This window comes from Microcaecilia unicolor, chromosome 1, assembly GCF_901765095.1.
Source record: "Microcaecilia unicolor chromosome 1, aMicUni1.1, whole genome shotgun sequence".
Taxonomy (NCBI): domain Eukaryota; kingdom Metazoa; phylum Chordata; class Amphibia; order Gymnophiona; family Siphonopidae; genus Microcaecilia; species Microcaecilia unicolor.
The window spans coordinates 13,722,946-13,791,315 of NC_044031.1; the positions used below are offsets into that span (position 1 = coordinate 13,722,946).

The 68,370-nt window shown below is 46.9% G+C and overlaps 1 protein-coding gene and 1 long non-coding RNA gene across 2 annotated transcripts; one reads left to right on the top strand and one right to left on the bottom strand.

Annotated features, from left to right (window-relative positions):
* Positions 1-2,416: 2,416 nt before the first annotated feature.
* LOC115467915 (oocyte zinc finger protein XlCOF6-like) lies at positions 2,417-39,848 on the bottom strand. Its single transcript, XM_030199759.1, has 3 exons — positions 39,448-39,848; positions 26,771-28,337; positions 2,417-2,902 (listed from the first exon to the last, which is right to left on the bottom strand). Exons 1-3 carry the CDS (start codon positions 39,846-39,848, stop codon positions 2,618-2,620), a joined length of 2,253 nt encoding a protein of 750 aa, XP_030055619.1. The 3' UTR covers positions 2,417-2,617.
* Positions 39,849-47,704: 7,856 nt separating this feature from the next.
* On the top strand, positions 47,705-58,590 carry LOC115463075. The gene is made up of 3 exons (XR_003940993.1): positions 47,705-47,730; positions 58,088-58,155; positions 58,559-58,590. It is a non-coding gene; the product is annotated as an uncharacterized LOC115463075 (long non-coding RNA).
* The last annotated feature ends 9,780 nt before the right edge of the window (positions 58,591-68,370 follow it).

The window sequence follows — 68,370 nt, forward strand, 5'->3', positions numbered from 1 at the left end:
GATTATGAAATACATAAAGTACATGAGTGCATAAGTACCTAAATAAGACCAAACATCCATCCAGCACAGCATTCTGAATACCTGAAAACCTTATCAGTTTATCAATCGGAAATTTAATTAATGAAACCTGATACTCAGTTCACTATAAAGCAGCAAAATACAAGAATATAATTTAAGAACACTGCTATTTTGTGCACAATAACTCTGCGCGCAATTCTCCACCAATAAATATGTTACAAGAAATGATTTATCTTGGGGGAAAGAGATCTAGAGCACTCGCTACTATTTATAATTTAAGAGCAGGTGCTGTATTTATAAGTTTTAGGATATTAATTTCTCCACCAATCACCAAAGGTGATAATTGCAATAAATTAAATAAATTAAGTATATATAAAAGATACCATATACTCTAGAACACAAAGAGACCGTATTTTTAGCTTCAAAAAGATTGATTTAATATACAATTGCACATGAGAGGTAGGTTTTTAAAAGGATCTTAGAACAGAGAATTTGTGCATAAAATAGAACAAAGTAGCAGGTAGGTTAACTTACAAGTCCTTGTTACAAGCATGCTGTGGTCCAGCTGATTGATGAGCACATGTTCAGGAGCAAGGCATCAGCGGACCCCAAAGAGAGCAGCAGGTCCCAAGAGGAGGCAGGTCCCAAGAGGAGGCAGGTTCCAAGAGAGCGAGCTGGGCTGTTTCCAGGCCTTTTATAATGTTAGCAGAGAAGCATGGTGTGTGCATGTCCTGGATATTTTGCAAGGCATTATGGTTAATGTAGTCTGTTCACATGACCACATTATAAGTCCTTCCTTTCTGCACATGTCTGAAAGCTGATGGGAGGGGCAGGTATACCTTTGACAAGCAAATGGCCTGTTTATGCTTTTCCTCTGAGTTCTTTGTCTTCAATGGCTTCTCCAGCCTTTCTGTCTCTTGGGTCTTTGGTTTTCAGAGATGTCCTGATGAGCGTCCAGGTACCCACCTTAGTCAAGCTTTTGTTCAGTCTTTTTAGGTGGGAGGGCAGAGAGAGTTATATATCTCTCTTTTGTCTTTGTTAAGTGTTTGTAATTAACTATCCCTGCTATCAGAAGTTCCCAGAAAAAGGGATAGGGAGAGAGGGGCTTGAAATGAAACTATTTTCTCTGCTACAGTGTCAAATATATAAAAGCTGCACAAATATATTGGTATATATATATGTATTTGATCCAACACAACATCATCCTACACATTTAATTCTGATGATTGGCTTATACCATAACAAATGAAGCTTTTGCCATACTCAGTACACAGATATGATTTTATTCCTGAATGGATTCTCTGGTGTTTTGAGGCTTCTCTTATGACAGAAGTTTTTATTACACTCAGTACAGCTAAATGGTTTTCATTCCTATCTGGATTCTTCAGTGTCTTCTGAGTGTTCCCTTCTCAGTGAAGCTTTTATCACACTTGTAAATGGCTACACTCTCATGTGAATTCTTTGGTGCCTTGTCAGTTCTCCCTTGTCAGAGAAACATTTACCACACTCAGAACATGTAAATGGCTTCTCTTCCATGTGGATTCTCTGGTGTCTTGTGAGGTGTGCCTTCTGACTGAAGCTTTTATTACACTCAGTATAGTTTATTTATTTTATTTATTTGTAGCAATTGTAGCCCACATTTTCCCACCAATTTGCAGGCTCAATGTGGCTTACATTTGCCGTAGTGGCGGTTGCCATTTCTGGTTAACAGAATTACAAATGGTATTGCATTAAGTTGCGTACATATATGGTACAGAATAATAAATTATGGTATTGCATATAGATTCCTGAGTGATAGATTTGATTATAACGTATGTTAGGTAATCAATTATAGAGAGATCGTTTTCGATATAAGGATTAAAGTGATATTGCATTAAGGTGCGTACATACATGATAAAGAAGAATACATTATGGTATTACATATAAGTTCCTGAGTAATAGATTGGATTGTAACCTGTGTTAGATCATCAATTATAGAGAAATCATTTTCGACATTAGGTATTAAAGTGGTAGTGCTTGCTCATTAATAGCAGTGAGGTTAGGCAGTCAGTGATAAGAGTTCGGTTCTGTCTAGTTCGTGATCAGTCTTATTATTTAGTAATTAGGATGGTTGTTTATGGTATGCCTTTTTGAACAGGTCAGTTTTCAGTAGCCTTCGGAAGATAGCTATGTCTTGCGTTGTTTTTATGGTCTTCGGTAGTGCGTTCCATAGTTGCATGCAAATGTAGGAGAAACTGGTTGCGTATGTGGACTTGTATTTTAGTCCTTTGCGGTTGGGGTAGTGGAGATTGAGGAATGTGCGTGCTGATCTTTTTGCGTTCCTGGTAGGTAGGTCTATAAGTTAAAGGGTTTTATTCCTCTGTGGGTTCTCCAGTGTTTTTGGAGTGTTCCCTTCTCAGTGAAGCTTTTACCACACTCAGAACATGTAAATCGTTTCACTCTTGTGTGGCCTCTCTGGTGTTTACTGAGGTGTCCCTTGTGACTAAAGCTTTTATTACACTCAGTACAACTGTTTCATTCCTGTGTGGTTTCTCTAGTGCAGTATCATGTATTTTTTTCAACCTAAAGATTTTGCCACACTCAGTGCATATAAATGGTTTTACTCCTGAGTGGAGTTTCTGGTGATTGGTGTTTCCTTGCTAATAAAGCTTCTGCCACACGCAGCACATATAAATGGCTTCACACCTGTGTGGATTCTCTGGTGTATTGTGAGGTGAGCCTTCTGACTGAAGCTTTTATTACACTCAGTACAGTTAAAGGGTTTCATTCCTGTATGGATTCTCTGGTGTATTGTGAGGTATGCCTTCTGATTGAAGCTTTTATTACACTCAGTACAGTTAAAGGGTTTCATTCCTGTATGGATTCTCTGGTGTATTGTGAGGTTCTGATTGAAGCTTTTATTCTCCGAGGACAAGCAGGCTGCTTGTTCTCACTGATGGGTGACGTCCACGGCAGCCCCTCCAATCGGAACACTTTACTAGCAAAGGCCTTTGCTAGTCCTCGTGCGCCAATGCGCACCGCGCATGCGCGGCTGTCTTCCCGCCCGAACCGGCTCATGTTCGTCAGTCTTTTTTGTCCGCGCTCGGGACGGTCGTGTTTGCGCCGTTCGCACCCCTTAAGTTGACCCTCGCGCGTCTTTTAGCTTTTGCTTAGAGAAAGAAAAAAAAGGGATTTTGAGAAAAGACCTTTTCGGTCTTTTTTCCCTTCCCGTATTTCCAGTTTTTGCCCCGTTAAGTTTATTTTTGTTTTCGGGGTAGGCCCATTTGAGGCCTCGGGTCGAGTTTTTTCTCTCCCCCTTTTTTGGTGCCTTTTCCGCCATTACGAGTTTTGATTTCGCCGGCATGATTTTTCCGCCCATGTCATCGAAGTCTCCCAGCAGCTTCAAGAAGTGCACCCAGTGCGCCCGGGTAATCTCGCTCACTGATAGGCACGCGTCATGTCTTCAGTGTCTGGGGGCTGGGCAACGCCCGCAGGCCTGTAGTCTTTGCGCCCTTTTACAGAAAAGGACTCAGGTAGCGAGATTGGCCCAGTGGAACATTTTGTTCTCGGGCTCTTCATCGGCAACAGCACCGGGGGTATCGAGTGCATCGACGTCGACAGCATCAAGACCTCCGACCTCGGCGGCGACTGTATCGATTGCATCGAGGCATCGACCCTCTGCATCGTCGGTACCGAGACATCGGAAGGCTGCGTCGGCGTCGGTGGTACCGGGACCTCCACTAGTGCTGATGTTGTCGGACGGTGGTGCTTCGACTGGAGTGCAGGTGAGGGCTGTCCATTCCCCTGCTGGTGGCGGTGAGCCTTCGGGTGGGTCTCCCCCTACCCTGAGGGCTCCTGCGGTACAGCCCCCCCCGAGACCGACCTTCTTCGGCTTCGGCCCCGAGGAAGCGATGGTTGGATTCTACGTCCTCCTCGTCGGTACCGGGAAGTTCCGGTGACATGCTTCGTTTGAAAAAGTCAAAGAAGCATCGACACCGGTCTCCTTCCCGCATCGGTACCGAGAGCTCTGGGTCGCCGAGGGAGTCGGCACCCAGTAGGCATCGGCACTGGGAGGACCGCTCACCCTCTGTTCAGGAGGTGTCGATGCGCTCCACCTTGGACAGCCCGGAACAGCCTCCACACCCGGAACAGACTCTGACTTCGACACCTGCATCGGCTTCCATGTCTTTCTCCACAGCCGCTCTGCACAAGAGTCTCCGGGCCGTTCTTCCAGAGATCCTAGGAGAGCTGTTGCGCCCTTCCCCTCCGGTACCGGGGGTGCTTGCGCCACTGGTACCGTCGAGTGAGGTGCCGGCTGGCCCCTTGCCCGGGGTGAGGTCTCCGACATCGGTGCCGCTTGCGGTACCGACTGCGGCCGCCTCCCAGGAGGGCTCCCCGACGACGTCGGCAGAGGGAGCTTCGCCGGTGCTGGCGAGGGAGTCTACCTCTCGACGCTCACACCGTGGCCGTGTTTCCATGGAGTCGAGTCGGGCACGGCTTCAGACACAGGTTCATGAACTTGTGTCTGATACCGATGGTGAGGCCTCGTGGGAGGAGGAGGACATCAGATATTTCTCTGACGAGGAGTCTGATGGCCTTCCTTCTGATCCCACTCCCTCCCCTGAAAGGCAGCTTTCTCCTCCCGAGAGTCTGTCTTTTGCGGCCTTTGTCCGGGAGATGTCTACGGCCATCCCCTTCCCGGTGGTTGTGGAGGACGAGCCCAGGGCTGAAATGTTTGAGCTTCTGGACTATCCTTCTCCACCTAAGGAAGCGTCCACAGTACCCATGCATCATGTCCTAAAAAAGACATTGCTGGCGAACTGGACCAAGCCTCTAAGTAATCCCCACATTCCCAAGAAGATCGAGTCCCAGTATCGGATCCATGGGGACCCAGAGCTAATGCGCACTCAGTTGCCTCACGACTCTGAAGTTGTGGATTTGGCCCTAAAGAAGGCTAAGAGTTCTAGGGAGCATGCTTCGGCGCCCCCGGGCAAGGACTCTAGAACCTTAGAATCCTTTGGGAGGAAGGCCTACCATTCTTCTATGCTCGTGGCCAAAATCCAGTCTTACCAGCTCTACACGAGCATACACATGCGGAACAATGTGCGGCAGTTGGCGGGCTTGGTGGACAAGCTCCCTCCTGAGCAAGCCAAGCCATTTCATGAGGTGGTCAGGCAGCTGAAGGCGTGCAGAAAATTCCTGGCCAGAGGGGTGTATGACACCTTTCATGTTGCGTCCAGGGCCCCTGCTCAAGGTGTGGTGATGCGCAGACTCTCATGGCTGCGTGCCTCCGACCTGGAGAATAGGATCCAGCAGCGGATTGCGGACTCGCCTTGCCGAGCGGACAATATTTTTGGAGAGAAGGTCGAACAGGTGGTAGAGCAGCTCCACCAGCGGGATACCGCTTTCGACAAGTTCTCCCGCTGGCAGCCTTCAGCTTCTACCTCCACAGGTAGACTTTTTTATGGGGGAAGGAAGACTGTTCCCTACTCTTCTGGTAAGTGTAGGTACAATCCTCCTTCTCGACAGCCTGCGGCCCAGGCTAAGCCCCAGCGCGCTCGCTCTCGTCAGCAGCGTGCGCCTCAGCAAGGCCCCTCAGCTCCCCAGCAAAAGCAAGGGATGAGCTTTTGACTGGCTCCAGCAGAGCATAGCCGACATCAATGTGTCAGTGCCGGGCGATCTGCCGGTCAGGGGGAGGTTGAAAGTTTTTCACCAAAGGTGGCCTCTCATAACCTCCGACCAGTGGGTTCTCCAAATAGTCCGGCAAGGATACACCCTCAATTTGGTTTCCAAACCTCCAAATTGCCCACCGGGAACTCAATCCTACAGCTTCCAGCACAAGCAGGTACTTGCAGAGGAACTCTCCACCCTTCTCAGCGCCAATGCGGTCGAGCCCGTGCCATCCGGGCAAGAAGGGCTGGAATTCTATTCCAGGTACTTCCTTGTGGAAAAGAAAACAGGGGGGATGCATCCCATCCTAGACCTAAGGGCCCTGAACAAATATCTGGTCAAGGAAAAGTTCAGGATGCTTTCCCTGGGCACCCTTCTTCCCATGATTCAGGAAAATGACTGGCTATGCTCTCTGGACTTATGTTTCAACAGTTTTTTATTGATGAGTCAACATTTTAAACACAGCCATTAAATTTGACATTTTAAATGATACATCATACTTGTATTTATACATCATTAAGGTCTATCATCAATATTTTATCCTTTTCCTCCCTCCCTCCCCTTCAACCCTTTCATTATAACCCAAATGTTTGCTTTTGTACTGTTATATAAGCAGCAAAATAAAATGCTTACTTCAGCTTATATCTCATATTGTGCGGTATTCACTATTGTTATATCTAACAAATTTAATTGATGATATACTGCTTAACACAATCGCAAAAATCAGCATATTGCGTTGAAGTATCTTCTTAGACTTGCATTCAAACTTCTAAGTTATCCTCATCAATAGATTATCAATTTCTCCCACTCTCCCCCCTCATCTTCCCAGCCCCCTCCTCCCTCCCCCATATATCATATCATGAACTAAGCCCCTCTTACATAGTAAGACGAAGATGAAAAAAAAAAATTAAAAAAAAAAAAAAATAAACCCATTATAAGCTATTCAGTATTAAACTTCGCGCACTCGGCGTCAGGGATTGAATGTAAGGTCTCCAGATCTCCAGGAACTGTGCTCTCTTTTTCGGGGAAGTTCCTACCGCCCTACGTTCATGCATTAAGAGCTCATGAATTTTGTTTCTCCAATGCCAATACTCTGGCGGGTCCACACTCAACCACCCCGCCATAATCAATTTTTTCCCCAACATGCAGGCTTTGCGTACCAGTGTCCTCTGGCTTCCTCTTTGGAGGACAAAGAGCTCATGTTTATCAAGGATGATCCCCATGAAAGAACAATTAATTCGAGAGTCCACTAACCCCTCCAGATATTGTATTATATTATGCCAAAATCTTTGCACACCGGGGCATTCCCATAGGCCATGATAAAAAGTGCTGTCACGTTGCCGGCACTTAGAGCATAGTGGGTCCGGCACACCTCCCATCTTAAATACCTGTAGTTTGGTCATATATGCTCGATATAAAATCCGATATTGACACTCCCGCAATGCCGCATTAATCGAGATCTCAGGTATACGAGATGTCAGCTGGTTATAATCCAGCGCTAAACTGGGTTTCTGCATCTCTCGTGCCCAACGTGCGGTAATTGCTTCAGTTTTTTTCTGTGGGCACATCGCCCACAGAGCCTTATGCAGTCTCGATACTGTGAACCGCTCCCCCGTTATTGTTTTGAAAAATTCCCTAATTTTTTTCCCATGGCCACTAGCCAGCTTTTCAGCATTTAATGATCTAATATAATGGGCTAACTGCTGGTAAGCGAATGTGTGGCTAATAGTAAAGCCCACCCCTAAAGCACCCAAATTTAACAGCCCTCCTCTAGTCCCCAATACATGTTCCAACCTCGTAATCCCCTGTAAAGCCCACCTTTGAAACACCCTGTTCTCTGATCCAGGTGAAAAGTTTGGGTTACCCTGTAGTGGCACTATATCCGTCATATCTCCTTCCAACCCCCAATAGTTATTAAGATCCCGCCAAATCGCCCGCATCGGATCCAATAGCAAACTTCCCTTAAATTTTTTTGGTAATTTATTCTCCGCCTCATGTAATAAATAATGTGGGTGAAATGGCAAGAAATGAACCTGTTCCAATTTCCATGGGGTAAAGTCTTGTTTATCCAATAACCAGTCCCCCAGATGCCTCAACAAACACGCTTGATTGTATTTTTTGATATCTGGGAGCCCTATACCTCCTAATTTCCAGGGGCCTACCAATATGTCCAAAGGCAATTTAGGCTTTCTCCCCCCCCAAATAAACTGTCTTAAATACTTATGGAACTGCTTAATGTCTTTATTTTTTAATCGTAACGGTAAAACCTGTAATGTGTAAAGCCATCGGGGGAACTCCATCATGCGGAACAACTGGATCCTCCCGTGTAGCGTTAGCGGCAAGGCCTCCCAGTGCTTTAACCGGAGTCTCATATTATCCAATAGTTTAGTAAAATTGAGAGCATAAAAAGCCTTTGTGTTCATGGCCACCTGTACTCCCAAATATTTGAGGCTCTCCCTAGCCCACTTCAACGGAAAATCATTCCCCCACTCCATTTTTACATTATCTGTATCTGTGAGTGCCAGAGATTTGGAATAGTTTATTTTAAAACCAGTAAAGTCTCCGTACTCTTGAAACAATTCCAATAGGGCTCCTAGCGACCTCTTGGGTTCTGTGAGATGTACTAATAGGTCATCCGCGAATGCAGATATTTTAAAGTCAACAGAACCCCAGGTAACCCCCACTATCTCCGGGTGGGACTCAATCTCTCGTATTAATGGGTCTAAGGACAATACAAATAATAGCGGCGAGAGAGGACACCCTTGCCTCACTCCCCTCCTTATCGAAAACGGTTGCGACCCTACCCCATTGATCCACATATACGCTTGGGGATCCGAGTAGAGAGCCCCCACCGCCCTCCTAAAAAAATCCCCAATACCTACTTTCTGCAATACTTTAAATATGAAGTGCCATACCATGAAGGCCTTCTCCGCGTCAAAACTTATTAGCAGAGAAGGCCTTTGCTGCTCCTTCACTTTCTCCAAGGAAGCAATAAGAGCTCTGATATTACCCACCGCCGCTCTACCTTTCACAAACCCAACTTGTGGAGAGGCCACCAAGTCCGGTAATACTCGGGCCAACCTATTTGCCAGAATTTTTGCATACAGTTTGGCATCACAGTTTAGTAGGGAGATCGGTCTATATGATCCCATGTCCCCTGGATCCCTGCCAGGCTTAGGCAGGACAATAACTTTGGCTAGTCTAAAAGTCTCTGGAATCTTGGCGGTACTAGCCATAGAGTTAAATAAATTTAATAACGGTAAAGTCACCTGTTCCTGTAAATCTTATAAAAAGCTATACTAAAGCCATCGGGTCCTGGTGCCTTATGTATCTCGCTCTGTTGCAGGGCCAACATTAGCTCTCCTTCCTCAATAGGGGCGTCTAAGATCTCCCCCTGTTTCGTTGATATCCGTGGCATGTCAATGTTTTCCAAAAACAATGTGCTGTCTGGTATTACCCCCGATGGCTCCCCATACAGGTCCGCATAGTATCTGCGGAAACTCTCTACTATATCTTCTTCCCGTCTGACTACTGTGCCATCCTGTCGCTTTACTTGTAGTAAACGAGTCATCCCTTTTTTCCCTTTAGCCAATCGGCTCAGCAATGTTCCTGCCTTGTTCCCATACTGGAACAACTGGTATTTGTAGTACATTACAGACTTCTTAGCCCGCTCATGTAGGAGCTCATTTAAATCTCTCTGGGTTGTCAAATATATTAACTTCTGTTCTTCCGTTTGTGTAGCCCCATATTTCTGCCTGTGTGTACGGACCTCTTTTTCTAAGCGTAATATTTCTTTATCTCTTCGCTTCCGTGTCCACGCCCTATAGTTAATAATTTCTCCTCTCAGGACTGCCTTTGCTGTTTCCCAGTACAGCCCGTATTGGTCTTTATGTTCTTTGTTATTGTATTCATAATCTTTCCACTTGCTCTGTAACATTTCCCGGAATTTCGCATCTTTATACAGCTCAAATGGAAAGGTCCACCCTCTATACCCACTCCAGTCCCCTCTCAATTCCAACCTTGTCCATATGGGGGAGTGATCCGAGATTTCACTCGGACCAATTTCTGCCTCCACTATTTTGGCAAAAAGAGGACGTGATATAAGTATATAATCTATTCTAGATAGTGAAGAGTGTGCCCGAGATAAATGAGTGTAATCCCTACAGCCTGGGTGTAGTACCCTCCAAGCGTCCACCAATTCCAATGTAGAGCACAAGAATGGCAGCCCCCTTTGATAATGCCGAGGCCCCAATCCTCCCTTGCTAGTCTTATCCAGCTCTGGGTCATATACCATGTTAAAGTCTCCTCCCAGCACCACATTTCCCATCTGATATGGAGTCAACAGGTCCACCAGCTCTCTATAGAAACTTTTTTCATATACATTCGGTGCATATATATTACAAAGAACGTAAGGAGTTCCCCCCATCTCCATCTCTATCAGGACATATCTACCCATTGCACTCCTCTTAACCGCTTTTATAGATATTGACAGCCCCTTTCGAATTAGTATCAATACTCCCGCCTTTTTATTATGTGCAGGAGCGCCCACTACCGCGCCCACCCAGCCCTGCTGAAATTTATCATGCTCTTGTGTTGTCAGATGTGTTTCCTGAAGAAACACTATATCGGCCGCCTGGCGTTGCAAAGCCTGCAAAATTTTTTTCCGTTTTATGGGCGAAGAAACTCCCCCTACATTCCATGATAACAATTTAACTGACCCCATCACTCCACTGCATCCATTTCCATTGTCTCAGCCTTTTCCTGTTAATCAGAGGGCGTACCTCCCAGCCCTTAGGCACCCCTCTCTTCATCCAAGATAACCACCCCTGCCGTTCTCCAGCGCGCGTTTCCAGTAATGAAAAAGAAACTGTAAAATAATAGTCCATAAACCAAATACATCTCAAATGAAAAAACAATTTGAAGGACCCCTTCTCCTCTACCCATTGTTCCCTCTCCCCCTCCCTCCCCCCCCTCCCTCCCCCCCTCCCTCTCCCTCTTCCAAACTTTACACATTGTGTTCTCTAAGAACCAGACACGTTAGCGCCCTGCCCCTCCCCCCTGCAGCTTCTTCTTTATCGAAATGTTCAGGTCCCACTCCCCTAAGCCCTGTTATTTTACCAACTCTCTACTCCCACTAACATATTCGGGGGGACCTCTTACACACACCATTCAAAGTACAACATTTTTATCTTGAAAACTCCCTCCCCCCTTAAACATATTTGAAGCGTCCCTTTCCAATTAACCTGCACTTGAAATCTCAATCCTATCTCTTAATATAACTTATTATACATATTTAACTTTTTACTGTCCCACAAATCCCCAACTCATATGGAACTTAAACCATTATATTAAGTGTCTCACAATAATAGTAGCGCTTTCAAGGCTCTGCTCCCGCTACTGCTTTGAATATCTTCTGCCTCTTCGGCAAAACACTATGAAAGTTCTCAAGCCCTCGATCTTGCAATGGTATCCACTTCTTCTTCAGTGCACCCCCTCCTCAGCAGACTGCTCCATGCCTCCTTTTATTTGCTTGGCATACTCCAATGCTTCCTTAGCGGTGTCGAAAAAACGTGTCCGGCCTTCATGCTGGACCCTCAGTCTAGCTGGATAGAGCAGTGCAAACCTAATCCGTCTGTTATGTAATTCAGTGCATGCTCCTACAAATTGCTTTCGCTGTGCTGCCACTGCCGTCGAAAAGTCTTGAAAGCATAACACCTTATGCTTATCATAATTCACCATGCCCTGAGATCGCCATAGCCTCAAAATCTCCTGTTTGTGGTGGTAATTTAGTATTTTACAAATTACCACTCGAGGTCTTTGCGCTTCGGGTCTCAGTTGACCCAGCCGATGTGCTCTTTCAATTTTTAAGTTGTTTATCAACTCCTGCGCTTCAAGCACCTTCGGCAACCATGCTTCCAACACGGCCCGCAGATCTACTTCCCTTACAGTCTCTGGGATCCCCACCAGCCTGATATTGTTTCTTCGTGATCTATTTTCTAGATCATCCACTTTTGACTCCAGCTGGGTAATCCTTTGTTGCCATTCTTTGTACTGACCCTCCTGCTGGGTATTCTTATCCTCCAGCTCCGATAGCCGTTGTTGGAATCCGGTCAGATCAGTTTTTAGAACCTCTAATTTCTCGTCCATAACATCGAGTTTCTCAGAGATTTTCTGCAGTTTCAGGTCTACGGAGGATTCTAATAATTGCGAAACCTCCATTGCAATTTCATTTGCCCAAGCGGAACTTACTGTTTCCCCCGAGGGGCCGGGATCCGCCATTTTGTTTTCTCCCGTTCTCCCTCGTGTTCCGTCCTTCCGCGGCGCCTTGGAGGACATATTGATGTTTTTCCACCTTATAAGTTCCGCCGTTCGCTAGTTTGGGCTATCTCGTCTATCTTTCCTTCTTTTGCCGATTTCAAATTCGCCGATTTAAGCTGCTAGGGGGGCGATCTTACATCGGGGCCTCAGAGCTCTGTCTTGCGGCGTCCTACCCCTCGCCTAGCATCACGTGTCTGATGCTCTCTGGACTTAAAGGACGCCTACACGCACATCCCGATACTGCCAGCTCACAGACAGTATCTGCGATTTCAGCTGGGCACACGTCACTTCCAGTACTGTGTGCTACCCTTTGGGCTCGCCTCTGCGCCCAGAGTGTTCACGAAGTGTTTGGCTGTAGTAGCAGTGGCGCTTCGCAGGCTGGGAGTACACGTGTTCCCTTATCTCGACGATTGGCTGGTGAAGAACACATCCGAGGCAGGAGCTCTACAGTCCATGCAGATGACTATTCGCCTCCTGGAGCTCCTGGGGTTTGTGATAAATTATCCAAAGTCCCATCTTCTCCCAGTACAGAGACTCGAATTCAAAGGAGCTCTGCTGGATTCTCGGATGGCTCGTGCCTATCTCCCGGAGACGAGAGCCAACAACTTGTTGTCCCTCAACTCGCGGGTGCGAGCGTCCCAGCAGATCACAGCTCGGCAGATGTTGAGATTGCTCGGCCACATGGCCTCCACAGTTCATGTGACTCCCATGGCCCGCCTTCACATACGATCTGCTCAATGGACCCTAGCTTCCCAGTGGTTTCAGGCTGCTGGGGATCTAGAGGACGTGATCCACCTGTCCACGAGTTTTCTCAAATCCCTGTATTGGTGGACGATTTGGTCCAATTTGACTCTGGGACGCCCTTTCCAAATTCCTCAGCCACAAAAAGTGCTGACTACGGATGCGTCTCTCCTAGGGTGGGGAGCTCATGTCGATGGGCTTCACACCCAGGGAAGCTGGTCCCTTCAGGAACGCGATCTGCAGATCAATCTCCTGGAGTTATGAGCGGTCTGGAACGCTCTGAAGGCTTTCAGAGATCGGCTGTCCCACCAAATTATCCAAATTCAGACAGACAACCAGGTTGCCATGTATTACATCAACAAGCAGGGGGGCACCGGATCTCGCCCCCTGTGTCAGGAAGCCGTCAGCATGTGGCTCTGGGCTCGCCGTCACGGCATGGTGCTCCAAGCCACATATCTGGCAGGCGTAAACAACAGTCTGGCCGACAGGTTGAGCAGGAGTATGCAACCTCACGAGTGGTCGCTCAAACTCCCGAGTAGTGCGCCAGATCTTCCGGTGTGGGGCACCCCCTTGGTAGATCTCTTTGCATCTCGAGCCAACCACAAGGTCCCTCAGTTCTGTTCCAGGCTTCAGGCCAACGGCAGACTGGCATCGGATGCCTTCCTCCTGGACTGGGGGGAAGGTCTGCTGTATGCTTATCCTCCCATACCTCTGGTGGGGAAGACTTTGTTGAAACTCAAGCAAGACCGAGGCACCATGATTCTGATTGCTCCCTTTTGGCCGCGTCAGATCTGGTTCCCTCTTCTTCTGGAGTTGTCCTCTGAAGAACCGTGGAGATTGGAGTGTTTTTCGACCCTCATCACACAGGACGAAGGGGCGCTTCTGCATCCCAACCTCCAGTCTCTGGCTCTCACGGCCTGGATGTTGAGAGCTTAGACTTTGCCTCTTTGGGTCTGTCGGAGGGTGTCTCCCGTGTCTTGCTTGCTTCCAGGAAAGATTCCACTAAGAGGAGTTACTTCTTTCTATGGAGGAGGTTTGCCGTCTGGTGTGACAGCAAGGCCCTAGATCCTCGCTCTTGTCCTACACAGACCCTGCTTGAATACCTTCTGCACTTGTCTGAGTCTGGTCTCAAGACCAACTCTGTAAGGGTTCACCTTAGTGCAATCAGTGCATACCATTACCGTGTGGAAGGTAAGCCGATCTCAGGACAGCCTTTAGTTGTTCGCTTCATGAGAGGTTTGCTTTTGTCAAAGCCCCCCGTCAAGCGTCCTACAGTGTCATGGGATCTCAATGTCGTTCTCACCCAGCTGATGAAACCTCCTTTTGAGCCACTGAACTCCTGCCATCTGAAGTACTTGACCTGGAAGGTCATTTTCTTGGTGGCAGTTACTTCAGCTCGTAGAGTCAGTGAGCTTCAGGCCCTGGTAGCCCAGGCCCCTTACACCAAATTTCATCATAACAGAGTAGTCCTCCGCACTCACCCTAAGTTCTTGCCAAGGTTGTGTCGGAGTTCCATCTGAACCAGTCAATTGTCTTGCCAACATTCTTTCCCCGTCCTCATTCCTGCCCTGCTGAACGTCAGCTGCACACATTGGACTGCAAAAAGAGCATTGGCCTTCTATCTGGAGCGGACACAGCCCAACAGACAGTCCGCCCAATTGTTTGTTTCTTTTGATCCCAACAGGAGGGGAGTGGCTGTGGGGAAAACGCACCATATCCAATTGGCTAGCAGATTGCATTTCCTTCACTTACGCCCAGGCTGGGCTGGCTCTTGAGGGTCATGTCACGGCTCATAATGTTAGAGCCATGGCAGCGTCAGTGGCCCACTTGAAGTCAGCCACTATTGAAGAGATCTGCAAAGCTGCGACGTGGTCATCTGTCCACACATTCACATCTCATTACTGCCTGCAGCAGGATACCCGACGCGACAGTCGGTTCGGGCAGTCAGTGCTTCAGAATCTGTTCGGGGTTTAGAATCCAACTCCACCCCCCTAAGCCCGTTTATTCTGTTCCAGGCTACACTCTCAGTTAGTTGGATAAGTTGTTAGGTCAATCTCTGTTATGTCCTCGCCGTTGCGAGGCCCAATTGACCATGTTTGTTGTTTTGAGTGAGCCTGGGGGCTAGGGATACCCCATCAGTGAGAACAAGCAGCCTGCTTGTCCTCGGAGAAAGCGAATGCTACATACCTGTAGATGGTATTCTCCGAGGACAGCAGGCTGATTGTTCTCACAAACCCGCCCGCCTCCCCTTTGGAGTTGTGTCTTCCCTTGTTTTTGTTTTGCTACATAAGGGACTGATGAACACGAGCCGGTTCGGGCGGGAAGACGGCCGCGCATGCGCGGTGCGCATCGGCGCGCGAGGACTAGCAAAGGCCTTTGCTAGTAAAGTGTTCCGATTGGAGGGGCTGCCGTGGACGTCACCCATCAGTGAGAACAATCAGCCTGCTGTCCTCGGAGAATACCTTCTACAGGTATGTAGCATTCGCTTTTCAGGAATACCTGCAAGGGAATCATGTCCTGCACAGTCATGCAGGTCAGCCATACCTTGGGCTTCTAGAAGCTAGAAGAATGGTCTAAGGTTTGGCAATTAAAATTCAATGCGAAGAAATGCAAAGTGATGCACTTAGGGAATAGAAATCCATGGGAGACATATGTGTTAGGCGGGGAGAGTCTGATAGGTACGGGCGGAGAGAGGGATCTTGGGGTGATAGTATCTGAGGATTTGAAGGCGACGAAACAGTGTGACAAGGCGGTGGCCGTAGCTAGAAGGTTGTTAGGCTGTATAGAGAGAGGTGTGACCAGCAGAAGAAATGGGGTGTTGATGCCCCTGTATAAGTCATTGGTGAGGCCCCACCTGGAGTATTGTGTTCAGTTTTGGAGGCCGTATCTTGTTAAGGATGTAAAAAGAATTGAAGCGGTGCAAAGAAAAGCTACGAGAATGGTATGGGATTTGCGTTACAAGACGTATGAGGAGAGACTTGCTGAACTAAACATGTATACTCTGGAGGAAAGGAGAAACAGGGGTGATATGATACAGACGTTCAAATATTTGAAAGGTATTAATCTGCAAACGAACCTTTTCCGGAGATGGGAAGATGGTAGAACGAGAGGACATGAAATGAGATTGAAGGGGGGCAGACTCAAGAAAAATGTCAGGAAGTATTTTTTCACGGAGAGAGTAGTGGATGCTTGGAATGCCCTTCCGCGGGAGGTGGTGGAAATGAAAACGGTAACGGAATTCAAACATACATGGGATAAGCATAAAGGAATCCTGTGCTGAAGGAATGGATCCTCAGGAGCTTAGTCAAGATCGGGAGGCGGGGATAGTGCTGGGCAGACTTGTACGGTCTGTGCCAGAGCCGGTGGTTGGGAGGAGGGGATGGTGGTTGGGAGTCAGGGATAGTGCTGGGCAGACTTATACGATCTGTACCCTGAAGAGCAACGGTACAAATCAAAGTAGGGTATACACAAAAAGCAGCAAATATGAGTTATCTTGTTGGGCAGACTGGATGGACCGTGCAGGTCTTTTTCTGCCGTCATCTACTATGTTACTATGTTACTATATTACGATGTTTCTGAGCATACCTTACCTCTAAAGGCCATCCTTGAAGTGCCAATGTCCAGGAGACTATCCTGCTGTTGGACACCCGACCGGATTTGATTCGGTCGCCACCCAGGAAACTGATGGGTTGATGACAAGTCTCCACGATTAGCTTCTCACCTTGGATATAACTCCTGAAATGTTGCAGAGCCCAAACAGTGGACAAAAGTGCTTTCTCACAGTCTGAATACTTCTTTTCCACACCGGATAGGCCTTTATTGGCATAGGCCACGACCCTCTTATCAGAATCATATTTTTGATATAAGACAGCGCTCATGGAGTGATTGGAGTATTCCAGGTCAACATAGAACTCACGACCCCCCTCAGGGTACGCAAGACATGGAAAGCGGCTAAGCTGATCCTTCAGCTCCTGCATAGCAGATTCCTGCTCTGGACCCCAAGCCCAGGGCGCAGCCTTCTTCAATAACTTGACCAAGGGTTGGGTGATCTCCGCATACTCATCTATGAACTGTTGGGAGTAATTGCATATTCCCGAAAAGGAACGAATTTCTGTGAGATTGGTGGGTTGTTTCAGCTGTTGGAAGGCCTGCACTCGTTTCTTCTGAGGTCGCAGACCCTCAGCAGAAATTTCGTACCCTAGGTAATTCAGCAATTTCCTGCACCATTGTCCTTTGGCCAGCGTCAGTTTAGCTCCAGCATCTGTCAACTGTAAGAAAGCATGCTCAATCTCTGCCAAGTGTTCTTGAAATGTAGGGCTTTTGATCAGAATATCATCCACATAGACCACAGTTCCTCGAGCTTCGGCATCTGGAAGTGCTTTGTGTAGGAAGATGTTAAATTCAGCAGGGGAATTAAGAAAACCAAAGGGAGATCTGTTCCACGTATACTGTTTCTTCCCAAACGTGAAGGCCAATTTATGCTGATCGTGTGGATGAACAGGTACTGTCCAAAACCCTGATGCCAAATCCAAACTGGTGAAATAGTTAGCCCCTTTGATGGTATCAAGATTCTGATCCAAAGGAGCCATAGGCCACCTGGACAAAGGTACTCGCTTATTCAGCTGACGGTAATCCAGTGCGATTCTCCAGCTGTTATTCTTTTTCAAAATGGGCCACAGAGGGGAGTTGTATGTGCTGTTGCATTGCCTAATGATGCCCCTGGCCTCCAAAGTGTTGAGAATCTCTTGCATGGATTCGTAGGAAGCCAATGGAATTTTATACTGGTGCACAAAGACAGGCTTGCTATTTGGCTTCCTAGGAACTCTGGTGACATGCAGGTCTGTGAGCCTACAATCATATGAGTCTACAGCAAAAAGGTCCTTGTATTTGTACAGCATATCAGTCAACTGCACCTTCTCTGTATCAGTAGTACAAGCATCAGCCTGTTCCACATGTTCTTTCACCATGGCATCAAACTCTGAGAAAGGCTGGTTGGATGGAATTTCCACTTGCTCTTCAATTTCCTCCTGCAGAGATGAGGTTTCAACAGAATTCACCACTCTAGTCTTCTGGGGTAAAGACATCCTCCTTGGCAAAATCAAGAAGTCTGCACTTGTGAACACGTTGCATCATATGGCCAAACAAACTCCAGAGAGATGAGGCCTCTGGGTGAGGTAAACAGATATTCAGGTATCCCCCCTCCCCCCCCCCCGGCAGGTGTTCCAAGAGGAAGGCAGCCTGCCAATAATAGGCAAACTTACCTTGACATCAGGAAAAGACTCGCCCACCAGAAAGCCAAAAGGGTCTCCTGCAGACACAACAACTTCATCTGACTGCGGATTGGTGACCAACAAGTGAAAAGAAGTACCAGTCACTTCCAAACATGGCAGAACACCGGTAGACAACCCTAGGTCCCGAAAGTGAGAATGCGGGTTGAAGAACACCACTTTGTCCAACAGACGCTGTCCATGTGTGAGACGGAGCTTGATGGAAAAATCCTTAACTCTTCCAGGAATGGTCACATCTTCAGCACAGACTACTTCACAGACCTGGGGTATGGTCTGTCCAGACTTCAGGCTAACAGGCGTAGATTCAGATTCCACTGGGCTGCCATCCAGTCTACTCCACAAGACAAGATTCACCAGGTCCACATAAACTCTCAGTCACACAAGGCAATCGGACCCAAACATAAGGGCTGCTGTAGGCCTCTGACAATAGAGAAGTGGTGGGTGAAAGACTTCTGTCCCACAGTCAAAGGAAGGCTACACATTCCCACAAGCGGCTTAGCACCTTGTCCAGGTACCTGCACAGAAGTGGAGAAACATTTACCAAAGGGAAGTTGCACAGACTTGCGAAGACGGCAATACAGAGTGTCACTGATGAAGGAAACATCGCTAGGCAACAACACAGTGGACTGAAGTGATGGAATATCAGCTATCTGGGTGGTGATGGTATATGCATCATCCTTCTGTTGGATGGTCATCAACCTGCGAGGATGTGGTGGATCGGGACTGGAAGTGGAAGAAGAGACCTCCTGTGATATGTCGACAGCAGTATCTGGCGAGTCACCTGCAGTAGGCAAGTCGTGCAAAATAATTTCCAAATTGTCAGCATGTAGAACAATGTCAGCTATCCGAGCTTTCTGGACTCGGATTACTTCCCCATGCTGCTCCCCCCCCCTTCGGAGTATCATCCCACTGGAGCTCCAAAATGTGAGGGTCTGCTGAACTCTGGAAATTAATTCGAACAGAGGTGTCCCTAAGCTCCACAGAGCTGGACCCATCGACTCTGCTCAAGTGTTTTACTCTCCCATAAGGAATGGGATGGGTGACTTGGGACCAGATAACTTCTTGGACATAATCCAAAATAGGCCGCAATCTCTTCAGAAGATCATTGCCAATCAGGAATTCTTCACCAACACTGGTAGTAATGATGGCAGGGTGCCTGACAGTCATCCGACTGAGCTGCAAGGAAAGCCAAACCTATCCCACAGTGCTAATGCTCTGATTACCATAGGCCACTAGTGACAAGTCGCATGGAGTGACACACAGCGCATCCCGACCTCTTCCCTAGAAAATGCCTCAAGTTTCTGAAACAGGCCATGGGTAATCAAAGTCACCTCTGAGGTTGTATCCAGTAGACCCTAACAGGAAAATTTCTGTTGAATCAACAGATCTAAGGTATATCTGTAACCTTTAGGAATAAGTTTGCCCAGAAAATACCTGTTTTCTTTGATAGAGTCCCATATAAGAGGCCCTTCCGGGTTTGAGGGCTGGGCATCAGCATTGGTCACGGAGGACTCCTCACTGACGGAAGACAGAGCATACACATGAACTGTGGACACGATAGCTGATGAAGGATGGGCAGGTCCTAGTCATGCCTGTTCTTCCTCTGAAGAGGACAGAGGCTCCACCTCAATGGAGTTGACACTAGGCCAGTCGTAGTGGTCAACCCAGGAGACTTTTCTTTAGTCTTCTGGAAGTTGCCTCCTTTCTTCTGTGGAGATGATGGTTTCGGTATAGAACCAGGATCTAAAACCTGATGTTTCACCAGCAATTGGTCAATCTGTGCTTCTAGGGCCTGGATCTTCTCCGTAGCCCACTTCCTCTGATTAAAATGCTTCTTTTTGGGTGGTGTTGGCCCTCCCGCGCAGTAGGAGGCGCTGTGCCACTTGGCTGGCGAGGCTGGGTACTGCCAACCCGTGACTGTGTAGAAAGGACTTGACACCTTGTTTCCAGAGAAAGTGTGGATGTGACAGCACAAACGCTGAGTGGAGCCTCCTTGGGGCGAGTTTTAGAAGCTAATTTGGGAGCAGCTGCAGCAGGCTGCGCACAACAGATATTAAAAATACCTTCAGCCCTGCTTCAGAAGGCTGGAAAAAAGGTTCTTTATGTTTTCCTGCCAAAGAAATTTTCAGTTGGTCAGGCAGACCTTTCATAAAAGATTTCTGAGTCACCAAATTCAAGATCTTAGCATCTGGGGTAGCCCCCCCCCCCCCCCCCCAGTAGAATGCTTGCTTCAGGCGATAGGCCCATTCACGCGGACTCATTTGGACCACAGCACATATTATATGCCTGCACGCTTAGCTTCCGTGGAATCCGCAAAAAAGACCATACAGCTTCTTTAAAGCTTGCTCCATCTTGAAACAGGTCAGGGTTGTCAGCAGGACAGCCTTCAAATAATTTTGTCACTCTTCAGCAAACGTCCCAGAATGGACTTGTAAGGAGTGAAAGAGGCCATGCACTGTATCCAGGTGAGCGTGTTTTGATGCCTTAGAAGACTCTTTAAAAGGCTTAATCATAGTGTGAAGTAACTTCATTATTTGTGAGTGTTTCTCCATAGATAATGTAGTGCCTTTGGGTGTCTGAGTGAAATACCGCTGCTCACCAGCAGGAGAAGAAAACAGCGGTGCTGTTGTGCTGCTGATGTCATCAGGTAGTGCAGAAGGCTGAGACCTGCCTGGGCGGAGTACATATCCAATTGTATTGGTGACATCATCAGACAAGGCAGGGAGCTGCGACCTTCCTGGGCGGAGCACATGACTAATAGTACCAGTGACCTCATCAGGTGGTGCAGGGAGCTGCAACCTTCCTGGGCGGAGCACAGGATCAGGTTTACTGCTGACGGCCTCAGGAGCTATGGATCTGGGCCAGATAGAGGGGTGTGGAGAAGCTGACGCTGTCCAACCCCTTGACAATAACTTAAAACTCTTATAGTCAGGCTCCTGGCTGCAGAACCGATCAGAAACTCTGACCTGTTCAGGAGTAGGGCTTGGAGACCTGGAACTCGAACTGTCCTGAAGGTCCATTGGAACAGAGTCAAGGCCCTGTCGTATATTAAAAACTTCCTGTTTAACAGCATCAAGCTCTCCCTTACACTCCCGCAAGGTCTTAGAACAAGAGTCTCTTTCATGCACGGCCTGTTTTAAAACCTGAGTGATTTCTCTCTTTTAAATCGATTAGTTCCGCATTAGCTCTGTGCAAAGCTTCCTGGACAGAATGCAAGACAGTGGCGTAGCCACAGGTGGGCCGGGGCCCACCCATTTAGGGCTCAGGCCCACCCAACAGTATCACACGTTTAGCAGTAGCTGGAGGGGATCCCAAGCTCGGCCAGCTGAAGACTTCCCCCTGATGGTAACGAGAACGCTTCTCTCCACGATACTGGCACCTGCGCATGCTCTGTTTTCAGCACATGCCTGCTGCAGACTGCCAAGGTGGAAAGAAGCATTTCCCCGCCAGCTGAGGTATTTTTTTGGTGGTGGTTGGGACGGGGAGAACACTAACACTTAGTGCCCACTCACTTCTTGCCTAGGCCCACCCAAAATTTGTTGTCTGGCTACACACCTGGTGCGAGACTACCTTAGCAAGCAGTAAATCACGGCTCAAAGCAAGAGAATTACGCTCAGACTTTTGTTTCAGTTCCTGATAAAGTCTGTTCACTCAGCGCTTCCTGAACATCGGCAAGCTGCGGAGTCACAGAAGCCAGGGAAGCGTTGTTCTGTGTAATTTGAAGCTGAAGAGAGTGGGAGAGTTCCTCCCAATGAGACCTCTCCCTTTCCAACGAAAGACAGGTGCCCTGAGCCCATAGGCGCCCGGTATAAGAGGCTTGGAGAGGCTAAGCCTCCCCTGCTATGCTCTGAGGGGTTTAAATTGTTGATTTACGTCCATCCTCACAGCAGAAGCTGCAGTGAAAGCCCTCTAGCCTTGTGTAACCAGTTGTAGAAATTGGTTTATGGTTTGTTTACCTTACTGCTGGGAGAGCAAGGGGGGTTGGCTGGAGGTGTCTTGGGTTGCCAAGGAGATATTTAACGAGGATGACTTCCTGACCTGCACTGAGGACAGATAGCAGCAGAATCGGATACTGGGCCAGCATGATCAGAAAAAGTCACCAGACAACAAAGGTAGAAAAGATCATTTTATTTTCATTATAGTGTTTGGAATATGTCCACTTTGAGAATCAGGTGCTCAACGTTAAAAGTTTATATTTATTTACTTATTTATGGCATTTTAGCCCACATTAAACATGAATTAGGGTGTTTTGTGGCTCTACATGAGAATTGTGATGATATGATCCCTTGTTTCATATTGTTGACGGTCTGCATTTTCCGTATGGGTGGTATATTGGTGTATTAGGTTCTGCCCAGTGTAATATTTATGGTACAGTAAGGTTCTGAGTGTGTTTTTGCACAAAGTTGTGCATAGTGTTTTGCAGTTGAGCTATTGTGGTTAGTATATGCTTTGAGCAACCACTTTATTCTTTGACATATGATACATATCTAATATCTAAATTTAATAAAAAGTATTGTGACTTTTATTTTTATTTTTTTTTTCTGTGTTATCAGACAATTATGGATTTAAGCTCCACCCCCACCTCTAACCCCGCCCCCTTTAGCCTCCCCAAATAGTGGGCCACCGACCGCCTATGCCTGAGCAATTCACATTCAGTGCATGGTGTATTAGCAGGCTGGGTTGGGTATTGTCAGTCCCTCCCCTCCCTTCAGCAGAGGTAGGAGAAGAGCACCCCCGCCAAAGCAAGCTATAAATCATCACCCTCACTTTCAAGTGCTGTCACAGTTTCTCCCGACTTCTGAAGATCAGCCTGCAAAGCTGACACTTGAGACTTCTGAAGATCAGCCTGCAACTTGAGCCGAAGCAGACCTAAGTCATACATCAGGGCATCCTTCCAAGCAAAGAAGGTACAGCTGAGCTCTGAGAGTGCCGCCACAGTAAAACGGCTTTTACACTGCAAAACATAGTTAAAAACTGTCAAATAGGCAGAAGAACTTCAGGAGAACCCCCCCACCCCCAAAACAACTGAAGTAAAGAGTCCAGTGAGGTGTGCTGTTTAGACTTTCCCAGAGCTATTGGGGGGGGGGGGGGGCAGCCCAGAGAAACACAGAGATTTCTAGCTCAGATAAGAGACTGAGTTGCCATTATCCAAGGACAACAATTACCTGTTATTATCTCTGCCTTTTTGCTGCTTAATTGTTATTTTTATATCTTATTCTCAATTTGTCAAATTGTTCTTCTGCACTGTAGCCTTACTACAGATTTATGTAAGCCCCTTTGAGTCTGCTATCAGTGGAAAATGTGGGATATAAATGTAATAACAAATAAATTTTAAAAGACTACTACTACTACTACTTAACATTTCTAAAGCTCACAGCAAGCAGTGCCAGAAACCAGAAAGTAACAGGTTAAGGCAGTGGGAAAAAAAACCACAGACCCTGAAAGCTTTAGCTAACAGCTTAGATACGGCAATAAAACTCAGGCAACAGCTGGAAGCTGTAAATCAGAGAAAGAGACAAAAAATCCTCACTTAGCCAGCACAGAATGAAATCCAGCAAAAACTAACGAGCTGCCACTAATTAAGACAGAGAACCAAACGAGTTACCTCAATTATATAAGAATTAAGGGCAAGATGCATCAACTAAACGTAAAAAATCTAAAACGTTAAAGTCCTTAACGAATTTGAAAAAACAAAGAATGCACCAAAAAAACAAGTCGCACATGTTCGGTGCGGTATTAAAAAGTACAATGTATCAAAGATTCGTAATCCCCGTCGGTAATCCGCCCCTAAAGCATGCGCAGAGCAGCCAAGCGTTATGCTGGCTGCTCTGCGCATGCCACAAACGTCAAAACAACAACAACAACAAAAAAACACAAACACGTGGCTACCCGCTTCCCCCTGCATTAAATAGAAAACTAACAACTTGCTGTCTCAGCATCGGACACTGTTCTATCAGCCACTGACATTTACTCCTTAAAGCAGCATCATTCCTTTGAAAGTGGTTTTGGCTTGAGGATCAGGAGGGGGCAAAGGTGCTCGTCAGGAGTGTCCTGTATGGACGGCCTTCCCCCCCCCCCCCCCCCCGCTGCTCCCCGCTTCCCCCTGCATGAAAACTCCAAATTTTAGCAGCCCCAGCCTCTCTACCACAGCTCCGCCTCCCGCCATCCTCCGCCCCATGCCCCGCCCCCGCCCCTGAGGTCATCGCTGCCGCTCCCCCCCTCTGCATTACCGGTCCGTGCAGCGCCTCTCACCTCTGTGTGAAGGCACTGCACGGGCAAGAGGAACAGCAGATCGCCGTCAGTCTTCTTCAGGACGTCTCTCTCCCTTTCCTGACCTGGGCCTGCCCCCCGTCTGACGTAGGTTACTTACGTCAGACGGGGACGGGCCCAGGTCAGGGAAGGAGAGAGATGTCCTGAAGACTGGCGGCGATCTGATGTTCCTCTTGCCCGTGCAGCGCCTTCACACAGAGATAAGAGGCGCTGCGCGGGCCTGGTAATGCGGAGGGGGGCCCGGTGGAGGGGGGGAGGGGCGGCGGGGCACGGGGCGGAGGATGGCGGGAGGCAGAGCTGTGGGAGAGTAGAGAGAAAGGACAGGAAGGGAGGGGGGGCCTGCTAAAATTTGGAGTTTTTGTGCAGGTGGAAGTGGGGGAAGCGGGGGGGGGGGGGGGGCAAGGCCGTCCATATAGGATGCTCCAGACGAGCGCCTTTGCCCCCTCCCGTTCGATTTTTTTTTTGTTGGCTTTGTTAATGCAGGGGGAAGCCTAGGAAGTACTGCATCCACCTTGTCGTTCTTTATTGGTAGCGTTTTTATTTAATCTCACTTTTAAACATGCCAGCTTGGATTTGTATGCTGCAGGGGGAAGCGGGGAGTGACAGCTCAGGCCTTAACGACAGCTCTGACCTCACATTAAATATTTTGCGGTAAATGAATCGGTGCAATCGTCGGTATGGTTAGTGCATTCCGAATCGCCCACATTTCAATGGTAGTCACTCGTTTACATTCCGTTTTCATTAGCTGCTAGCTTCATCGGAAAAAGGCCTTTAATGCATGCTAGGGTTGAAAATTTCTTTGTTAAAGGGTCGTTAAAGTTTAGTGCATCTTGACCTGAGACCGAGACGTGCCCCATTATGTAACACGGGATCAAATCCAAAACTACCAATTAGTATTGGAAATGGACGAGCTGCCCTATTATGTAGGCATGCTCCTAGAGGTACTATATATCAGAGAACATTACAAGATAGCAATGCTATGAACTCGTGTATAGGGGGCGTACCTCTTTATATCCCAGTGACAAGGTAGCTGTGCTGGAAAAATGAACCATGCAACAGGTGAAATATATTATTGTTTATTATATAAAGAATATATATATATATATATATATATATATAAACAGTACTGAAGCAAGTGCCAAGCAAAATACAAAATAACTTGTTATAAAAACAGATTATCACCAGAATAGATAATACAATCTCATTATCCTAACAGGCTAACTTGTCGTATGCAAAATACAGTTAGCAGCTGAATACACAGACCAGAAGTCCTGACGTAAACCTATCTGTCTCAGATAAAACTAAGGACTAACTATCCCTGAGACCATAGGAAATATATATCCTGTTATTTCACCCTGCTGTCTGTCACAGACTCCTAATGGTAGAGCAGCGGAATTTTCCTCTGACTCGAGCTGACAACTTCAGCGAGCCTCCCAGTCCAGGAATAGGGTCCAAGAGTTGAATTCTGGATGCAAATGGTACAGTCTTAGATAAGGCCTTATGGTAGCTCAGCTAACCTTGAGATTGTTACAAGGTATGCAGTTCACTGATGTTAGGAAAATCAGTCTCTGGCTCTTCCAAGCGTTCCATTCATCTGCCAGTTGTCTGGTGGTCTCTTCCTAACTCCTACTCTCTCATTCTTCAGTCCAAACCTTTGGCATCAAAGCCTCAGATGATACCTGTGGACCAATCACATACGATGACATCATGTCCAGCCAGCTGCAAGGTCAAGAAGCGATCCTTTGTTAAAGATAGCATGCAAACTACCTGGATGATTGCATATTCCAGTTGCCGTGTCTCTCTCTCCCCCAATGTTCCCAGGAGATAACGGCTAATTGGCAACAAAGAATATGTCCTTGCAGAGCCGTAGCGAGGGGAGCTTGACACCCGGGGCGGGTTTCCGCTGCTGCGCACCCCCCCCCCCAGGTACAGCACGGCGCACCCTCCTCCCGCTGGAGCGCATACCTCCCCCCCCCCCCGAGCGCATACCTGATGTGAGGGACGGGCGTGAGGGCCGATCCCCCCCGACTGCACTTGCTGGGGTGTGTCGGCTCCGCGCTGATTCACTGCATACTCTCTGTCCCGGAACAGGAAGTAACCTGTTCCGGGTAGAGAGGGCAGTGCACCACGCGGACCGACACCCCCCAGCGTCATGGCACCCGGGCGGACCGCCCCCCCCCTTCCTACGCCACTGTGTCCTTGGATGAAGTAATCTTGCAATGCTCCGCAGTACTTTTCCTTTCTGTAACCAAGCTGATCTCTAAAAGTTACAGATGTACTCAGGTCACAGGCTGTAGAATCCATGTTGTTAAGAATGGTTCAGGCTTGTATAGGCCAAGACCAGCAAAAGTGAGATCTCAGATAAATAACCCTACAATTCTCTGGTGTACTGTGAGGGTTGCCTTCTGACTGAAGCTTTTATTACACTCAGTAAAGTTAAAGGGTTTCATTCCTGTGTGGATTCTCTGGTGTATTGTGAGGTTTACCTTCCGACTGAAACTTTTATTACACTCAGTGCAATTAAAGGGTTTCATTCTTGTGTGGACTCTCTGGTGTATTTTGAGGTGTGCCTTCTGCCTGAAGCTTTTAATACACTCAGTACAGTTAAAGGGTTTCATTCCTGTGTGGATTCTCTGGTGTAATATGAGGTATGCCTTCTGACTGAAGCTTTTATTACACTCAGTACAATTAAAGGGTTTGATTCCTGTGTGGATTCTCTGGTGTATTGTGAGGTTTACCTTCCGACTGAAACTTTTATTACATTCGGTGCAATTAAAGGGTTTCATTCTTGTGTGGACTCTCTGGTGTATTTTGAGGTTTGCCTTCTGCCTGAAGCTTTTATTACATTCCGTACAGTTAAAAGGTTTCATTCCTGTGTGGATTCTCTGGTGTAATGTGAGGTATGCCTTCTGACTGAAGCTTTTATTACACTCGGTACAATTAAAGGGTTTGATTCCTGTGTGGATTCTCTGGTGGATTGTGAGGCTTGCCTTCTGACTGAAGCTTTTACTACACTCAGTACAATTAAAGGGTTTGATTCCTGTGTGGATTCTCTGGTGTATTGTGAGGTTTGCCTTCTGCTTGAAGCTTTTATTACACTCAGTGCAGTGAAAGGGTTTCAGTTCTGTGTGGACTCGCCAGTGCGTTTGGAGTGTTCCCTTCTCAGTAAAACTTTTACCACACTTGGAACATGTAAATGGTTTCACTCCCGTGTGGCTTTTCTGGTGTGTCGTGAGGTGTGCCTTCTGACTGAAGCTTTTATTACACTCGGTACAATTAAAGGGTTTCATTCCTGTGTGGATTCTCTGGTGTCTTGTGAGGTTTGCCTTCTGCCTGAAGCTTTTATTACACTCAGTGCAGTTAAAGGGTTTAATTCCTGTGTGGATTCTCTGGTGTACTGTGAGGGTTGCCTTCTGATTGAAGCTTTTATTACACTCAGTGCAGTGAAAAGGTTTCTGTCCCGTGTGGATTCTACAGTGGCTTTGGAATGTTCCCCTGTCAGTGAAACGTTTATCACACTCAGAACATGCAAAAGGCTTCAGTCTTGTGTGGATTTTCTGGTGCATCAACATGTTATTCTTCAACCTAAAGCTTTTGCCACAGTCAGTGCATAGAAATCGTTTTAATCCTGAATGGATTCTCTGGTGGATGGTGAGTTTCCCTGTGGCAGTGAAGCTTTTATCACATTCAGTACTGGAAACTAGTGTCTCTCCTATGTGGAATTTTGCATTTCTTATGAAGTTTTCTTTCTGATTGAAGCTTTTGTTACAATCAGGATATGAAGATAATCCTCTCATCAGTGTTGTTTTCTGGTGTTTTGTAATGTTTTCTCCATTGGTAGAGCTATTCCCATATTCTTTACTTGTATACACCAGCTCTTCCTTCCTACTGAAATCTTTCCCACACTCAGATGTAGAAAGTGTCTCTTTTATGCACTTTTTCTGTTGTTCTTTTAGTTCTCTCTTTTGACGGACGTTTTTCGCATAGTTTGTACATGTAGATGGTCTATTTTCAGTATCAGAACTAGGATGTGATTTCGGAGTTAAATGATTGCTGAGGAATATCTCACAAATATCACAGAAACCCTTTGATCTCTCATCTGGTTTGTCTGCTTTTTCCCTGTCTGGATGATATCACTGGTACTGTTTCAACACAGAGCTGAGCCTCCTGTTGATGTTTTTGTTTATTTTGATGTTTTCCCTTTTCCTCCCCAGTCAGAGCAGGAAGGAGGCTCCTCTTTCTCTCTTTCTGATAACATCTTTTCCCCTTTAGACTTCTCAATGAGCTTCCAGTTATGTGGCTTGTTTTACTGTTTCTGGGATAATCTTTTTCTAAAAAAATAAAAAAATATAAAAGAGCATTGTAAAATATTGTAGGAGACAATTTAACCAGTTCAGTAATAACATAACCCTTCATATTTTTTATATGTATACATAAATGGCAATTTCCTACATTGTATCATCCTCTCCTCTTGTGTTCACATGCACACTTTGTGGCAATTGGCTAATTCCTTATCAGTAAAGCGTGATCACAGCGTGGAAAACCAGCTAACAAATAAGTAGTATGAAACACCTGGTGTCCTTCCTCTCTGAACACATATTTCCGTTGGAATATCTTGGAGTCTGCAGATTCCTCAGTCTCTCATCACCACCAAGGTTATATCCATGTGTATCTGCCATATAGGGGCCGCAAAGCCTCAGTTCCTCCTAAGTGTCACCTTGACATGTAACATGTACTTTCCATTTCCTGAGAAAGCACTGTAGCTTACATGCAGCTGCAGGAAGGAACTCAAAATATGCTGACGACAGCAAAGCAAGGAATACTGAGGGCCAGCAGAGCCATATTACAGGCCTAGTATAGGAAGGAATATACACTGATAGTATCTGAGGATCCGAAGGTGACAAATTAGTGTGTCAAGGCGGTGGCTATAGCCAGAAGGATGCTAGGCTGCATAAAGAGAACTATAACCAGCAGAAGTGGGTGCTGATGCCCCTGTACAAGTCATTGGTGAGGCCCCACCTGGAGTATTGTGTTCAGTTTTGGAGGCTGTATCTAGCTAAAGATGTAAGAAAAGTTGAAGCGCTCCAAAGAAGGCAACAAAAATGATATGGGGATTACGCCAAAAGACGTATGAGAACAGACTGGAAAACCTGAATATGTACCCTAGAGGAGAGGAGGGACAGAGGAGATATGATACAGACGTTTAAATACTTGAAAGGTATTAATATAGAAATAAATCTGTTCCAGAGAAGGGAAAATGGTATAACTACAGGACATGATTACTTAGGAGTAATGTCAGAAAATGATTTTTAACAGAGAGGATGGTTGATTCCTGGAACGCCCTCAAGAGGTAGGTGGTGGAGAAGAGAACTGTAGCGGAATGTTGTGGGATGAACACAGAGGATCTCTAATTAGAAAATGAATGGTATAAAAAACAAAGCTTAAAGGTTTGCATATGTGTTTGCAAGTCAAGTGCTACTTAGATGGCAACTCTGGCTATATCAACTAAGGCAAGTGCTGGGCTGTTTTGCAAGGACGTCCAAATCGCAACTTGGACATCCTTTCAAAAATGCCCCTCCACATCAACTAAGACTGGTGCTGGGGCTGGCTTGTACGGTCTGAGTCCCGTTTGATGTTGATTCTACTTTTTAAATTATATATATATTGTTATTTGCAAGAAGTCTTTATTATGCAGTGAAACTTGACATTAACAGCATAGAAATTGGTACACATGGTTATCAGTGGTAAAGCAATGTTCCGATTCTGGTACTTAACGTCAAGTATTCCTCCTACCTTTACGGCATACAACAGTTTCAACTTTTCATCAATAACATAACAGTACTTCAAACATTTTTAAAATTTTGAATTGAAAGTTACCCCCCATCCCCTCCCTCCCCCCTCCCCCCTCACCCAGAAGGCACTGTTAACTGAATTCAGTCAGTTTGATCACTCCACAAAAAAAAAAAAAAAAAAGAGTATATCACAGAGCATCTTCAGGAATTTGATTCCATACTAATTGCCCTTTCCCCAGTTGGTGCTTACGCTCAGCCAAAAGTCTCTCCATCTCTCTCACATAACTCAGTTTATAAAGCCACTTAGGTATCGGAGGTACTCCCTCCCGCCGCCAACAGGAAGCTACAACCACCCTCGCTGTGCCAACCATGTGATTCAACAACTTCTGCTGGTGCTGTGCTAGGCTTGCAATCCTAGCAGAAAAACAGGAACACCGCTGGAGCCCATGGAATTGCGCATCCCAAACCATCGCTGAAGCACCGCCCTCCAGAATGCTCTTACTTGTTACATCCCCACCATATGTGCCCCATGGTACCCCTGTGCCCACACTGTCGCCAGCATCCACCTGAGCAGTTTGGGAATATCCTCTGCAGATGTGCGGGTGTAAGATACCATCTGTGTAGCACCTTCACTGCGTTTTCCTGCAGAGGAGTATGAATAGACACCCCTCCACCGCCTTTCTTTCAATTCTCTCCCACTCGGACTCCCCAGGCCCATCCCCAATTCCTTCTCCCATCCCACCCTGTGTACACCGCTGCAGGCCGCTTGTTGGTTTATGTTTTGGTATAGATGACTTATCAAGCCCCGGGAGGAGGTAAGCTTCTCACAAATCTATTCTAAATCCAATTTCTTTCGCTGCATCACCTCCCGCACCGCTTGAGTCTGCAGAAAATGTGCCAGTTGACAATATGCAAACTCCCCTCCCTCTACCCCAGGGTATCTATCTTTTAAAGCTCCAAAAGATAACAATGAGTCATCTTCAAATACTGACCCCATGTTCTCACCCCTATCTCATACCAGCTAGTGAAGACCCCCCTGATATTACCCGGTAAAAACAGAGGGTTAAATGCAATGGAAGTACTCCGAGTCAATACACATTGTCTTTTAGGGAACAAACTATCCCAGTAACGAAGCGTTATAACCACCCAAGTTCCTTCACCCAAGGTGCGAAAGGGCCCGGGTAACCACATTAATGCGCTCAGCGGGGTCTCTCCCAATGAGCATTGCTCTATTTGCACCCATTGTCTATCCGGATATTCTTGGTACCACTCCAGTGCAGCCTTCCCTTGCGCCGCTCTGTAGTACCAGGTTAGACTGGGGACACCCAACCCCCCCCCCCCTTCTTCCTGTCCTTGTATAGTAAAGACCTCGCCAGCCTTGGCCGCTTTCCAGCCCAGATGAATCGCACTAGCTTATCTTGTAAATTGGTTAAAAAACGCCTGGGCATCATCACAGGCAGCACCTGAATAGATACAGCAAGCGTGTAGGATATTCATTTTAAGAATAGCTATTCTACCAAACCAAGAGAATGCCATATCTCCCCATCTCTCCAGATCCTCCCCGATATTTTACCTAGTCCCTTATAATTTGCATAAAGAGTTCAGAGAGATCTCTGGTCAGATTCACCCCCAGGTATCTAATTTGCTTATGAGCCCACCAGAATGGGGAGGAGCTCTTTAAAGACTCCACCACATCCGCTGTAAGTGTAACATTTAGAGCTTCAGATTTTGCCATATTGACCTTGATCCAGACACTGCGGAATAATCATCTATCATTCGCTCAGTTATGGAAATGTAGACTGCGGATGAGTCACTAAGAGCAGAACATCATCTGCGAAGAGAGCCATTTTATGAACTCTGTCCGCAATCCGCACTCCTGATATATTTGGGTCTGATCGTATCTGGGCCGCGAACGGCTCCATCACCATAGCAAACAGTAAAGGTGACAGAGGACACCCCTGCCTAGTCCCCTGGTACAGATTAAATAAATCTGGATTACCCCCATTAATCCGGACACAAGCCCTTGGAGACTAATAAAAGGCCTGAATCCATCTCCTAAACTGCACTCCAAACCCATATTCTCCGAGACCTGGTGCATGAACGGCCAGTGAACCCGGTCGAATGCTTTTCCTTTCCGCGTCCAGGCTTAAAAGATATAGCGTTTCTGATTTCTGATAGCCAATGCATAATGTCTACCACCCTCCTAATATCATCCATAGCTTTTCGATGAGAGACAAAACCTACCTGGTCTGGATGGATAGCATTGGAAGGACCGGGGCCAAACGGCTAGCCAGTACCTTGGCCAAGATTTTTACATCTGCATTTAACACCGATATAGGTCTATAGATCCACAATCTAAGTGATCTTTCCCTGGCTTTGGCAAGACTGCTATCCATGCCTCCATCATAGACAAAGGCAAAGACCCACCCCTCCCCACCTGATTAAACACGTCTGCCAAAAGAGGGGCTAATTCTGGGGCAAAGTGCTTATAGAACTCATTAGGCAATCTATCCAGACCAGGCGACCTACTAGATGGTAAGCTTCTAATAGCCTCTTGAATTTCCCGAGGGGTGACTGCTCATCCAACACCCGCTGTTGTTGATGGCTCAGGGAGGACAACTCACTTTCCCCAAATATTGTTCTATTAACTCCGGAGTTGGACTAGTTTCCGGGGTATACAAGGATTTATAAAATTCCCCAAATCTCTTACATATTTGCTCAGATTTTCCCAAGACCTTCCCACCTGCGTCCCTTATCTTTAATATAGTCCGCTCAACTTTTTGCCTACGCATCCTGATGGCTAAGAGACGCCCTAACCTTATTCGCACACTCATATGAGCTCACCCTGTTCTTCGCTTGCATCATATTGAGCTGCTCTAGGTAGATGGAGTCGAGCTGCAGTCTCTGGTCATTTAACTTCCTCAGGACCCATGCTGACCCAGTGGCCTTATGCTGAGCTTCTAATTGTCGATATTCTCAATATAGCTCGCTATTTGTGCTTTACGGGTTTTGGCTTTTTTGCTGGCCAACTGCAAGAAGTATCCCCTTGACACTGCCTTCATGGCATCCCATACTGTACCAAGAGAAGACACCGATTCCTGATTGAACTCAAGATATTCTTTTAGCATTGCCCTATATCCCACTACCGCTGCTTCCTCCCGCAAAAGGCCAGTGTTTAGTGTCCACCTCGTCTTTATTTTCTGCCCTTATATTGGGCAGTGTAACCCATATCGGAGAATGATCCGAAAGAGTCACACTGCCGATCCCCGCCTCTGGATCCCATTCCACCAGCGCAGCATCCAGCAGGAGGTAGTCTATACGAGAGTATGAGTGATGCACTGGGCAGTAGAATGTATAATCCCGCACCCTCTGATTATTGACCCTCCATAGGTCCACTGTACCAAGAGACTGTGCTAGGGATTTAAGCGTCAAAGAGTCCCTCTGCCCCTCACTGCTCATGGCTCCGGATTGGTCAAGGGCCTGGTTCATTACAGCATTAAAATCCCCTCCTATGACCAGAGAACCCTGCACAAATGTGGCCAAGGAATTTTCAGTCTCTCAAAGAACCCCGCCTGCCCCATGTTCGGTGCATAAATAGATGCAATTGTTAGATCCACTTGGTCAATTTTGATATGCAAGAAGATATAACGGCCGCCCGGGTCCCTTTTTACCTTAAGCACCTGCGCCCCCACAGTATTGTGTAACAGTATCGTCACCCCCCCCCCCTTTTTTGACCCTGCCGCAGAGGCAAAGTATGCCCCTGGATAGTCCGAGTGAGAGAGAAATTTTTCATATCTAGTCCTCAAATGTGTTTCCTGTAGCAAAACCACATGGGGCTTAAGCTGTCTCAACTCGGCAAACAGCTTCTGCCGTTTCTGAGGCATGTTCAGCCCTTTTACATTATAAGATATATCTTTAAGTCTTTGCCTGCCATTAAGTGATCCCCCAATGCTGGACAATTATCTCCTTCCAGATCTGCTCTGCATATTGCGGACTGTGCTACCCTCTGATACCCCATCATTCCCTCATCCCTCCCCTCCTGCCCTAGCCTCCCTCCACCCCACCCCGCCCTGTAAGACCCCTCCCAGTTCCAATCATTCTCATCAAATGAAGAACTACCTCCTCCAGTTGGGTTCTAAGGAAGTTCCCCACCATTCACACAGTTCCCAGCCAAACATCCATCTCTCCCCAATCCCTGCCCTATTTTTAACAAACTCCACTACTCTACCAACACCATCCCTCCCAACAACATCCCATTTCCCTTGCAAACCCTACATGCATCCAGTATATTGCATTAAAGGGTCCTCCCTCCAACAAGCCCGAATAGGCAACCCCAACTTACTGAGTTTAAACCACAAATACTTTAAGCCTCCTATATATACATCTATTTAGCAAGAATGATATATCTACCAGACTAGGAAAACAGACGCTAGGAAAAAATTCTCATCCGCTGTTCAGTTTCTTAAACACACAGTCCCGTCACCCCAGTCCACTTTATGCAATCCAGATCATCGCTCATGACCCACTCGCTTTGTGGATTCCGGGACTCTCTGCCGTCTTTGCAGCTTCACTCTGGTGGCTGGGTCACTGCTCCCGGAGGCACCCTAGCGGAGACCAAATCAGCAGCATGAAGAACCTCCCATGCTTCCTGCACAGTTTGCACCCTGTGCTTGTTGCCCTTCAAGCTAAAGTTCATGGAAAAGGGAAATCCCCATCTATACTGCGTTTGATGCTTGTTCAAAATCTCCAGCACCGTCTCATCTGTCTTCTCAACTGTAGCGTGTACTGTGACAGATCCTGGTAAACCTGGATCTGGATGCCATGAAACTCCAAGTTCTTCACCCGTCTAGCAGCCGCCAGGATTCTTCTTTAATGTCATATTTGTGAAACCGCACAATAATGTCGCGCGATTGCTGATCCTTGCGCGCACCCAGGGCTCTGTGAGCTCTATCCAACTCGCAGCTCATAACCTCTGCCTCAGAGTCCAACAGTTTAGAACACAAGGATTGTACTATCTCCGCCACATTCTCAGAGTCTCCGCCCTCAGGGACACCTCGGAACCGGAGGTTGTTTCTCCATCCCCTGTTCTCGAGGGTCGTCGAGTTTGTATTCTAATTGTGCGTTCTTTTGTTCCATCTCTTGCAGCTTGTTTGCATGGCTGATTAGGGACTCCCCGTGCTCATCTAATTTCAGCTCTGCCTCCTCCACCCTGCTGCCTAGCTCTCGAAGATCTGAGCTTAGCGTATCCATCCGCTCTAAGATTTCCTCTTTAGATTGCTTGATATCCGTTGGATAGTTGCTAGAAATTTACGAAGCTTGTTGGATATGCCGTTTCTCAGGGGAGGTGCTCGCGCTTTCCGACATAGACAGCGCGGAGTCCGAGTCCGACATGGACGCACGCTCCGGGGACTCATGCTGTTTAGCTGCCCTGTTCATCGAGCTTTTCTCTCCGTCTTGTCTGCCTCTTTTTTCTGGGTAGACGCAGCTTTATTCATATCTGCAGGTACTCAGAAGACAAATCCGTTCTCTATAACTGCGTATTTCGTTCGTTAAATTGCTATTTTTGCTAAAAAGTGGCATTGGGGAAGAGAGCTATGAGGCTAAGCCACCATGCGGTCCGATGACATCACTTCCTCTCCTCTAAATTATATATTTTTTAAAGAGTTTTTTAAATCCCATTTTGTAGCGATTTTGATGGGACGAGCCTGGCATTACATATGTTGGTTATCTCTGACAGCCACTTTAGCATTTTTTGGTGAAATTTTCATGCTGATTTTAAATTAGACAACAATGCTGTCATTTTATTTTGATTAATTACTATTTTTTACCTAAGAAGCTTAGATTTGTCTCAGTGCAAGTCTTGTTTTTAATTTTTTATTGTTTTTTGTGAATTATGCCCTGAATAGTGAGGATTCAAGACCCTGAACATGGAACCATTTAAAGGCACTCTGGGGCTTATTTTCAAAAGACAAAAATGTCTAAAAAGTGACATAAAGAGCATTTGGACAGTTTTCTCACAAAAACATCCAAATCAGTATTTTTGAAACACAGTGACGTCATCGAGCCTCGTTTTGATGCTGATTCTAGTTTTTAACTTATATATTTGTTTTTTTAAGAGTTTTTAAAATCACATTTGTTAGCAATTTTGATGGGGACCAGTCTGGCATTACATATCTATACTAGATTATCTCTGGCACCAGTTTTAGCATTTTTGGTGCGATTTTCACACTGCATTGAATTACACTAGACAACAACGTTATTTTATTTTGATTAATCATTATTTATTACCTAGGAAACTTAGATTAAGTCTCAGTACAAGTCTAGTTTCATTTTTATTGTTCTGTGTGGGTAATGCCCTGAACAATGAGGACTCATGACCCTTGACATGGAAATTTGGCCAGGTGCACTGAGCAAATGGACATGCATGCATCCAGAACACGTGCCTACATCAGCGTAGGTCACTTTTAGGCATGCCTTAGTAAAAGGTCCCTTTGCTTTGCATGTTATGGTATCTTTTTTTAACCATTTTATTATTTTCATGTACAAACAAGGCAGTAAGGAAAACGTTTCTAATACAAGATCGCTAACCAAAAATTTCATGACAGTTTCCCTCCCGTCACGTTCAAACTTATTCTTTTAACCTCCCCTCTCCCCCCCCCCTTCTCTCCTTCTCTACTTCAGTGTTTTCTTACTTCTATCTATTCCAACATTGCGTTATATTCGCTACTGTCCATCCTCATCCTCCTGGATCTATCCGCCGCTTTTGACACTGTCAATCATGACTTACTTCTTGCCACACTGTCCTCATTTGGGTTCCAGGCTCTGTCCTCTCCTGGTTCTCCTCCTATCTCTCCCACCGCACCTTCAAGTTCACTCTCATGATCTTCCTCCACCCCCATCCCTTATCTGTTGGTGTTCCCCAGGGATCGGTCCTTGGACCCCTTCTCTTCTCAATCTACACCTCTTCCCTGGGCTCCCTGATCTCATCTCATGGTTTCCAGTATCATCTCTATGCTGATGACACCCAACTGTATCTCTCCACACCAGACATCACCACGGAGACCCAGGCAAAGGTATCGGCCTGCTTATCCGACATTGCTGCCTGGATGTCCAACCGCCACCTGAAACTGAACATGTCCAAGACTGAGCTTATCGTCTTTCCACCAAAACCCACTTCTCCTCTTCCTCCACTTTCTATCTCAGTTGATAACACCCTCATCCTCCCCGTCTCATCTGCCCGCAACCTCGGAGTCATCTTTGACTCCTCTCTCTCTCCTTCTCTGCACATATCCAGCAGATAGCCAAGACCTGTCGCTTCTTCCTCTTTAACATCAGCAAAATTCGCCCTTTCCTCTCTGAACACACCACCCGAACTCTCGTCCACGCTCTCATTACCTCTCGCCTGGACTACTGCAACTTACTCCTCACCGGCCTCCCACTTAGCCATCTATCCCTCCTTCAGTCTGTTCAGAACTCTGCTGCACGTCTCATATTCCGCCAGAACCGATATACTCATATCACCCCTCTCCTCAGGTCACTTCACTGGCTTCCGATCAGATACCGCATTCAATTCAAGCTTCTCCTTCTTACCTACAAATGCACTCAGTCTGCTGCCCCTCACTATCTTTCTACCCTCATCTCCCCTTACGTTCCCGCCCGTAACCTCCGTTCACAGGATAAATCCCTCCTCTCAGTACCCTTCTCCACCACCGCCAACTCCAGGCTCCGCTCATTCTGCCTCGCCTCACCCTATGCTTGGAACAACCTTCCTGAACCCTTACGCCAAGCCCCCTCCCTGCCCGTCTTCTTTGCTTAAAGCCCACCTCTTCAATGCTGCGTTCGGCACCTAACCCTTACCGTTCAGTGAATCCAGACTGCCCCTATCGGACCGACCGTTCACTGGTCTATTAGATTGTAAGCTCTTTGAGCAGGGACTGTCTCTCTTTGTTAAATTGTACAGCGCTGCGTAACCCTAGTAGCGCTCTAGAAATGTTAAGTAGTAGTAGTAGTAGTAGTGGATGTGCTGTGAGGATTGCCATTGTTCATAAGATTTCCAAATGTTTTGGTGCTGCATCAATCGGCCGGTTCGCAGCGCAGTGAGTTTAGCCATCAGGCCAATGTAATCCAGTTTCTGCAGGACTCTCGGAAGACCAGGTAGCACAGGCTGCTTCCAAGCTGCTGCCAGGACCAGCTTGCTGGCCACAAACACTTGTCCAGCAAATTGATGTATTGAATTTTGGACTCCTTTAGGTTTGAAATGCAATAAACAGTGGTCCATTTTCATTGGGTAGCTCACCCCAGTGACCTCATGTAGGAATTTCAGTATCTCTCCCCAATAGGCCTGGGCATGTCTACAGGTCCACCAGATGTGAAACATATCACCTGTTGTGTCGCACTGTCACCAACATTTAGCTGAGCCAGTGCGAAACATTTTTACAATGCGGTGTGGAGTATAATACCAGCAGTATAATATTTTATGGCCATTTTCGACCATAGCACTGGAGATTGAAACTTTGAGCAGGGATCTAAATGCTAATTTCCATTGGGGAAACGTATATGTCACCCCCAGGGCATCACCCCATTTATTTAGATAATGTTCTATTGGGTTGGAGTATAGAAGTAGCGCTGCATAAAGTCGTGAAATGCTACCCCTGCCCTCCCCCCCCCTTCACTAAGCCATTTTCTACCTTTGTTTCTGATAGACTAAGTTCTCCCTTTGCCCGTCGGGTTAGGAAGTCTCGTACTTGGTAATACTGGAAAGCTTGTAGGGGGGACAGCCCGTGCTCTCTACGAAGCTCTTCAAAAGACAGCGTCCTACCCTCCTCCCACATTTGTCCTAATGTACATAATCCCATGTTCTCCCAACTGCAATAGGCTGTGTCCTCCCTGCCTGGCCCAAAATGAGGAGCAAATCTAAGATACATGTGGCGGAAGTATCTGCGTCCCAGGAAAAAGGTCTCTCGGACCTTACTCCAAGTAAGCAAAGGCCACTGCATCAATGGTGGGCATTGTTTTATTAATTCCTCTAACTCCTGTTTAGCCAGCCAGGGAATGGCCCTAAGCGGCCCATCCAGCCCTGTTCTATCTGCACCCCAATATTCCCCACCTCCGTGAACCATGCGGCTATGGCCCTCAAATGTGCTGCTTGGAAATATAGGGCAAAATAAGGAACCCCCATCCCCCCTCGCTCTTTAGGTTGGTACATGACTTCCCTTCGAACACACGGGGGTCTTTTTTTCCAGATGAAGGAAAACACCTTTCGCTGGAGGTTTCGTAGGAAACTATCAGGGATTGAAATTGGTAGTGCCATAAAGAGATAGAGCACCCTCGGGAGTATCACCATTTTGACTGAACTAATTCTCCCAACTCACGACAATTGCAGGCCATCCCACCTCTGTAGATCTTGGAAGAGTTTTCGTAGTGTCTCAGGGATGTTAACCCGAAAGAGCTCATCAATATTTCTCGGCATATTGACCCCAAGATAACGAATATATTGCGGTGCCCATCGGAATGGGGCTACTTCTTGCAGTCGGGATTTCTGTTCGGTAGAGATATTTATATCTAATGCCTCAGATTTGTCTAAATTAATTTTGAAACCTGAGACTCTCCCATAGGCATATAATATTTCTAGCACTCGCAGGAAGGAGGTCTCAGGGTCTCTCAGCATTAACAGAATGTCATCAGCAAAGAGAAGAGTTCGTGTTTCTAAGCCTCCCAGCCGTGGGCCTCTAATGTCAGGATATGCTCGAAGCCGTATCGCAAGTGGCTCCATCACAATGGCAAAAAGCAAAGGAGACAATGCACACCCCTGCCTTGTCCCTCTGTAAAGAAGGAAGGGTTCTGTAAGCCTACCGTTTAATCGTATTGAAGCTGTGGGAGTCTTATAGATTAGGTGGAGTCAGTTAATAAATCGCCCCGAGAATCCCATTTTAGCTAACACTCCAAACAGGAAGGCCCAACTCACTCTGTCAAACGCCTTTTCGGCGTCGAGTGACAAGATGCATAAAGGGGATCGTGTGTCCTGTGCATGGTAAATCATGTGTAGGGCTCGTCGTATGTTGTCAAACGTCTGTCTCCCATGCACAAATCCTGCCTGTCCTCATGAATGAGAGAGGGCAAGTATTTCTGCACCCGTGTTTCTAAAAGTTTTGTAAAAATTTTGTAGTCTACCCCCAGGAGGGCCTGTATGATCCGCAGAGTTGGGGGTCTTTCCCAGGTTTATGAATAACCGTTATGTTGGCCAAATTCCACGTTGGCGGAAGCCCCGAGCTGGTCTCTAATGAATTAAACACCCGTAACAGTAAGGGGGCCAAAAGCTTCCCAAATGTCTTGTAAAACTTGTTGGTAAATCCGTCGGGGCCCGGAGCTTTTCCTGTTGGTAGCCCTTTTATAGTGCAGGTAATTTCTTCCAACTCAATGGGTTGTGACAGCCTCTGGGCGTCAGTACTTGCCAATTTGGGGAGATCCACATCCTCTAAATAAGTCTCCATATCTATGTCCGCTATTTCTTCCCCTCTGGCATATAGTATGCCATAATAATCTGTAAATGCCTCTTCTATGTAATCAGGGTCTGTGTGGATCTCCCCCTCCTCATCTCTCAGACTCGCAATCGTATTACGAGTTGCTTGCTGTTTAAATTTATAAGCTAGGAGGTGGCTAGCCTTATTACCAAATTCATAATGGGACTGCTGGGCCCTCTGTAGGTCCTCAGCTAGATCCGCCAGCTCTAGCTCGCAAATTTGATTCCGGAGCCGGCGGATGCCGTCCATGATTGGCTGCGAATCACCCAAACTGCCCCGATGGAGTCTGGATTCTTCCTGCTCTAATTGACTCCGGAGAGTAGCCTCCTTGGACATTCGCTGCTTCCTAACGTGTGCCTTAAGCGCTATTAAGTGGCCTCTCATAGTTGCTTTAAATCCCTCCCAGACTGTGATGGGTGAGACCGCCCCGTTATCATTGAACTGAATATATTCAGTAATATTTTTTTCTATGCTCGCTACATTAAGCGGGTCTTGTAAGAGAGCATCATCTAAGCGCCACTCTCTCCTCCCCCTGCGGGTCTTAGGTAGCACCAATTGCATCAGTACTGGGGAATGATCTGACCAGGTTCTGGGCAATATCTGGTGGGTCCCTATCATTCCTGCTACTGTTATCTCCCCTAGCCAAAAATCTATCCGGGAAAATGATTGGTGGACTGTGGAGTAATATGAATAAGTTCGCTCTTGTGGATATATCTGACGCCACGAGTCTATTAAATGCCAATGGGCAATGAATTCATGCAGTCGTACTCTATCTCTATGGCCATATCGTGTGTTACCCGAAGAGTTGTCGAGGTGGCGCTGTAAGGTAAGATTGAAATCTCCCCCGATAATTAGGGAGCCCTCTATATGTTGTTGAATTACCTGATCTAGTTCAAAGAAAAATCCCTCTTACTGCATATTGGGGCCGTAGACATTCACTATAGTGTAGACCTGCCCCATCAGTGAAAAAATCACTAAGAGGTATCTTCCTCTTTTGTCTCTGACCACCTTTGAAGTATTCCATGGTTTATCTCCTGCGAATGCTATGAGCACTCCCTTGTTTTTCGTATTATCCCCAATAGACGCAAAGTAAATAGTTGGATACGTTTTATGGTGACATACCGTGTTTCCCCGAAAATAAGACACTGTCTTATATTAATTTTTGCCCCCCAAAATGCGCTAGGTCTTATTTTCAGGGGCTGTCTTATTTTTCGGGGAAACATCGGGGTTGGATCGGGGCTGGCCTACCCGCCCTCCGTTGCTCCCGGAACTAACCTTAAACGCCTCCTTTCACCTTCACAGCAAGCAGCAGTAGGGCAGGCCACTCCTTCCTTCCGTGTCCCGCCCTCCGCCTGACGTAACGTCCGCGAGGGCGGGGTACGGAAGGAAGGAGAGGTTTGCCCTGCTGCTGCTTGCTGCGAAGGTGAAAGGAGGCGTTTAAGGTTAGTTCTGGGAGAGACGGAGGATGGGTGGAGGGGGGGCCCGGCGACCTCGGGTGGGGGGGCAGCCTTGTCCGGCACTCGGCGGCCTTGCTTTCAAACAAAAATTTGCTAGGTCTTACTTTCGGGGGAGGCCTTATATTTACCAATTGCAGCAAAACCTCTACTAGGTCTTATTTTGGGGGGATGTCTTACTTTCGGGGAAACAGGGTAGGTGTTCAAATTTAGGCAATAAATGGGTTTCCTGCACCAGGGCCACATCCGCCCGAAGGCGAAGCATTTCTCTAAACAGGAGTTGTCGCTTCCTTGGGGTATTCAGCCCTCTCGCGTTAAGCAGCAATAAGTTAAGTTCGGTCATATTTCATCTTAACATATCTTTCCATAGCCTTCTGGAATCTTAACTGTCTCCTCATTTTCTGCCATCCCCGTTGGGTCTGTCCCCTAACTTCTCTGAAGTAGTCTTTCCCACTTTTCCCCCCTTGCCCCCACCCCTCCTCCCGCCCACCCCCCTGACTTTTAAAGCTGCCCCTGTGGAGCATCAGGGCATCTAAGGAAGGAATGTGAGCTAAGTGTACGTCGTGTCAAGACCCCGCTAGTGCTCATATTATATAGACAGTCAAAGCCCCATACAAGTTCTAAGTCACATAACATCCTTATTGAACAGTTTAACTTTGTAACAGCTGAACAGGATAAACTCAGTGCCAACACATTAAAGTATCGCTCCCTCCCACATCCCCAAATCATCCAGAGCTGTACCTGTGCCCCTAAACAGTGCGACAAGCACACTGGTGATCTTCAGCCTGAAGTCTCTGCCAGGACAATCCAGCCTCTGTGTAAGACACAGACAGAAAGGATATCCCTTCTCCTAGTCCGGCTTCTTTCAGGAGACTTTGGTTGCCGACTGTTGACGCTTCAGACGTTTCTGGCCATTCCCTACTCGCTGCCATTTTGGTGGTATCATCCGCGTTGGGCCTTGCTTTGCTGCTGCTCCTAAGTTAGATGACTCGGCCGTACCTTCTTCTGGCAGGATCCCCTTCGCCTCTGAGAGTGATCTTATTTGCTGCATCTTTCCCTCCTTATAAAATACTAGGGCGACGGGGTGTCTCCATTTGTATCAGATCCCAAGTTCCTGAAGGTGTCTGGTGACCGGCCTAAGATCTGCTCTGCGTTTTAGAGTAGTGGTCGCTAGATCTTGATATATTTCTACTGCATATGTGTCCCAGGTAAAGTTTGGAGTCTGCCGTGCCGCTTTCGCCACTTGCTCCTTCAGCTTGTAGTCTCTAAAGCAGACCATTATGTCCTTTGGAAGGTTAGCTCGCAGGGACCCGAGTGCTCGATGGGCTCGTTCTAGTTGGATCGATACTGGTTCCATCACGGTGCCGCCCACCGCCAGAAGCTCGCTCACCAGTTTTTGAACCGTGGTTTCGCAATCTAAGTAGGCAGGGGATTCCGGTAGCCCTCTGAAGCGCAAATTGCACCTGCGGCTCTGGTTCTCCAAGCCCTCCAGCTTGTCTAAGACCTGGTGGTGTGCCCATTCGGTTGCAGTGGTTCGTTGATCTAGGACTTCGATCGTCTCTGACTGGGCGTCCAGTCTAGTCTCCACCTCCTCAAGTCTGGATCCGAGCTCCCGTATTTCGCCCTTTAAGTCAGCTCCCATAGTCACCAGATCATTCCGCATTGCTTTCAGATCTGCTCTTATTTCTTGGAGCCATTGCTGCCATTCGGGTCCCATCTCCTCCGCGGGCTGCCCTCGTCCTTTGCTGGTATCTGCCTCCATCGGAGGTGCTATCTCAACGGGAGACGCCGGCTGTGCTCGCTCCTGGCGGTTTTGCTGTGCGGCCGCCATTTTGTTTTTTTCCCCTCGTGGCACCGAGGAGTATGCAAAGCGGGCGAAATCTGCCTTCCTCGTCTCCTCCTGCATCCAAGTCGCCTTCAGCCGCTATCACTCAGGTCTCCGCTCTCTGATGGCGATCAGTGCACTTTTCAGAGCGGGCTTTCGATCGTTTAGTCGCTACGAGTCATGCGGAGCTCAGCTCTCAAGTGACCATGCCGCTCGATGACGTCCACGTTATGGTATCTTATTAGAACTACTAATAAAAAAGCCCCGTTTCTGATGCAAATGAAACGGGGGCTAGCAAGGTTTTCTTCTGTGTGCATGTGGGAGTGTGTGTGTCCCTGCCCTCTCTCCCCTCCCCCCTCTGAGTCCTTCATTGTTACAGAGAGAGCGATTTGATTTCCTGCTTTGCTGTTTTCCTTCACTGTTTGTGTTAGAGAGAGAGCGAGGGCGGGGCAGACACTCATGGGGAAACCGGATATCTCTCCCCCTTCACACTTCCGGCTGGAGGCTTCATAGAACGTTGGTGTTGCCTTTTATATATAGAGATTATTACTATTTATCACATATTTGTGATTTACTTATGAGTTATTTTTACCTAGAAATAAGAAGTGGATTTTCCTAAATCTATCTTAACAATGGCTTCTGGACTTTTCTTTTAGGAAATAATCCAAACCTTTTCTAAATCCTGCTAAACTAACTGCTTTTACCACATTCTCTGATAACAAATTCCAAAGTTTAATTACACTTTCAGTGAAGAACTATTTTCTCCAGTTTGCTATAAATTTATTACATAGGGCTCCTTTTATTAAGGCACGATAACGGATTCAGCGTTTTTTTAACGATTAGCACTTGATAAATGATAAGATGACTATGTCTTAGCATTCCATATACTATATTTTTATAGATTATTTACACTATTGCAGCTTATCTAGTGAATATCTTTGTGGCTGAATCAAAAAAGTTGCTTCCTGTATATGAGATCATTTGGTATCTTACTACTTATTTTTTTACTAATAATTTGTATGTTTTTACAATATAATTAATATTTTCTGTACTAATAATTTTAATGCTTTAGTTCTATGTATAGACCCCTCATGCAAGCACTTTGCTGAAACACTGGCTGTCTCGGGTCTTTCAATAAACTTCACTTCCTTCAACCTAAGGCTTTGCCTCCCTGGTCCATCCATGGTCCATTGGACTTTTTCTGTTGTGTTGTTTGGTTTGTGTTGCTGATTCCCTACTACTACTACTATTTAGCATTTCTATAGCGCTACAAGGCGTACGCAGCGCTGCACAAACATAGAAGAAAGACAGTCCCTGCTCAAAGAGCTTACAATCTAATAGACAAAAATAAAGTAAGCAAATCAAATCAATTAATGTGTACAGGAAGGAGGAGAGGAGGGTAGGTGGAGGCGAGTGGTTACGAGTCAAAAGCAATGTTAAAGAGGTGGGCTTTCAGTCTAGATTTAAAGGTGGCCAAGGATGGGGCAAGACGTAGGGGCTCAGGAAGTTTATTCCAGGCGTAGGGTGCAGCGAGACAGAAGGCGTGAAGTCTGGAGTTGGCAGTAGTGGAGAAGGGAACAGATAAGAAGGATTTATCCATGGAGCGGAGTGCACGGGAAGGGGTGTAAGGAAGGACGAGTGTGGAGAGATACTGGGGAGCAGCAGAGTGAGTACATTTATAGGTTAGTAGAAGAAGTTTGAACAGGATTCCCTCTTGCTTGCTTGCGTTGTATATAGAGTGGGTCATCTCACCATCACTCATTATCCGTCACTCGGTTTTCCTGGACTGAGACTCACCTGCTGCCAGTCACTCCTTAATCTGCCTGAGAAGAGATTTTAAGAATCCAAAGTATAGAACAGGAAAAGTTCTCTACGATGACGAATCACAGAAGGCAAAAGTAGAGACTAATAGACGATTCACCACTGGAGACGTGAGTCCAACAGTCTTTATTATATCAAAGATAACGACCCGACACAGGCTGTGTTTCGACGCTAAAAAGCAGCTGCATCAGGGGTCAATAAATACACTACAAATCAAAACATATAACATATAAATAGTGCCAATAAAAACATATATGCACATCAATATAGAGATATAAAAATACAATAGACACTAATTTTCTGATCAGAAGTCAATATGCTCAAATATGCTTAATAACCATTAAAACAGCATACATATATTCCAAAGATTTAAAAAGTTTTTGGCTTCTGCTAATATAAATAAAAAAATATATAAAAATATGAAAATATGAAAATATAAATATTATGTGTATTCCAGGTATATGTATATAATTTTGGACTTATAAGCCAGCTAAAATATGATGTATAAGTGGTTGTTAGAAAAAATGAAATAGGGTAATAAATATTAAATGCATGTGAAAAAGAAACCAGATGTCGTTTGCACTTTAAAATACTCTCACTTAGCGAGCGATATCCAAAGAACGATTAGGAAACACTGGCATATCCTGGAAGGACATGAGTGTTTCAGAAACAAAGATCTAGTGGTGGCGTATTCTAGGAATAGGAATATTAAAGAAAAATTCGTTCCATCAGCACGTCCTATAGATCCTTTGGATTGTTTACCCACACTTACGCTTGGACATAAACAATGTGGTCGCTGCAGTGTATGTCCACATGCCATAACTACCATCATATTTCAAAATCCGACCAATGAAAAAGAATACAAACTGCACCATTCTTCAGATTGCAACACAAGTGGAGTCATTTACATTATCGTATGCCCGTGCCAGTTACTATATGTAGGCAAAACTAAACGTGCAATCAAGACACGTCTTATAGAACATAGAAGCTGTATTAATAGAGAAGTTATGAGCGCTCCTCTTGTCCAACATTGGAAGGAGAAAAATCATGTAGTTACAGACTTGAAATTTCTTGTGTTTAAAATCATAAGAAAATCATGGCGCGGTGGTGATTTTGATAATCACTTACTGAGAGAGGAACAAAGGACTATTTTTGAATTAAATACAGTCAGTCCATATGGACTAAATGTGGCCTTAGAATGGGTACATTTCCTCTGATTATATTTGTCTATATAAGTTTTTTTAAGTGTGCAATCAATCTAAAATAGATATTTATTCTTTAGGTACGTATATTTTTATATATTTTTCATATGATATCCAAAATATTTCATCTATGGACAAACTATAGCTAATGTTTTAATGACCTTTTTAAAATAGGTTGTGCATCGATCTTAACAAAAGGTGGAGAAAATAAATTACAAGTAGTTCTTTTAAGTATATGTTCTGTATTAACTTATTATAACACACATTTATATTAATCTTTTTTTATCAAAACATTAGAAAATTAAGATCAAAGAGATATTAATGATTTGACAACATTTTACTTTTTTATAAGACCATGTTGGAGTAGAGATAGAATTGTGATCATCTAAATCTTTTTATTATTATATATATATATTTACCTGTATAAAGATGCACACCATTCTGTATATTTGTTCACATTACTTTTATGAAAGTTTTTTGCTTCTATTTTGGTTTCCATTTAAAAATAGGAATGTTCCAATCAGGAGCTTGATTATTTTTTTACCTCCCTTTTCATTTTTTTCCAATTCCTTTTTGTCATATTTGTTTCTTTACGCTGGTTTAATTTATCCTTGTATAATCATCTGTTCCTGCATTGTTTCATTAAACGTATTTTGTGACATCATTTTCTCAGACCACAGCAGCTGCTCACATTGACTTTCACCACATAGGATACTTCCGGCATGTGTCGGATGGGACCACCCCCTTTTCCTCCCAGCATGCTATATATTCTTACTACTTTGCCGTCATCACCATTTGCTCTGATAGTTTGTATCCAGCATATTCTGTTTGGGTAAGCACTTTTTTCTTCTCCTCCCAGTGCTTGATTGTGATGTCTCTCCATTATCCTCATTTAGTTTAGTTCATTATTTATATTTTTCTGACTTGCTTGTTTTGGCAGCATTTTTTGTCCCAACCTTTGTTTGCACAGTTGAGTTTATTTGGCTCTGTATTTACTTTTAGATGCCCCTTTTTTATGTAGTTTCTCCTTCCCTCCCTGCCCAGCATTATGTTGATACATTTTCAGCCAGCGTTTGGTTCCCTTTTACTTTCTCTGCCGGTTCTATCTACTTTTTAAGTATCATATGGATACCATGTTGCCAAAGGTTTGTTTTTAAACCTATTAAGCAGGGGCGTAGCTACGGGCCACCCAGGCCCACCCAATTTCAGCCCAGGCCCGCCCAGCGCCAGCCCCAGCACCCATTGCCGGCCACTGCTGCTTTTCCTGTTGAGCAGCAGGGCCGGCGCTACAAAAAAGAAGAAGCGCTAACGGCGCTAAGGACGAGAAATGTTTAAAAAAAAAAAAGCGCGGCACCGGCAGGCACTGTCTCGGCAGCCTTGAGGCATTGGCTGCTGAGGCATTGGCTGCTGGCTCGCAGGCTCCTCCCATCTGCGGGAGGAGCCTGCGAGCCAGCAGCCAATGCCTCAAGGCTGCCGAGACAGTGCCTGCCAGTGCAGCGCTTTTTTTTTTTTTAAACATTTCTCGTCCTTAGCGCCGTTAGCGCTTCTTCTTTTTTGTAGCGCCGGCCCTGCTGCTCAACAGGAAAAGCAGCAGTGGCCGGCAATGGGGGCTGGCGCTGGCATGCAGGGCGGGCCTCGTCGAAGAAAAGAGGGAAAACATGGAAGGATGGGGAGAAAAGAGGGAAAACAGATGGAAGGATGGGGAGAAAGAGGGAAAACATGGAAGGATGGGGAGAAAAGAGGGAAAACAGATGGAAGGATGGGCAGAGAATGAGGGAAAACATGGAAGGATGGGGAGAAAAGAGGGAAAACAGATGGAAGGATGGCAGAGAATGAGGGAAAACATGGAAGGATGGGGAGAAAGAGGGAAAACATGGAAGGATGGGGAGAAAGAGGGGAAAACAGAGGAAGGAGGGCAGAGAATGAGGGAAACATGGAAGGATGGGGAGAAAGAGGGAAAACATGGAAGGATGGGGAGAAAGAGGGAAAACATGGAAGGATGGGGAGAAAAGAGGGAAAACATGGAAGGATGGGGAGAAAAGAGGGAAAACAGATGGAAGGATGGCAGAGAATGAGGGAAAACATGGAAGGATGGGGAGAAAAGAGGGAAAACAGATGGAAGGATGGCAGAGAATGAGGGAAAACATGGAAGGATGGGGAGAATGAGGGAAAACATGGAAGGATGGGGAGAATGAGGGAAAACATGGAAGGATGGGGAGAAAGAGGGAAAACTTGGAAGGATGGGGAGAAAAGAGGGAAAACAGATGGAAGGATGGCAGAGAATGAGGGAAATGGAAGGATGGGGAGAAAGAGGGAAAACATGGAAGGATGGGGAGAAAAGATAGAAAACAGATGGAAGGATGGGGAGAGAAAGAGGGAAAACGGATGGATGGGGAGAGAGACTCTGGATGGAAGGATGGGGAGAGAAAGGGGAGAGACTGGAAGGATGCAGAGAAAGGTGAGAGACTGGAAGGATGTGGAGAGAGAAGGGACACTGAACAGAAAGGGTAGAGTGATACAGAGACACTGGTTAGAAAGAGGGAGAGAGACATTAGATGGAAGGATCAGGAGAGAGGATAGATGGATGGAAGGATGGGGAGAGAAAGAGGGAAGACGCTGGATGGAAGGGTAGGGAGAAAGAGGTGACACTGGACGGAAGGATGCAGAAAGAAAGAGGGGAGACTACTGGAAGGATGGGGAGAGAAAGAAGAGAGCTGCTGGATGGAAAAGGAGAGTAGTGAAAGACTGGAGAATAAGAGGAAGGGGCATGGGGAGAACAAGGGTGAGAAAAAGATGAAAAGCCATAAGTAGATGAAGGAAATTAAAGAATGGATAGTAAGAATGAATTAAATCAGGACAGAGAGAGAGAGGTAGAAAAATATTGAAGAAAGCAAAGAAAAAGGAGAGAAAAATTAGAAATGGCCAGGAAACCGTGGCAGAAGAGTTAAGCGAAAACGAAGGAAAGCAGAATCTAGAGACTGGGAGCAACACAATGAGAAAAAGTAAATGGCCATACAAGAAAGGTAAAGAAAATAATTGTATTTTTAATTTAGGATAAAGTAATATGGTATTAATAAGGTTTCAGAGACCAATACTTCCTTTGTTAAGTCAGGCGAGGATACCGTAACAGCATTATACTGACCTGAGGCAGGAGGTTTTGGCCTCTGAAAGCTCACTGAAAAGGGTGTTAAGGCTATTAAATAAATTGTCTGAAATCGGATGCACTGAAAAGCAGCACTTTACCCTGTGTGACAAATGCATCTGATTAGCGTGACTAAATTTTGCTGGGGGAGGGGGGTAGAGAGAAAATTTTGTGCCCACCCACTTTGGGTTCAGGCCCATCCAAAATTGGCAGTCTGGCTACGCCACTGCTATTAAGATTATATCTTTATTCAGGGCTTGCAGTGCTAGGTGATACACATTCAGTCAGGTTTGGTTTCATTTTCACTTTCTCTGCTTGTTCAATAGAAATCAAACAAAATAAAACATGGAAAAGAAAATAAGATGATACCTTTTTTATTGGACATAATTTAATACATTTCTTGATTAGCTTTCGAAGGTTTCCCCTTCTTCGTCAGATTGGAAATAAGCAAATGTGCTAGCTGACAGTGTATATAAGTGAAAAACATTCAAGCATTGCTATGACAGTCTGACAGGGTGGGAGGATGGGCACTGCGATGGGCACCAGGACAGCACCCCAATATGCCAACCTTTTTATGGCTGAGCTGGAAGAGACATTTCTGAATACACACCAGACCAAACCTCTAAAATACTACCGGTACATCGATGACATTTTTATGATTTGGACGGAGGGTGAAGAAACTCTGAAACAATTTTATTCTGCATTCAATACATACCATCCTACAATCAGATTCAAAATTGACTACTCCCCAGAAAAAGTCAATTTTTTGGACACCACGGTCTCAATCAGTGATGGCTGTATACAAACATCTGTATACAAGAAACCCACAGACAGATGTAGCTATCTCCACAACTCCAGCTTCCATCCTTCACATACAAAAAGATCCATCATTTACAGCCAAGCCACACGATACCACCGTATCTGCTCTGACCCAGGGGACAGAGACAGACACCTTAAAACCCTGACTGAATCCTTCAAACAGAAGGGCTACAACCCCAAAATAATCTCCAAGAATATTGCCTCCTCCCTCAAAACACCCAGGGAGAATCTGCTACAGTACAAAAAGAAAAAATCCACAGACAGAATCCCGCTTGTAGTGACATACAATCCAGAGCTGGAAAAACTGAGGAAAATCATAAGAGATCTACAACCTATACTCCAGGAGGATGAATTACTGAAAGAGATATTCCCATCCCCACCAGTACTGGCCTTCCGACAGCCACCCAATTTAAAACACAAGCTAATCAGAAGTAAACTTCCTTCACAGACTGAAAAGGAACAGAAGGGCACACTTCCCTGTAATTTATCCAGTTGCAAACTATGCCAAAATATTTCACAGGACCCGACAGTTACCCACAAAGGAAAGATATTCAACATAAAGGAATCTTTCACTTGCTCATCTTCCAATGTGGTATATATCATTCAGTGTAAAAAATGTAACAAGGATGCTATATTGGAGAAACAGGCCAGATGCTTAAGACAAGATTCAATTTACATAGACATCACATGAACAATACTGGTGCCAGTAGGGTTCCCACCCCTGTTGGTCAGCATTTTACAGGACCAGGACACTGTACCAGTGACTTCACAGTGAGAATCCTGAAAGGTAACTTTAAAACCATACAAGAACATAAGACCTTTGAAGTCAGAATGATTGAATATTTTAACACCCCACAGAAAGGACTTAACAAGGATCTGGGGTTCCTAGCCCATTATAAACCATAAAGCTGTATGTCTCTGTTGATCACCCTCCCCTCACCTGTCCACACCCACCCTGTTAGAATACCAATGATATACTTTGATGTCCCCATGCATACCTCCTACCCACTCCCATCCTCCCACCCTGTCAGACTGTCATAGCAATGCTTGAATGTTTTTCACTTATATACACTGTCAGCTAGCACATGGTAAAATTATGTATAATCATACCTGATAATTTTCTTTCCATTAATCATAGCTGATCAATCCATAGACTGGTGGGTTGTGTCCATCTACCAGCAGGTGGAGATAGAGAGCAAACTTTTGCCTCCCTATATGTGGTCATGTGCTGCCGGAAACTCCTCAGTATGTCGATATCAAAGCTCCATCCGCAGGACTCAGCACTTAGAGAATTACACCCACGAAGGGACACTCTGCCCAGCTCACCACCGCCGAAACGGGGGAGGGGAATTAACCCAGCTCATCCCCACACAAGTGGGGGAGGGGAATCCGTCCAGCTCATCCCCGCGGAGCGGGGGAGGGACACCACACCCGCCGATGCGGGGGGATCTGGCTTATCCTGCAACCGCAACCGCGGGAGGAGCTGACTGACCCTAACACCGCCGAAGCGGGAGGGGTACAAAGCTGCCCTACAGCCGCACGAAGCGGGAGGGAGTGCCGGCAGAATTTATGTCTCAATCCAGCCCCGTAAAACGGAGGGGAGAGGAATGCAGCAGCTCACTGTAACACAAACTCGTCTCAACTCTTGAAGAATCCAAGTGAAAGAACTTGAACACGAAGTCTTTCTGAAATAACTGAAGACTAAACTGGAACCTGAAATGCAACCAGAATAAAAACAGAACAGATATCTGGGAGGGGCTATGGATTGATCAGCTATGATTAATGGAAAGAAAATGATCAGGTATGATTATACATAATTTTACCTTCCATATCATCAAGCTGATCAATCCATAGACTGGTGGGATGTACCGAAGCAGTACTCACCCAGGGCGGGACATTGAAATCCCTGACCTCAACACTGAAGCTCCAAACCGGGCCTCCGCCCGTGCAGCCACAGTCAAACGGTAATGCTTGGAGAATGTATGAGCCGAAGCCCAAGTTACCGCCTTGCATATCTCTTCCAAGGAGACGGATCCGGCCTCTGCCATCGAGGCCGCCTGAGCTCTCGTGGAGTGAGCCTTCAGCTGGATAGGCGGCACCTTCCCCGCGGCCACATAAGCCGCTGCAATGGCTTCCTTGACCCATCTTGCCACTGTAGGCTTAGCAGCCTGCAGACCCTTACGAGGACCTGCAAACAGGACAAACAGATGATCCGATTTCCGGAAATCATTGGTCACTTCCAAGTATCTGAAGATGACTCGTCTCACATCCAGATATTTAAGAGCAGAGTACTCCTCTGGGTAGTCCTCCCTACGAAAGGAAGGGAGACAGAGCTGCTGATTCACATGGAAGCGAGAAACAATCTTGGGCAGGAAGGAAGGCACTGTGCGAATAGTCACTCCTGCCTCAGTGAACTGCAGAAAAGGCTCTCGACATGAGAGCGCCTGGAGCTCGGAAACTCTTCTGGCTGAAGTGATAGCCACCAAAAAGACTGCTTTCAACGTCAGGTCTTTCAGAGATGCCCTCGACAAGGGTTCAAAAGGCGGCTTCTGCAATGCTCTTAGCACCAGGTTGAGATTCCACGCAGGCACCACTGAGTGCAGAGGAGGGCGCAGGTGATTAACTCCCTTGAGAAAGCGCACCACATCTGGCTGCGAAGCCAGGGAAGCACCCTTCAGGCGGCCCCTGAAGCAAGCCAGAGCCGCTACCTGGACTTTAAGGGAACTGAGCGACAGGCCTTTCTCCAGACCTTCTTGCAGGAACGCCAACACTGAAGAAATTGGAGCAGTGAAGGGAGAAAGTGAGCCTGCTTCACACCATGCTGCAAAGATACGCCAAACCCTGGCGTAAGCAGTAGAAGTAGAGCGTTTCCTCGCTCTCAGCATAGTGGCGATGACCTTGTCTGAGAAGCCCTTCTTCCTCAGACGCTGCCGCTCAATAGCCAGGCCGTAAGACCAAAGGGAGAGGGATCCTCCATCACCACGGGACCCTGATGTAACCGGCCCTGCTCCACTGACAGCCGCAGAGGATCGTCGACTGAGAGCCTGATCAAGTCCGCATACCAGGGACGTCTGGGCCAATCCGGACCCACCAGGATTACCCTGCCGGGATGCTTTGCCACCCGGTCTAGCACCCTGCCCAACATGGGCCAGGGCGGGAACACATAGAGGAGCTCTTGTGTCGGCCACTGTTGGAGAAGAGCATCTACTCCCAGGAATCGAGGGTCCCGTCCTCTGCTGAAAAAGCGCGGCATTTGGCAATTGGCCGATGACGCCATCAGATCTAGGCTCGGCTGGCCCCAGCGCTTCGTGATGTCCAAGAACGCCTGAGCAGATAGTTGCCACTCTCCGGGCTCCAAGGTATGGCGACTGAGAAAGTCCGCCTTGACATTCATGACTCCGGCAATGTGGGCCGCTGAAAGCTGCTCCAGGTTCGCTTCCGCCCACTGGCAAAGACTCATAGCCTCCTTGGCTAGAGGGGCGCTCTTGGTACCTCCCTGGCGGTTGATATAGGCCACAGCCGTGGCATTGTCCGACAGGACCCGTACAGGCTACAACACCAGTACCGGGATGAACTCCAATAACACCAACCGAATGGCTCTGAGTTCCAGGAGGTTGATAGACCACTTGCCTCTGCAGGAGACTAGAGCCCCTGCGCTGTCCTTCCCAAGCAGTGGGCTCCCCAGCCCATCAAAGAGGCGTCTGTCGTGACGACAATCCACTCCGGGGTCACCAGAGGCAATCCTGCAGACAACTTGTCTGTCTGCGTCCACCAGCTCAGCGCCTTGCGCACTGCTGGGTCCAAGGGAAGGCGCACAGCATAATCCTCCGACATCGGAGTCCAGCGCAGCAGCAGAGATAGCTGTAGTGGTCTCATATGAGCCCTGGCCCAGGGCACTACTTCCATCGTGGCCGTCATAGAGCCCAACAGCTGCACGTAGTCCCAAGCCCGAATAGGAGAGGCTACTAGGAACTAGTCCACCTGAGCCTGAAGCTTGACAATCCGATTGTCTGGCAGGAACACTCTGCCCACTTGGGTGTCGAATCGAACTCCCAGATACTCCAGGGACTGAGTCGGGCGCAGCTGGCTCTTCTTCCAGTTGATGATCCATCCCAGGGAGCTCACAAGAGCAACTACCCGGTCCATAGCTTTGCCGCACTCTGCATAAGAGGGGGCTCGGATCAACCAGACGTCCAGATAAGGATGGACTTGTACTCCTTCCTTTAGCAGGAAGGCCGCTATGACCCCCATTACTTTGGAAAAGGTCCGCGGAGCAGTAGCCAACCCGAAAGGGAGGGCTCTAAACTGGAAGTGTCGTTTCAGGACTGTAAAACGCAGAAAGCGTTGGAGAGGAGGCCAGATGGGAATATGCAGGTACGCTTCCTTGATGTCCAAGGAAGCCAAGAACTCTCCTGCCTTCACTGCCGCTATAACAGAGCGGAGAGTCTCCATGCGAAAGTGCCTCACTTTCCAGGCCCGATTGACCCCTTTGAGGTCGAGGATAGGCCGGACAGAACCTCCTTTCTTTGGAACCACAAAGTAAATGGAGTAACGTCCCTTGCCAATCTGATTTTTTGGCACCGGAACGACCGCACCCAGGCGGATCAGGTTGTCCAAGGTCTGCTGCACTGCCACAGCTTGACCGGAGACTTGCAGGGAGAGAGTACAAACCCGTCTCTTAAGGGTTGGCAGAACTCTAGCTTGTAGCCGTCTCTGATGACTTCCAGCACCCACGCGTCTGAAGTTATAGTGGTCCACTCGCCCAGAAACGAGGACAGCCGTCCTCCAATCTGCACTGGGGCGTGGACCAAGGCCCCGTCATTGGGTACGAGACCCTGGGGAGGACCGGAGGGAGCACCTCCGGGACGGCGGTCTCTGCGAAAGGAATGCTGCTTGGGGGAGAAAATCCTCTTGAAGGAAGAGGGGGCAGAGGAACCCGACTTGCCCGAGCGGTACCGACGGGCTTCCAGCAACCGTCCTCTGGAGGTACCGGGACGAGTACTAGCCCGAGCCCTGACCTCTGGTAATTTCTTGCCCTTAGACGTGCCGAGATCGGTCACGATTTTGTCCAGCTCGACCCCAAAGAGCAGCTTGCCTTTAAAAGGCAATCTAGCCAGGCGGGATTTAGAGGCGTGGTCAGCAGACCAATGTTTCAGCCAAAGCCACCGCCGCGCAGAGACTGTCTGAGCCATGTCTTTAGCTGAGGCTCTCAAGACATCATACAGCAAGTCTGCCAAATAGGCTAAGCCCGATTCCAGGGCCGGCCAATCAGCCCTCAAGGAAAGATCCGAGGGGGAAGCCCGCTGCACCATAGTCAGGCACGCCCTGGCCACATAGGAGCCGCAAACTGAGGCCTGCAAACTTAAAGCAGCCGCCTCAAAGGACGACCTTAAGGCCGCCTCCAATCTTCTGTCTTGGGCGTCCTTTAGGGCCGTGCCACCTTCCACCGGCAACGCCGTTTTCTTAGTCACCGCAGTGATTAAAGAATCCACGGTAGGCCACAGATAGGCCTCACGTTCACTCACAGCCAAAGGATAGAGGCGGGACATAGCCCTAGCCACTTTAAGGCTCGTTTCCGGGACATCCCATTGAGCCGCAATTAAGGTGTGCATGGCATCATGCACGTGGAAGGATCTAGGCGGGCGCTTCGTCCCCAGCATAATGGCAGAGCCAACAGGGGCTGAGGGAGAGACGTCCTCCGGAGAGGAAATCTTCAAAGTGTCCATGGCCTGTAAAAACAGGTTGGGCAAATCCTCTGGGCTAAAAAGCCGCGCTGCAGAGGGGTCATCCGCTCCATCCAAGCGGGGATCTATCTCCTCCAAGGAATCCGCAAAGGACCGTTGGGAGACCTCAGACACCGCTGCCCTCATCTACATCGGAGGAGACAAAGTCCTCCAAGGCCTGGAAATCAACCGAGGGCGTTTACCTCTGGGAACCTCAACCTCTTTATCAGAAGAGGGAGCAGGGGCAGCGTTTTGCATGAGGAAAGCCTGATGCAGCAGCAAAACAAACTCGGGGGAGAAACCCCCAGACTGTGCACTTCCGCAGCCTGGGCAACAGCCCTAGACGCACTCTCAACCGGCGCTCGCAATAGCGGGGGAGAGACATGCTGCGCATCCAAAATGGCGTCCGGCGCGAAACTCCGCGAAGGAGCCGCGCGGGAAGAACGGCGCTTAACTTTAGCCGCTTGTGCCGTCGCCCAAATTAAGGGCGTTCATGGCATTAATGTCTCCAACCTCAAGGGCGGCCCACGAAGAAGCCGTCCGAGCCGCGTGGCCGGCCAAGATGGTGGAGGCGAGGAGCGGGGGATGGGCGTTTATGGCGGGAAAAAACCGCCACGCCGGAGGAACGACCGGGACATTCATCGGTCACTAAACTGTCACCCATCAAGGGCGAATCAGGTTGTAAAACCCCCGCATCCCCTCTAGAAGCGCTCCAGCGATCCGGGGAGCGACCCTTTGCGCCCTCGCCCTCCGTCGCCATATGCCACGAGGAGAAGAATCGGGGAACCCCCTGCCCGCTATAAAAAGGTAAAATTACCTGCTTGCCGCTCCGAGCTGTAACGAACTGGTGTCCCCAGTGAGTAGCTGCAATGAACGTTTAAAGAAACGTCGAATTAAACGCCTTTAAAGACGTTTAAAATTTTTTTTTTTTTTTTTTTAAACGGAGCCAGCGGGAGGGGGGAGAAAAGGAGGGACCTGGCACCACCAGGTTTGCACTTGCTCAAAAGAGCCCTCAACCCCAGGCCTCAACAAAACCTAAGGATTAGGCTTGGAGGCCTAGCCAGAGCTGCTGCTGTGTGTGACCACCACCTGCTGAGATAGAGAACATACTGAGGAGTTTCCGGCAGCACATGACCACATATAGGGAGGCAAAAGTTTGCTCTCTATCTCCACCTGCTGGTAGATGGACACAACCCACCAGTCTATGGATTGATCAGCTTGATGATATGGAATTGCTTATTTCCGATCTGACGAAGAAGGGCAACCTTCGAAAGCTAATCAAGAAATGTATTAAGTTATGTCCAATAAAAAAGGTATCATCTTATTTTCTTTTCCATGTTTTATTTTGTTTGATTTCTATTGATAACCTTAAGAGTGGACTAACACGGCTACCACACTCCTCTGCTTGTTCAATTAATCCCTTGTAACTCTTCAAGGATTACATGGATACTTTGTTATCAGATGTTTGTTTTTAAACCCATTATGTTCTCATTCCTGGCTTGCAGTGCTACGTGATCAGTGAACTGACAACACACATACAAGTAGGCCTCTTTGTTTTGCATTCACTTCTTGGGTAAGCATGAGGCTTTGTTTTTAGTATATTGTCATTGCATGATACTAATATATAAAAGTGCACATGCATTTAATATTTATTACCCTATTTCATTTTTTCTAACAACCATTTATACATCATATTTTAGCTGGCATATAAGTCCAAAATTATATATATATACCTGGAATACACATAATATTTATATTTTCATATTTTTATATATTTTTTTATTTATATTAGCAGAAGCCAAAAACTTTTTAAATCTTTGGAATATATGTATGCTGTTTTAATGGTTATTAAGCATATTTGAGCATATTGACTTCTGATCAGAAAATTAGTGTCTAATGTATTTTTATATCTCTATATGGATGTGCATATATGTTTTTATTGGCATTATTTATATGTTATATGTTTTGATTTGTAGTGTATTTATTGACCCCTGATGCAGACGCTTTTCAGCGTCGAAACACGGCCTGCGTCGCGTCGTTATCTTTGATATAATAAAGACTGTTGGACTCACGTCTCCAGTGGTGAATCGTCTATTAGTCTCTACTTTTGCCTTCTGAGATTTTAAGAATAACAGGAAATCCGTACCTAGAGACATCAGGATCTCATAATTCTCTTTCATCACCTCCCTGTGAAGCTCCTTCTGCCCTTCATCTAAATACTCCCACTCCTCCTGGGAGAAAGAGACAGCAATGTCCTCAAACGTCACCCGCATCTGAAACACAAACCAGAAACACACTTAGGGACACAAGGAAGTGCTCAGAATTCATTAGATTTCAGCTCCTGACATATTACCACCCTCATGCCTTTGTTTTCGGGTTCTCAGTGTGCACATTTTTTTTCTTGTGAAGAATTTCCCCAACAAAAACACCCCCTCTCTTCTATGCTCCAGAACTGACTCCACCTAAGCTGACTCCCAGATCAGGCTTGATTTCCCCCCCCCCCCCCCTCCACCCTCTCACCATTCTCAGTCTAGAACTAGTATGAATCCCTCCCTAAGAAAGATGATACCCCCCTCTGCTCTCCCAGCTTTCTTTTTTCTCATTCCAGCAACCCCACCTCCTCTGCCAGTTCTCCATTCTTCCCAGAGCACACACATCCCATACCTCTCTGACAATCTGACCCCCCCCCCCCACCAGTATGAACAACCAGAGCTCTCTCTCTCTCATATCTACCCCACTGCATTCATTAGTTCTCTTTTTGAAATCCCTCTTGCCCCAGCACATATTCCTTTTTTTTTTTGTTTGTTACATTTGTACCCCGCGCTTTCCCACTCATGGCAGGCTCAATGCGGCTTACATGGGGCAATGGAGGGTTAAGTGACTTGCCCAGAGTCACAAGGAGCTGCCTGTGCCTGAAGTCGGAATTGATCTCAGTTCCTCAGGACCAAAGTCCACCACCCTAACCACTAGGCCACTCCTCCACTCCTCTCTCAGAACATGTCCCTCCCCCCACCCCACCCCACCCCACCCCAGTTCTCTCAACCTCCGCAGCACTCACAAAATCATAGCTGCCCCCCCCCCCCCCCACACACACACACGGTGTCCCCACAGCTCTTTCTGAATCCCACCAATACATCTTCCCAGCTCTCTGTCTCCTTCCCTTGGAACATACATACACCCAACTCCTTCCCTCTATGGAATCCTCAAAATTCAGCCATGGTACCCCACTCACGTTTCAACGATGCATCCCCAGCTTTCTTTCCTTGTCCCTCATCCAAACTTTCAGAGTTTACTCCCCTCATGTAGCACCCCTTCCTCGGCTTGCCCTTTCCCCTCACTCCCTAAACTATCCCTCCACCCTCAGCATGCACCCACCTTCCTGTTACACTGACTAACTTGTCCTGTTGATTGCCCCTCATTTCCCTTCTTCCCTGATGCTCTACACAGGTGGAGGAGCAAGAGGAGAAGTCAGAGAGAGAGAGAGAGAGAGGAAGCAGAAGATAAAGAGATGGCAGGAAGCAGAAAATGACAGTGAGAGAGAGAAAGAGAGAGAGAGAACAGAAGGTAAAGAGATGGCAGGAAAGTGACAGTCAGAGGGAGGGAGGGAGAGAGAGATGAAGCAGAGAGTGACAGTCAGAGAGAGAGAGAGAGAGAGAGAGGGGAAGCAGAAGGTAAAGAGATGTCAGAAAGCAGAAAGTGACAGAGGGAGAAAGGGAGAGAAGAAGGGGAATATAAAGAGATGTCAGGAAGCAGAAAGTGACAGTCAGAGGGAGAGAGAAAGGCGAATGTAAAGCAGAAAGTGAGAGTCTGGTAAAGCAGGAGGCGCTGCTGTTGTGTGAGGGGAGGAGAATCAGGAAGAAGAGTCTTGTGTGTGTGCGTGGCATTGCCTGGCACTGCATCCCCTGCTGCTCACTTCCTCCCAGTCTCCTACCTGCTGAGCAGAAACCCCAAGAGCCATCCTCCTGCCCTTCTCTGCACCACCAGCTCCAGAAAGGAAGGGGAGAGGGGAAGGAGAATGTAAAGAGAGGTCAGGAAGTTAGAGAGTCCTAAAGGAGCAGTTGCAGTGTGAGGAGAGGAGAATGAGGAAGAAGAGCCTGAGGGGCTACAGCAGGGAATTGATTGAGCAGTGCCAGGCTCATTTCTTCTTGTGTGTGCGTGGCATTGCCTGGCACTGCATCCCCTACTGCGCACGTCCTGCCAGTGAGGGGAGGAGAATGAGGAAGAAGAGCCTGAGGGGCTACAGCAGGGAATGGATTGAGCAGTGCCAGGCTCATTTCTTCTTGTGTGTGCGTGGCATTGCCTGGCACTGCATCCCCTACTGCCCACGTCCTGCCAGTGAGGGGAGGAGAATGAGGAAGAAGAGCCTGAGGGGCTACAGCAGGGAATGGATTGAGCAGTGCCAGGCTCATTTCTTCTTCTGTGTGTGTGTGGCATTGCCTGGCACTGCATCCCCTGCTGCCCACCTCCTGCCAGTCTCCTACCTGCTCAGCACAAACCCCAAGAGCCATCCTCCTGCCCTTCTTGGAGATAAAAAGAGGAAGATAGGGAGGAGAAGGAGGGCTGAAACTCCTCCCTCTATTGTTACCCCTGAAGATTTTGACCAATCAGTGCCAGAGAGAGCTGACGCTCCTCCTTTCTCCGCCCCTTCTGTTCTCTCCTGTTCCTAGACTCTTGTGGACAATCAGTGCAAGAAGTTCTCAACCTAACCTCCTAGAATCAGTGTCTGTTTGGCTGAATCGCTTGGCTTCCTCTCCCCTCCCTCAGGAGTCTTGTGATCAATCAGTGTCATGAGGCGGGATCTTGTTCTCTTTTTCTTAAGGAGGTTTCGCTTTTTCTCCCCACAGAAGTCTCGTGACCAATCAGTGGAAGGCGTGTAGCGCCTTGTAGCGCTATAGAAATGCTAAATAGTAGTAGTAGTAGCAGTAGTGGAGCAACAGCCAGGAAAGTTAGTTGACGAGCCGGGATGACGTCAACATATTGAAGCCATTTTGGTTGGTATAGATTTTCTCCTCCCGGTGCATCTGTCATCTAGTACACCCAAAACAAAGCGAACAAAATTATGAGCTGCTGCATCCACGTTGTCGTTTTTATTGGTAGCTTTTTAATTTAATCTCACTTATATTTTCAAACATGTCAGCGTGTACAGCGCACAGATATACACAGATGAAATATAATAGAATAACTTTTCATAGGTAGAGTAGTAATTTGCAAGGAGGTTTAATAGACAGGAGTTGAAGTGACGTCAAAACGCTGAAACCAATTAGGTCAGTCTGGGTTTCCCTTCCCCGCGCAGCCGTCATCCACATATACTCAAACCAAAGCACGCAAACCTATGAGCTGCTGCATCTATGTTGTCATTCTTTACTGTTGGCAGCATTTTTATTTAATCTCACAGCACACGGGTGTACACAGAGGATAAGTTTTCATAGGTAGAGTAGTAACTTGTTATAAATGGAATCACTCTGTCATTGGGAGGGGCTGGTTATAGGGACACCATAGCATGTGTTACGTTTGTGCATAGATTTTCTCCTGGTAATGGGCCACTAAAACAGACATCATGTTAATGAGAATCAGGTGCTCAACATTCAGAGTTTCTATCTATTTATTTATTTATGACATTCATATCCCACATTTAACATGTATTAGGTTGAAACCTGGGAGCATTTGAAAGCTTTTTTTTTTTTAACCTGTGCCTAGATGGTTTGTGGGAACTTGCTCCTTCTATTTTGAAGAATGCAGTAGTATATTACAAAAATGCACTTAATTAGGGTTACCATATGTGCTCTTTTAAGAGGACATGGCCTCTTCAGATATGTCCTACAGGATTTTTAATTTTTAGGGAAATGTCCTCTTTTTCTTTCTGTCCTATCTTATCTAATTTATCTAGGAATCTTCACGATATTGACCATTTATTTATTGCATTTGTATCCCACATTTTCCCACCTATTTGCGGGTTCAGTGTGGCTTACAATACATTGTGAATGATGCAAATACAATTTGTTACAACTCGGTTATGGATTACATTGTGAGGAGTTATCCTCTATCCTCCCATGTTTCAAACCTCCTCTCTACTGTGGCACCATCCACGTCTGTCAACGAGGCTGTTTCTTCTTACAACAATACTCTATCCTCTGCCTTAGACACTCTTGCACCTTTGATGACCCACCCTATAAGGCGTACAAAACCCCAACCTTGGTTGACTTCTAATATCCGCTACCTACGTTCCTGTACCTGCTCCGCCGAACGCCTCTAGCGGAAATCTCAGGCCCTTGCTGATTTCTTTAAGTTCATGCTAACCTCCTTCCAATCTGCTCTTTTACACGCCAAACAGGATTATTATATCCAACTGACCAACTCTCTTGGCTCTAACCCTCGACTTCTCTTCACCACATTGAACTCTCTCCTCAAGGTGCCCCCTCCCCCAACTCCCCCTTTATTATCTCCTCAGACCCTTGCTGAATTCTTTCACGACAAGGTTCAAAAGATAAACCTTGAATCATCTACCTCGCCACCTCTCCCTCCACTAGTCCGTTCCCCTCTCCTTCCCCTCATTCCTTTTCCTCCTTTCCTGAAGTTACTATAGAGGAAACTACACTTCTCCTTTCTTCCTCAAAATGTACCACCTGTTCCTCTGATCCCATTCCCACCCACCTTCTTAATGCCATCTCTCCTGCTCTTATTCCTTTTATGTGTCACATTCTCAACCTCTCACTTTCCACTGCAACTGTCCCTACTGCCTTTAAACATGCTGTGGTCACACCTCTCCTTAAGAAGCCTTCACTCGACCCTACTTGTCCCTCTAATTACCGACCCATCTCCCTCCTCCCTTTTCTCTCCAAATTACTTGAGCGTGCTGTTCACCACCGCTGCCTTGATTTCTCTCCTCACATGCTATTCTTGACTCACTACAATCTGGTTTTCGCCCTCTCCACTCAACCAAAACTGCGCTTACTAAGTCTCCAATGACCTATTACTGGCTAAATCCAGAGGTCTCTATTCCATCCTCATTCTTCTTGATCTTTCCGCTGCTTTTGACACTGTCGATCACAGCATACTCCTCGATACCCTGTCCTCACTTGGATTCCAGGGCTCTGCCCTTTCCTGGTTCTCTTCCTATCTCTCCCTCCGCACCTTCAGTGTTCACTCTGGTGGATCCTCTTCTACTTCTATCCCTCTGCCTGTCGGTGTACCTCAGGGTTCTCTTCTTGGTCCCCTCCTCTTTTCTATCTACACTTCTTCCTTTGGTTCATTAATCTCATCCCATGGCTTTTTCAACCATCTCTATGCTGAAGACTCCCAAATCTACCTTTCTACCCCTGATATCTCACCTTGCATCCAAACCAAAGTTTCAGCGTGCTTGTCTGACATTGCTGCCTGGATGTCTCAACGCCACCTGAAATTAAATATGACTAAAACCGAGCTTCTCATTCTTCCCCCCAAACCACTCCCCCCGTTTTCTGTTTCTGTTGATGGCTCTCTCATTCTCCCTGTCTCCTCAGCTCAAAACCTTGGGGTCATCTTTGACTCGTCTCTCTCCTTCTCTGCTCATATCCAGCAGATCGCCAAGACCTGTCGTTTCTTTCTTTACAACATCCGTAAAATCCGCCCCTTTCTTTCCGAGCACTCTACCAAAACCCTCATCCACACCCTTGTCACCTCTCGTTTAGACTACTGCAATCAGCTTCTTGCTGGCCTCCCACTTAGTCACTTCTCCAATCAGTTCAAAACTCTGCTGCATGTCTCGTCTTCCGCCAGGGTCGCTTTACTCATACTACTCCTCTCCTCAAGTCGCTTCACTGGCTCCCTATCTGTTTATGCATCCTGTTCAAACTTCTTCTACTAACCTATAAATGTACTCACTCTGCTGCTCCCCAGTATCTCTCCACACTCGTCCTTCCCTACACCCCTTCCCGTGCACTCCCCTCCATGGATAAATCCTTCTTATCTGTTCCCTTCTCCACTACTGCCAACTTTAGACTTTGCGCCTTCTGTCTCGCTGCACCCTATGCCTGGAATAAACTTCCTGAGCTCCTGTGTCTTGCCCCATCCTTGCCCACCTTTAAATCTAGACTGAAAGCCCACCTCTTTAATATTGCTTTTGACTCGTAACCACTCGCCTCCACCTACCCTCCTCTCCTCCTTCCTGTACACATTAATTGATTTGATTTGCTTACTTTATTTTTTGTCTATTAGATTGTAAGCTCTTTGAGCAGGGACTGTCTTTCTTCTGTGTTTGTGCAGCGCTGCTTACGCCTTGTAGCGCTGTAGAAATGCTAAATAGTAGTAGTAATGTGCCTATGACCAACACACCTACCCACATAACAGAAACCATCTCTGGCTAATTAGTCAGTCTGGACACATGGGGTGCTAAAGACAGAAAAAGGCATTGCTGATCCCCTCTCTGCTCCCCTGCTGGTTGAATCTGCCAAAGGAATTTTGTTCTTTTCTTGCAGCTCAATTTTAAGTATATGTCATGTAAAGACTTTCACACATATCTCAGAAGCCAGCCGAAGTGATATACGCTCTTATGATAAGTACGCTTAGGCTCAGACTCGGTCAAACTCAAATCCAGAAGTTCTTGAAATGTAGAATGTCTACTGCTGTACTGTAAGTAAGTCACTTTGATGTGTTCATTAAGTACAGTTCAATATTTCTTTAGCAAAGGTAGCAACCATTTTTATTTTTCCTGTCCTCTTTGTCTCCGCAAATATGGTAACCCTACATAGGCGCCGATTCCATGGGGTCTGTGGGTGCTCGAGCACCCCCAATATTTGACCCGCCGGAACCAGAAGTTCACAGCCAGGAGCTAGCCCGACCTACACTACCCGACCTCTTCTCCCACAACAGTCCTCCGCCTGCCCCTTGCCTTCCTGCGTGCCGCCCAGAATTTACAAGTCATCTTACCTCTGGGTCCCAGTGGCAGCAGTGAAAGGCCAGCAGGCTTGGCGAGTTGGCGCTTCAGCCTGCCTTCCCTTCTCTCTCAGCTCTACCTCTGGTCCTGCCCTTGCGGAAACAGGGAATGAGGGTGGGACCAGAGGCAGAGCTGAGAGAGAAGGGAAGGCAGGCTGAAGCGCCAACTCGCCAAGCCTGCTGGCCTTTCACTGCTGCCACTGGGACCCAGAGGTAAGATGACTTGTAAATTCTGGGCGGCACGCAGGAAGGCAAGGGGCAGGCGAAGGACTGTTGTGGGAGAAGAGGTCGGGCTGGAACTCGGAGGGGAGGGAGGAGGGGCCTGGAACTCGGAGGGGGGCTGGAACGGGGGGGGGGGGCTGAAACTCGGAGGGAGGGAGGGGCCCTGGAACTCAAAGGGAGGGAGGGAGGGGCCTGGAACTCGGAGGAGAGGCAGGGAGGGAGGGGCCTGGAACTAGGAGAATCCTCAATCATTTTGAAAAGTTGGCTCCTATGTAACCCTACACTTAATATGGTTTATTACTACATAGTAACATAGTAGATGACGGCAGAAAAAGACCTGCACGGTCCATCCAGTCTGCCCAACAAGATAAACTCACGTGTGCTACTTTTTGTGTATACCTTACCTTGATTTGTACCTGTCCTTTTCAGGGCACAGACCGTATAAGTCTGCCCAGCACTATCCCCGCCTCCAAACCACCAGTCCCGCCTCCCACCACCGGCTCTGGCACAGACCGTATAAGTCTGCCCAGCACCATCTCTGTCTCCCGCCACCGGCTTTGCCACCCAATCTCGTCTAAGCTGTTTAGGATCCATTCCTTCTGAGCAGGATTCCTTTATGTTTATCCCACGCATGTTTGAATTCCGTTACCGTTTTCGTTTCCACCACCTCCCGCGGGAGGGCATTCCAAGCATCCACTACTCTCTCCGTGAAAAAATACTTCCTGACATTTTTCTTGAGTCTGCCCCTCTTCAATCTCATTTCATGTCCTCTTGTTCTACTGCCTTCCCATCTCCGGAAAAGGTTAGTTTGCGGATTAATACCTTTCAAATATTTGAACGTCTGTATCATATCACCCCTGTTTCTCCTTTCCTCCAGAGTATACATGTTTAGTTCAGCAAGTCTCTCCTCATACGTCTTGTAACGCAAATCCCATACCATTCTCGTAGCTTTTCTTTGCACCGCTTCGATTCTTTTTACATCCTTAACAAGATACGGCCTCCAAAACTGAACACAATACTCCAGGTGGGGCCTCACCAACGACTTATACAGGGGCATCAACACTTCCTTTCTTCTGCTGATCACACCTCTCTCTATACAGCCTAGCAACCTTCTCGCTACGGCCACCGCCTTGTCACACTGTTTCGTCGCCTTCAAATCCTCAGATACTATCACCCCAAGATCCCTCTCTCCGCCCGTACCTATCAGACTCTCCCCGCCTAACAAATACATCTCGCGTGGATTTCTATCCCTAAGTGCATCACTTTGCATTTCTTCGCATTGAATTTTAATTGCCAAACCTTAGACCATTCTTCTAGCTTCCTCAGATCCTTTTTCATGTTTTCCACTCCCTCCCGGGTGTCCACTCTGTTACAGATCTTAGTATCATCCGCAAATAGGCAAACTTTACCTTCTAACCCTTCGGCAATGTCACTCACAAATATATTGAACAGAATCGGCCCCAGCACCGATCCCTGAGGCACTCCACTACGCACCTTTCCCTCCTCCAAGCGAATTCCATTCACCACCACCCTCTGGCGTCTGTCCGTCAACCAGTTCCTAATCCAGTTCACCACTTCAGGTCCTATCTTCAGCCCCTCCAGTTTATTTAAGAGCCTCCTGTGGGGAACCGTGTCAAAAGCTTTGCTGAAATCTAAGTAGATTACGTCCATAGCTCGTCCCTGATTCAATTCTCCTGTCACCCAATCAAAGAACTCAATGAGATTCGTTTGGCACGATTTCCCTTTGGTTAAACCATGTTGTCTCGGATCTTGCAACTTATTGGCTTCCAGGAAATTCACTATCCTTTCCTTCAGCATCGCTTCCATTACTTTTCCAATAACCGAAGTGAGGCATACCGGCCTGTAGTTTCCAGCTTCTTCCCTATCACCACTTTTGTGAAGAGGGACCACCTCCGCCATTCTCCAATCCCTCGGAACCTTTCCCGTCTGCAAGGATATATTAAACAAATCTTTAAGAGGACCCGCCAAAACCTCTCTGAGCTCCCTCAATATCCTGGGGTGGATCCCGTCCGGTCCCATGGCTTTGTTCACCTTTAGCTTTTCAAGTTGTTGATACACACTTTCTTCCGTGAATGGTGCTCTATCCACTTCATTCTCATTTGTACTATTTCCAGTCCATCGCGGTCCTTCTCCAGGATTTTCTTCTGTGAAAACAGAACAAAAGTATCTATTTAGCAAATTTGCTTTTTCTTCATCATTTCCACATAGCGGTTCGCAGTATCTTTTAGTCTCACAATTCCCTTTTTAGTCATTCTCCTTTCACTAATATACCTGAAGAAATTTTTGTCACCCCTCCTTACATTTCTAGCCATTTGTTCTTCCGCTTGCGCTTTTGCCAGTCGTATCTCTCTCTTGGCTTCTTTCAGTTTCATCCAGTATTCCTCCATGTGTTCCTTTTCTTGAGTTTTTCTGTATTTCTGGAACGCCAACTCTTTAGCCTTTATTTTCTCAACTATTTGCTTGGAGAACCATATCGGTTTCCTTTTTCTCTTGCTTTTATTTACTTTCCTTACATAAAGGTTCGTGGCCCTATTTATAGCTTCTTTCTCCGAGGACAAGCAGGCTGCTTGTTCTCACTGATGGGTTGACGTCCTCGGCAGCCCCCTCCATCGGAAAAGTTTACTAGCAAAGCCTT

Coding starts and splice junctions, on each gene's coding strand:
- LOC115467915 (XM_030199759.1), bottom strand. CDS start 39,848: ATGGAGCCACTTGCGATACGGCTTCGAGCATATCCTGACATTAGAGGC. Junction 28,338..39,447: donor TGGGATGGCCTGCAATTGTC/GTGAGTTGGGAG, acceptor GATATTCCTCAG/CAATCATTTAACTCCGAAAT. Junction 2,903..26,770: donor ATAAAAGTTTCAGTCGGAAG/GTAAACCTCACA, acceptor AGCTTCAATCAG/AACCTCACAATACACCAGAG.